Source organism: Sturnira hondurensis, unplaced genomic scaffold, assembly GCF_014824575.4.
Source record: "Sturnira hondurensis isolate 20B ecotype Veracruz unplaced genomic scaffold, ASM1482457v3 Scaffold0010428, whole genome shotgun sequence".
In the NCBI taxonomy this organism is placed as follows: domain Eukaryota; kingdom Metazoa; phylum Chordata; class Mammalia; order Chiroptera; family Phyllostomidae; genus Sturnira; species Sturnira hondurensis.
Window position 1 is genome coordinate 14,216,782 of NW_028083059.1, and position 72,089 is coordinate 14,288,870.

The 72,089-nt window shown below is 38.3% G+C and overlaps 1 protein-coding gene across 3 annotated transcripts; it reads left to right on the forward strand.

Annotated features, from left to right (window-relative positions):
• The first annotated feature begins 2,792 nt into the window (after positions 1–2,792).
• On the forward strand, positions 2,793–51,896 carry VGLL3 (vestigial like family member 3). Of its 3 annotated transcripts, none has more exons than XM_037059018.1 (4): positions 2,793–3,292; positions 15,938–16,217; positions 24,918–25,451; positions 45,895–51,896. In XM_037059018.1, the coding sequence occupies exons 1-4, from the start codon at positions 3,167–3,169 to the stop codon at positions 45,936–45,938; spliced, it is 984 nt and encodes a 327-aa protein (XP_036914913.1). In that variant the 5' UTR covers positions 2,793–3,166; the 3' UTR covers positions 45,939–51,896. The 3 variants fall into 3 exon arrangements, with proteins under 3 accessions (XP_036914913.1, XP_036914912.1, XP_036914915.1); XM_037059017.1 differs by having other exon boundaries at positions 2,797–3,292; positions 15,935–16,217; XM_037059020.1 differs by having other exon boundaries at positions 2,804–3,292; positions 16,100–16,217.
• Positions 51,897–72,089: the final 20,193 nt, after the last annotated feature.

Here is a 72,089-nt window from a genome sequence, read left to right on the forward strand (position 1 = left end):
TTTGAGGAAGTACTGTCTTGCAAACTAGCTTGGTGGCCTAATTCAATCACATTAAATTTAGGTCCTAATCTCTCTCATATCACAAGGTTCCTCTCATTCTAACATACAGTGCAAAGCCTGGAGGAGAGTTTGAAATCGTGTTCCAGGTTTTAACCTTCACTGGTTTCATGTATGTTTGGATCCTCCACAAGGTGGTAAGCTTCTCTAAGGGTTTTTTTTCTCTCCTCTTTATGTTTTATTCATTTAATGAATGTTTGCTAAGCCAGGTATTATACGACTGAGATTCAGAGATAAAAGTCACAGTTCCTGCCCGCAGGCAGTCACGGCCATGTTGAGGAAACAAGCAAAAAAGCAATTTCAAGTCTGATAGATGGTTGTTAGCACAGTGGGAGCAGTATTTGTGGAGTGCTGGAGTTTCCCGAAAGTTAGGGCATTGAAGCTGGTCTTCAGAGAATGTTTTGGAAGATAACTCCTTGAGAACAAGAAGATAGCAAGTGAAAATGGTAGGGTGCAGTGTATTGGTGCAGATGTTCTGGGCCTGCGTATAGAAACATGGTAGTAGCAGAGGCCAAGCTTCTGCCTAGGAAGGGAGGTCTCAGTTCAGGTGGTGGAATGGGCAACTGTGGGAGATGGTGACATAATCAACGACAGAATCTGAAGGCTGGGACTGCAGAGAGTGAGGAGCTACTGAGAAAAAATTTTAAAACAGTGATGAAACATGATTACTTTGTTGCATTTGCAGCTCCTAGGACAGAAGAAAGTGGGGAGATGAGCTGTGAAGAATGGATCAGAGGAGGGTTTACAGCAGGGCCTGGAAATTGGGGAGAAGTCTCTTGCAGGGTTCTGGTGAGAAGTGCTGAGTCAACTAAGGATTATGGCTGCAGAGATAAAGAAATGTGGGGAGAGAATCAGCCGAAATGGAAAAAATGGAATCAAATGGACTGTAAAGTTTCATGTGGGGAATGTGAGAAGGAAAGAGTGTTGGATAATTTCCAGGATTCTAGGTCAGCAACTGGTGAGTGAGAGATTTAGTACCTGAGATGCAGATTAGAAGGGGATCAGTTTGGAGATATGGGGGAACTATTAGTGCTGTTACCACGGAGGTTCCTATGGACTCTCTCTGTGGAGCCACGCGGACAGAAGCTGAACAGACGAACCTGGAACACAGGTGTAATCAGGTGTAATCAGGGAATGTCAATTTGGGAAACGTAAGTAATAAACGTTTTAAATAAATTCTTGCATATCTTATTGGTGGAATACTGCTCTGCTACGAAGTACACAATTAAAGTCTAAATGTTTAATCCCTCAGTAAATATATTTTAATATTCAATGGGTGAAAGAATGGGTGAGTGAATAAGAGCTGTTATGAGTAGCAAAGAGTTTCTATACAATTATCAAATTGTGCGTTTAAGTATGAGTTTGTATATATGTAAGTGTATATGTATTTATGCATGTGTGTGTCTGTGATGTTATATATACACATTTATATAAAAATTAATGCTATCTCTTGGTTCTGTATATGAACATTGATCTGACAGGAGTGTCATAACAAATACCAAGACAGAGTAGCTTAAACAACAGAAATTTATATTCCCACAGTTTTGGAGACTAAAAGTCTAAGATCAAGATGCTCTCAGGATTAATTTCTGGAAACTTCCATTCCTAGTGAGCAATCCTGCCTTCTCACTGGGTCCTCACAAGACCCTTCCTCTGTGCCAGCACTGAGAGAGGCCACTGGTGTCTCTTTGTTACAAGGACACCAGTCCCATAAGAGGACCCAACCCTTTGATCTCATTTAACCTTAACTTTCTCCCTACAGTCTTGTTTCTAAATAGTCACATGGGCGCTTAGGGCTTCAGCATGCTGATGACCTGGGGTTGGGATGGGGGAAACACAATTCAGTCCACAACCACGTCAATTCGTTTGGTGTCCAGATTGAGTTTTCCTCTGACAAAAGATAGGCTCTGAAAATGAAAGAGCCTGTCTCAACAGAATACACTTATATAAAAGGGGGGAAATATATTGGTTAAAGGTCAGAGCTAGAGTTTACTTATAAAATAAGCATGGTACTTTACTGCTTTACCTGGTGGTATAGCAATTCCTGCAACAGATTTTCTTTTTCCTTTTGGAGGCTATAAACCACTGCAAATAGATAAACCTGTAAATAGTAGTTGGATGGATTTCATGACTTATTAGTGTATATTGCTGTATGGAAACCAGGCTGGAAAAGCCAGACAAGGTTGACGTCCCACTAGAATGTCATACCACGAAGGTGTCGACTTCAAGCAGAGATCACTTGTTGAAAACTGCTGCATTCCTGGCGTGCACGCACTTGTAATAAAGTTAACTTTCGCTTGCGGTTATAGTTAGAGTAGAGGATATCCCAGTCTATTTTGAGCCCGCTCTGTTTCACCCGGTTGGCCTCTGAGTGTCGTTCCTGGTGAAAGAAATCTCCTTGGGGTTGCGAAGCCGTCGCCCGGCGGGCAGGTGACAGGACTGAGTGGAAACCCGCGGAGCTCTGAGGGCGCGGAGCCTCTCGCATACCATTCCCCTCCCACCAGCGTCCCACGGCCGGGAGGCGGAGAGGGCTTCAAACTTCGCTCCAATCCGCAGCCGGCCCGGGCCGAGGTCCCCCTGCCGGGTGACCCGCCCGCCTCGGACTGAGTTGGAGGAACTCCGCGGCTCTCCGCGTCAGAGCCTGGGGAGGCCAAGCGCTCCCCGCCTCCCCCGCGGACCCCTCCCTCTGCCCCTGCGTCCCGGTCCTCGCCCAGCCGGGAGCGCTGGTGATAGGACGGGCCCCGGGCGTGCATTGTGTGGATGCAAAGCAGAGCCGCCCGAGCGGGGCCAGGGCTGCCTCTGCGGCTGCCCTCGCGGGACCGGGCACTGTCATGCCCCCGCCGCGCGGCGGGCCGATGCGTTCCCACGCCGCTCGATGAGCGCGGACCAGGGGGCCTCCGGAGGGGCTGAAGATGAAGGTGCCCGCGCATGGGCTCCCGCTGATTGCCAACCCCTCCCAAGCCCGCGCCCCGCGCGGAGCCCGCGGCCTCCGAGGACCCGCCTTCGCCGCAGTAGCAGCTGGAGCAGCGACAGAGGCGGCGGCGGCGCGGGGCGCGCGAGCGCGTAGACCGGCGGCGGCAGCTCGGGGGCCGCCGCTGCCCCGGCTGCCATGAGTTGTGCGGAGGTGATGTATCACCCCCAGCCGTATGGAGCGCCCCAGTATCTGCCCAACCCTGTGGCAGCTGCAACCTGCCCCACAGCCTACTATCACCCGGCGCCCCAACCTGGCCAGCAGGTGAGTCACCGACCGGGCAGTTTGCCGGGGGCGGGGGCGGGGGCCAGGGGCGCCGCGAGTATCGCTCTGGGGCTCGGGCGACTTGGGGCCGGGACCTGGGCGCGGAGGATGCTCTGGGAGCTGCGGAAGCGCCCGGGAGCAGAGAGCCTTCCGAAGAGAGGAGGAGAGGCTTCGGGAAGGGACGAGCCCCTGGGGGGACGGGTGGGGACTCGAAGTGAGGCATCGCCGGCTGGGGGCTTCTTTCAGTGCTGTCACCGGAGCCCAGAGGCTGCTCTGAGCAGCCACCCTAGCTCTTAGGGCTCAGTTCTCTGGAGCTCACCAAGGGCATCTATCTGTCTTAGGAGTATGTGAGTAAACTTCCCTTAAACCAAATGTTTCGTTTTCTTTGGAAAGGTAGAGTGTGTCAGGGTTTTTTTTTTCTTGATTCGAGGCATGAAAATGTGACACTGTCGAGGCTACCTAAATAAGGAAGTCAGGAAATGGCCCTTTGGGGATTTTTATGGTGAAGCATAGGTTTAGTGTAACGTCTCGCGAACGGTACTAGAACTTCTTGAGTGGGTCTGAGTGGGTCTTCTTATGACTGTGACTTAGGGGACAGGGATTGATCCCCAAGTTCCTCAGTCACTTTTCAAAATTAAATTTGAGGGCGGGTAATATTGGTTATTAACATTAAATGTTTCAGGTGTACAATTCTGTAACACATCATCTGTGGATTGCACGATGTGTTCGTTCACCCAAAGCCTAGCCTCCTTCTGTCGCTATATATTTGACCCCCTTTACCCTCTTCACCCTCTCCCCAGCCTCATTCACCTTTAATTCCACCAAAGCAGAAAGGTATTATAGTTCAGTTTGTTGGAAGTGTGTTGTGTGTCCCCTTCTAGCCAAGAGGCAACCTTGGATCACTGGTTCTCCACCATGTCAAGAGTGACTGGGAATGCTGTTGATAAAAGAGGTTTGGGAACCGGGGAGATGATATACTATAGTTCCTTCAGAAGAGAGAGTAAGGGTCTGGGGAATCTGTCACTAGGTACCCTTGGGCATTCTTCTCTGGACACCAACAGGATGTGTATCGAGGCTTAGACGGCACTGCATAAAACACGTGTGAGTGTGTGGCACTAGGTTATACCAAAATAGGGTCTTCAGGCCCCGAGAATTAGACTGGGTTGGCTCTGTGAGGAAAAACATAAGTTATGAAGACACTTATCAGGGAACTAGATATGGTTAGAAAACTACAATCCATTGAACTTGTGGAATTTTTAAAAGTTTCTTAAGAACTATGTGTTTTGTGTTGATCGTAAGGGCGTGGCTCTTTAATTAATCTGGCCTTTTAATTTCTCTATTTTCTTTTCTTCTGTCTCTTTGCTAGATTTGTAGTGCTATTCTTTGGAAGGAAATCATAACTTCTGTTTAGAATTTAGGGACTGTGAAGGTTATCTGATTCAAAAAGGGTACATGTCACAGATTTATCTGCCACGCAGTGTGAAGTTGACAAGGACCAACTAGGACAAATGAGGAAGGAACCCCACTTTCTTGCTGTCATTATTATTTAATTCTTAGCAGGTTCAGCCTTTCAGAGACTATTTTTGGGGAGGAGAATGGGAAGACATTTTGTAATTTGTGGTCAGGGGTGACAGATTCAAACATTTTGGTTATACTGTTTATTTTTCATTGGCTTTAGTTATACACAATATAAATAATGGAGAAAATCACTTAGTGCAATTTAGGCAAGTGAGGCAAACAGGTGATGGGAATCAGTTTACGTGTTTTGTAAACACACTGTCCCGATGAACCACCCTTTCCTCCTTCCTTCCATCTCAGAGACTGTAAAGGCCTTCAATTATCAGCTGGAATGTGGACCTGCAACAGACTCAAACTTTACCAAACACTCAGGAAGGTATTTTTTCCCCATAAAAATAACTTGAACTAGTAGGCATGGTGGATAAAGCTTTCTCTTGTAGAGTTGTAAAAAAAATCTATTTAAAATATGAACCTGTGATGAGGTTAGTTTTGTAATAATTTGTTGAGGTAGAAAATAAAAGTCAATATCAGAAAAATTATAAATTACAAGTCATAACATTTAGTTTTTGGTAAAAAACAACTCCAGTCCTCTATTTAGCCTTTGTGATAGCCCTGAGACTCAGTCGCCAAATTTCCTTCTTTTGCTGAGCCCACCAACAAATTGAAGAAGGAACTGCCTTTGTTACCTGATTTAGCAGCACTGACCAATTCATAAATGGCAATCAGCTTCCACTGTTCTTTCAAATTCTGGAGACCTCATGTGAATAGATGTGAGGCTGGGTTGACCTAAGTAACTTAGTTGAGAGATATGCTTGGAAATTTTCATGTGGGTTTTATCAAAATGGCTTATTTGAGATTAATTTTTTAATCAGTTAAAGAAACTATTTGCCTATAACTGGCTAACAGATTGAAAAGAGGCTTGGTATTATAACTACTGTTCTTTTACTGTCAGGAGTTTATTTTGATGACCTATATTTTCTGTTGGAAAAAAATGAATCAGGAAATTCTTATCAGGCTGACAGCATTTTTAGACTGTGCGGTGCGTGGGTGAAGTGGGACTAATATTGACTTGGCCCTAAAGTAGTCATCTGAGAATACATATTTTGGTTGTTTTTGCATTCCATAAGGTTTTATCATTATTATCCATGAAGATTATTTTCTCCGTACATGGGAAGTGACCTCTAATAGCATCTTGCCTAGGAGACAAAAATAAGAGCTACAGCTTCTACTGAATTTGCAAATTAATTTGTTGAGGAGCCAGAAAGAAAAGAAGCAGGGAAAAAAATGATAGTTATAAAGAAAGTTTAATGGTCATTTATAAAATGTTAGGAAATAGCGCATTCAAGTTTTATGTTATTTCTGTATTCAATTGTAGTAGTGTATCTTTGAACTGATTTTTTCTTCAAATCTGTATTGCTTTGAAGTCTTTGTAAATTGGTATATATTTTTAAGTGTTTCATTATAATGGATTTTAAACATAGCTATATGTTTCCTCTTGGTGCATGATCGTATAGCTGAAAATTCTTTCTGAAACAATCAAACTTCATACTCTAGGCATGTGTCCTTTCCACTTTTTCCTAACAGCACAAACATAAGCTCCTTTTTAAATTGAACTTATACATTGTAGGTGGGTAATAGGTTGGTATCTTCAAGCCATGGCTAATTGCATAGAAATCAGGCTACACTGCAATGTGTTAGGCAGAGGGTAGGTGAAATGAATCAAAGTACTATGTAAGCATGTCCAAAAAGTACATTTTTAGGACCTGATGTTAATTGCTAGAAATTGCATGGATGTGCATAAATCTTACATCGTGCTCTACAAAGTCAGGATTTGTGGAGGGATGCTAAAGACCCTGGTCCCTGTACCTACTACCATCCTTTTATAGCCATGATACATCCCTGGCATCTCAAGAGAACTCTTGACTCAGTCTCTCAGCATATGCTCCAAAGGAATGATGACACTGCAGAATGTGTGTAGAGAGAAGTACACTTGTGTTCTAACAGTGACAGTAGAAACCAAGAAGACAACTTCAAAATATATGTCAGGAAAAATTGAGGGAGATGATATGAAATCATAGATTTTCTTCATACCCAGTGGATCTCTCATCTTAAATGTAGACAGCCTGTCCTCTAACCCTGCCCTGCTCCCTATATTTATAGTGTTAACATCAGAAATATGCTTAAAGCTTGTATGGTTTATAGATGGGGTAGTGAAAGTAGAGAACAATTGCTAGTTTTCTAATTGGGCATAGAGATGCCGAACAACCATACTTTGGGCTTCATATAAGTTAGAACACATTGACTCTCTTGTCTTCAAGAGTGACGGTTGCTGCACCCACACTTTCGCTTGAAAGGATTAAGCACCCTTGGGAGGCAAACTCCCAGTTACACATTTGTAAGGAGTTTTTTTCAAACTCTTTCTCTGCACTTTGCCACCTTGGTTTGGTCATAAAATCTCTCTGGGATTCCATTTGTCAGGGGAAAAAAGACTGTAAAAACATGCTTCAAGTCCTCCTTTTATAAAAGGGAATATGGATATTCATAGGACTGAGATGCCTGACTAAATTTCTCATAGCTAATTGGTGACAAAATTAGAATCGTCAAATTCACTGTTCTGCAACGTAGCATCCTTCCGCCATACCATGCAGTCTCTCAAAATTTTTATTTTTTTCCTCTTGCACAATAAGCTTATTCTTGTCTTTTGTGCTCCAAATCAACTCTCTGATAAAGAAGATTAATATGCAGTAGATTTTTTTGGCCTTGGAGCTTGAAATTCTTTCCAAGTCCTTGGTAGTGTACTTTTTTAGTGTAGGCATTCCAAAGTCCTTTTGCAAGCATTTGTATTATGCTAATGACTTTTGCTATCCATGTTGCTATCCATTTATTTATTTAAAATAGCATGCAGGAAGTGGTATTAACAGTCAGCTGGAAGTGCCTCATATGTCATTGCTATTCCAACATAAGTTTAGATTCATTAGGAGGAAGGAATACAATTATATCTTAGGTAGCTTCAAGGCACAGTCAACTTATTTAAGGTGGAGTATCTAAGTTTCTTGCAAGCGTAAACAAGGACTTAAGTGGGTTTATAAGAATTCATACATGCCTTCTTTGAGAAAGACCAGCCCCTATAATTCCACACTACACAAATTAACTTAACTGCAGAGACTTAGGAGCTTCAAGCGCCCCGCAATTTTATACTCCCAATAACTTTCCAACCAGAAAATTCAAAGCTAGGGAAGAAATTTGACTTTAAACAACTAAACTGAGCTGTTGTGTCTGGCAGTCAGCTAAAGTGGAGATTACAATAATGACAGTAAAGACAGGCTTAAGATCTATAAAATCATGGGTAGTGAGGATATGTTCACCAGGAAACCAAATGCCAGCACAAGGTAACACTATTTGGAAATTTAGGTGAAAGGTATTTTGGAGAAACTCAAGGAACGCCTACTTCACCTAGCACTTATTAAGTCTCACATATAAAGTTGGGGGTGGCAGGGACATGTCCCATACCAAAGGAAATGAGAGTGTTCAGAAGGTAGAACCATACCATGCACTGACTCTTGGGTCTGTTATAGAACATATATTGAGCTGACTTTGTTAGGCAGTGTGTGTGTGTGTATGTGTGTGTGTGTGTGTCTGTCTGTCTGTCTGTCTGTCTTACATCTTTCTCTGCAAAGAGAATTTTCATTGAGACTGAAAATATTAAGTTCAGAATGCTCAGGGAAGATCCTAAAGCAAATTTGTGAGTTAGATAAATGTTGTTCTAAAATTTTGATGCTTAACCTGGATCCCATTATGCCCATAAGTCCTGTTTCCACTTAGCTTTGAAAAAATTCCAGAGCAGTACATCTAGTAATAGGTAACAACTTAAGGTATTATTTCCAGAAAAACATTGTCTTATGACTCAGTGATTCCATTTCTGGGAATATATCTGGAGAAATGCAAAACACTAATTTGAAAGAGTATAAGCACCCCTATGTTTATTGCAGAGTTATTTACAATAGCCAAGGTTGGGAAACACCCAAGTGGCCATCAGGAGATGAGTTGGTAAAAAAGCTGTGGTACATTTACATAATGGAATAATACTCAACTGTAAAAAGTAAGGGAATCTTATTTTTTGCAACAGCATGGATGGACCTAGAGAATATCATGCTAAGTGAAAGCCGGTCAGAGAAAAACAAATACTATGTGATTTCACTTATATGTATCTGATGAACTAAAGAAGCAAAATAGAAACAGACTCAAAGATACAGAGAATTATGGGAGGAGAAGAGGAGCTGGGGGCTGAATGAAAGAGGGAAGGGATTTGGCAGTACAAATTAGTAGGTGCAGAACAGCCACAGAGATGTGGAAAATACAGTCAGTACTGTTGGGATAACTGGCTTTGGGGCCGGGTGGGTGCTTGGAGCAGCGGGGGTACCACTCAGTAGAGTGCACAGTCTTCTGGACACTTTGCTGTACATCTGAAATTGGTGCAGAGTGATATATATATATAAGTTATGGCTGAAAATTAATAGTAAAAATTACCTTAAAAAGACAGAAACAAAAGCTCTCTAATATTTGAATATTAGTCTCTGGCAGAGATAAGTGAGGGAAATAATTTGGGGCAAAACTGTGCCCTGAATCTTTCAAAAAGCATATCATTAAGCAGCTGGTTTTCTGTTTTAACTATTCATTTAGGAAGACCCTAAGAAGGCCTTGAACCATTAGACCCAAACATCTGCTGTTACAAACAAGTCATAAATGCCATATTTATAGATATTTATAGATATTTCTGTGGATACCAGATTTATGCCAGCAATTTACACGTGTGGTCTGAGCTGGGGTAACTGAACTATTTTTCACTTATCTGGTACTTTAGTATACAAAAAAAGAGAATGACTTAAAGTCATTAAGTAAACAGGTGTCTTTTGCTCTTAAGTGTATTATTTTCATATGCCAAAACATTTGTCCATGTGGGATTTAGTGGGGGGACTCAAAGGATGCATTCTTTCTTGTTACTGTGAAGGCAGATAAAAGAAGTACCGAGACTAATTCATAGGAATTGGGCTAGATGACCGTGTCTGAAAATGAATTAGTCTTCAATGGTCTGTAGGATTTTTTTGGCTAGTACCCAGCAAAATCAGATGAGGCAGCCAATGGAAGAAACAAAATTAAGTGTGAATTTTTCTAGAGCTCCAGCATGCTGCTTATTAGGATATAGAATTGGACCAGGCCTCTGATATAATTAAGTCAAAATTTCTCATTTTCAGAAGAGGAAGCCGGGGGCCAGAAGGTTACTCAGATTCATGGACTAGTTTGGGTTAAATCCTTTCTCTCATTCCAGTCCTTCCTATTGTGGTCCCTTCCCATATATGTTTCCTTTGAAACAAAGAAAGAGTAACTTACCTAATGTTACCTTCTTACTTTTGTTATTTTTAAATTTTTGAATATTAGCTACTTGGAGAAATAACACGATTACTATATGGATAAACCACAAAACGTCCTTCATTTTTCTATCGCCCTTATAATGTGTTCCCAACTACAACTTTAGAAACAGGCTGTGACTTCCTTCTTTGTGTCTCCAAGTCCATGTACAATTACTGACACAAAATAGGAATTAGTTGATGATTCAATGAATAACAGATACATTTTTTAAAAAATGCAATCATGCCCTAAGTCTTGTAATAGGCTTATATAAGCACACAAGAAATATATACATTGGAACTATTGTTTCATTCCCTAGTTGCTGGTTTGAGAGAGAGCACTTATCCTTATTTTATGATCATTGTTTAAAACATTGTGGGAATGAAAATTTTGAAATTCTAAGTATCTGGCATAATTTTCTTGAACATCCTCAAAACTGGAAAATTTTCATTCTTGGAGGAGATGGGTTTGATTTTTGATAATGACCAGGATCATTGAGAGGCAAGTGTGGGAAAAAGTAGACGATCGTGTTAATATTATTTTTTGTTTGACCCTGCCAATGTTAAGAACAAAACAAATGAAAAAAAAAGCAAACAAACAGTATCTCAAGGTATGACTGTGCCTCACAAACTGGCTCTGCTCACTCTCCCAAAGTAAGATTTCCAGAAAAATGGTCAGCAGTTCCCCTATGTACCTGACTGACTTGTCAGGGGGACAATACATTTTTAGCTACAGGAGTTCAGTTTCATTGAGATATACAGGTACTTTGCCTTTCTTAATAGTCATACTTCTGATATATGTTTACTAATTTTTTAATGCTATTGATAACTTTAGGCTTTCCTTAGTGAGCTTGCAATGCCATGCCGACTCTGGGTGTCTGTTTATCTCTTCAGTTAGAATAAATATCATATAGAGACTCATTTCTTTCAGTCTGTTTTCTTGGTACATGCTTTGTAGTCACACAAAATAGGTTCTAATTCCATATCTGCCACTTACTAGTTAGATGAACCTAGCAAATTAAGTCAGTTTTTGCATATGTAAGATGGGAATAATTATTCGGACAAAATGCATATGAGAAAGAATTAATCAAAAATATATTAAAAATTTGTGGCATATTCTCCTTCTCTTGACCCACCCTCCCATAACCTGATTCCTTCTCTTCCAAATGGTTAAAGATGAAAATTTCAAGTCTCTCTGAGACGTATTTAAAAATCTATTATTCAAATAAATTCAGAAAAATATGATCAAAGAGCAATGTGCTGCTTTTGTGGACTTTACAGTTTTGGAACTGTTACTCCTGGCTAGAATTATAGGCGACTCTTATAGACTTCAAGCATGTTTTGAAAATTAAAAAAAAATATTGCACTTAGAGAAGACAGCCAGTAAAGAGAGAGAGAGAAAAAAACGCAAAGAACTGTTTTCAAATATCCAATGATTCATTAAAATACTTTTGTTTCCTTAGGAAAAAAGTTTCCACATATGCACAGTAATCATTTGGCATTTTGTAGGCTTAAGCCTTGGGGAGTTAGTGGTATTTGGCTCCTGACATGGAAGTCTTTCTCTTGTCAGACAAACCCTTTCCCCTGCACATTCCTGTGCGAGTTTGTTTCTGTTGCTCCTGACGGCAGGCTACGAGGTGGTGGGTACAGTTTGCGCTGTCTAGGCCGCCTCCTTCACACTGCTCCTTTAACCTCTTCCTGAGTTGGTTTTAACTTAGTGGCTATTAACTCATTCATTCTTTCTCTTAACTGGAGTGTCCTTTTACCTGGATAATAATCATTATTACTCTGACATAGGGATGAGCCAGTTAATGTGCATTAAGTAAACCAACTTGTAGTTTTTGAAGCCTCTTTGAATGGCTTCTTTATTTTTGTTAACAGGTCTTTAGGGTCTCATAAGAAAAGTATGCACATTTCTGAGACATTTAGTTTTTTTAGAAAGTGACCGTATGTTTTGAGAAAATATGAACTAGACTGCCTGTCAGTGCTGATTTGGGGTATCTAGGCTTTAATGATCTGAGATTTATTCTCGGCATTTGAAATTTTCTATATTTTTCTGAAGAAAGTGAGTAACACTAGGGATGTTTTATTCCAGAGAGCAAACACCAAAGAAATACAGAAAAGCACAGATGAGTAACATAGTTTTAAAAAGGCAAAGAATTGATTTACAGTCATCAAACCACAGGTCACAGAAAGTAGCTGAGGCTTGAGTCTGCGGAGAAGAATATTAGGATGTTTTCAATGTCAGCATATGAATTAATGGCTGTTTAAATCCTGTGTTTTGTTTTTTTCATGCTCACATTTGATTTTTGAAAAATGTGCAGATTACATTTTACTTAGCTCTCAAGCCATTTGGATACTTTAGAATTCTCTCTTTAAACACTGATATTAATGGTGAGGCTATAAATTTGTGTGTATGGTGTGCGTATGTGTTGTAAATGTAAATATTTAAATTGGTCCACTGTAATTTGTGAAAATTGACTCAATTTTATCTAAAAAAATTACAAGAAGGAATGAATGATAGACATGCCTTTTTTCCTGCCTATTGGTAAATATATCACAGGCTCCCTATTCATTTTATTTGTTTGATAGTCTCTAAGAAAATTTACTTAATTAGTAGACCTGCCTTAAGAGTTGCAAGAGAAAGTATATGTTTTAATATTTCCAAAAATTTTTACTTAAAGGAGTCAATACAGATATTTTTGGATATGCAAACAAGTGTTTGCATATAAAAATAATATTAGTATGTATTTACATAAGTGCATATGTGCATATACAGGCATAAAACATACACATAAAATATAAAGAGTATGGGGAATCAATACATCCATTAAAAAAGAATAATTTTTAAAAAGTAAAGAGGGTATTATGATACAATAAATATTTTGCTCAACTTTCCCCCATTTTATATTGAAAAGTATGTCATTTTTAGATTAATTTGTTTGTACTCAGCCATTCAACAATTGTTTAAAAAGAATAACAAAAATTATGTCACATCTAGAAAATTTTGTAATCTTAAATAGATAGAAAATCTGTAGATTAAATGCAACCACCATTAATTAAAAATTAAAATACTTTATTATTGGTATAGGTCATAATATTATGCTACCTCTATACCAGGATTTGCAGTGTACACATTTTCCATATATAAAACTTTAATTAATTTTATTTAATCTAAAAATTGATTGCCAATTGTGATAAAATAGAATGTTGTCTTTCTTTGGACAATTAACACAGCAAGGACTTACTCTAAAGAATAAATGTTAATATGAAACAAATGAAACAATAGCTGCAATACATGATTCTCGCAAACTGATGTTTGGCTGGACATTAACAGAAAAAATTAAGTCAATTTCATAGGCAAAAATGAACTCTTGTGGACAGTGAATCTACTCTGTAGATTGCTTTTAATTTCTTTCCCAGATGAAAGCAGTGTGTCTTTCTAATACGCCAGAGTGTTTGGTGGAGAGTGTGAATGTAAGCTACATACTGTATGACTTCAAGTGAATATGCATGTGCCTAGAGAAACAGTATTGTGATTTAACTAATAAATCATAACATTCATTTAATTTTATAAGGGAATTTACTAGGAGTAACTTTAGAGGTCATTTAGATCAATCCCCTAATTTTGTACATAACATAGGTTACTGTGGTGTTTTGACTATTGAAGTTTAATATGAACATGTTCAAATCTGTGCAAAAAAGATTGTAAGAAATATAACTACTCAGCATTACAATCACCTATTCATCAACAGGACATGTACACTTACAAGGAATGGATTAAATATTTATCAACAAGTGATAATTATATTGACACATACTTCAAATAAAAAAGTCAACGCACATGTTTATAACTAGCAGCCCCTAAATAATAACCACAGCTCACAATATACCTGAACATTTCAGGACTTATCTCACCCAAGAAGAACATACTCATTGCTAGGAGAAAGGGTTTAGCTTATTGAATGATACTTTCAAAATTTCTGGCTATAGATTTCCTACCTCGTAATTACCTAGAAACAGAAGAGTCTGGATTGTGTTTCGATAGCATTTTGATAGCAAAATTATGTACTTACTGTGTATTCTAGAATGATTTTTTCAACTCACATTCACTTTCCAGTGTGCATTTTTTTCTGAAATTAAAAATATGACATGACAAAGGATCAGCATTACAGACAATAGAAAGCTCATTTTGTCATTAGGATGATGAATTTTATAATCTTTAGCATTACCTTTTTACATCTATTTCCCATTGAAATTGTTGACAATAAAAGTGATATCTATTAAATTAAAAATGTTTGGAAATACTGAAAAAGGAAAATAAAAATATAGCAACTAAAAACTTACCAGGCAGAGAAACAATATAAAATGTAACATTTTGGCAATTTTTATTCCCGCAGTAGAGACCCACCTCTGCTCCCCTCCATCACATACATGCACACACATGGGCACACCTGCATATTTTTATTACACATTCTGGCTGCACCACTTACATGCTCTGTGAGCTTTGACACATCATTCCACTTTTCCGTGCCTTAGTGTCTTCAATTAGAATGTGGATAGTAACAATAACCATGTTCTATCATAGAATTGTAAGCGCTAAGTTGGTAATTAGTAAATATAAAGTTTTATAAGCACTGGCATAATATATGAACTATTATTATCACTATAACAATATGTATGTTTTAAAATATTTTAAAATCATCAGACTTTCTCATTTTAATTGAAAGCCACACCAGCCATTGCTAGAATCTTGTACTATTTTCTTTAAGCTACAACAATACCTTTTTTCTCTTCTGTGATAATGGTGGTATGTGAAACATCTGAAAAATATGTTCCATGCAAAATGAATCTTCACACAGACTTATTTTGTCGCTATTGTTTGATTTTTGAGAAATGAGTTGGGCACATCTGCCAGATCCTTTTAGAAGATGTTACATTTTTTGTTTTTATTTTATTTTATTTATGAAAAGCTCTCTTCTTCTTCACCCCACCCCGAGACAATTAGGCCTCCTATCCCCCATTTCTCTCTGTTCCATACTATAATGTTGTTGTGCATTAAATATTTGAAATAAATAAATGGGAGATGGAAAATAGAAAGAAATCTGTCACATTTTCATTAAAGTTATCCTTGTTTTGGTATACCTAGAGTAACAAAAAACTTTCATACTCTGAAAATATACACTCTGATAAAGGAGTATATTTTTTTTCCTAAATTTGAGATAGATCTTTTTCTAAGGGTGGGAATGAGAAAACTGATTNTTATTTTATTTATGAAAAGCTCTCTTCTTCTCCACCCCACCCCGAGACAATTAGGCCTCCTATCCCCCATTTCTCTCTGTTCCATACTATAATGTTGTTGTGCATTAAATATTTGAAATAAATAAATGGGAGATGGAAAATAGAAAGAAATCTGTCACATTTTCATTAAAGTTATCCTTGTTTTGGTATACTTAGAGTAACAAAAAACTTTCATACTCTGAAAATATACACTCTGATAAAGGAGTTTATTTTTTTTCCTAAATTTGAGATAGATCTTTTTCTAAGGGTGGGAAAGAGAAAACTGATTTGGGGAGGGGAAAGATGGAGTAAAACAGATGAAGAAGAATCAATTTGAGAACATATGTTAATATTTAGATTTTTTAAAATTGAAATGTTAACTAGTTCATGCTTTTTTACAAACTGTCTGTGATACTGTGTTTTGTTTATTCCATCCCAGAAGAAGTTAGCGGTATACAGCAAGATGCAGGACTCTCTGGAAGTCACCCTTCCCAGCAAACAAGAGGAGGAGGAGGAGGAGGATGAGGAGGAGGAGGAGGAGAAAGACCAGCCTGCCGAGATGGAGTACCTTAACTCTCGCTGTGTCCTTTTCACTTATTTCCAGGGAGACATTGGGTCAGTAGTGGATGAACACTTCTCAAGAGCTTTGGGCCAAGCCAGCACCCTCCATCCAGAATCTGCCATTTCAAAAAGCAAGATGGGGCTAACCCCCCTATGGAGAGGTAAGAATTTAGAAGCAGATGCTCTCCAGGGCCCTGTCTCTGTTTTGCAACCGCCTGTACCAGGTTCCAGCTGGAGACTTGCCCCTGAAGACGGATATCCACTTGCTTTTTAATTTTTAAGGACAGCAAGGAATTTCTTTCAGACAAACAGCTGGATCAGTTTTGTCACATGTGGAATGCAGGGTTGGAAAAGATGCAGTCACACCCCTTAAATTCCTCATGGAAAGTAGTGATGCAACCGGCCGGGGTTTATAGTGGCAGGATCTAGCTGCGAGGCACCATTCCTTAAGCCCCGATGGCCCAATTTGGATGTCTAAATAAGAGGCGTGTCTGGATCGGCTTTTAAAAATTAGCTCTTGCTCATTCCACTAGGTGCTACGTGGTGACATAGCAGAGATCTGAGCCTGACCCACGAATACAAACTGTGAAAGCGTTCTGTGTTCTCTTAATAACTTTCTCTGTCCTGCTTTGTTGTGGTATTAACTCTTTGTTGTATACAGTCCAGATATTACTGAGTCTATCTACATGGTTTAGACTATTCTTTTTAGTTTACTCGGTGAAGTAAAACAGCAGGTGGGGCACCCTCTTCTTTATTTCCCTTTAGGTAGAGGTCACAGAGATGTATTTGTATCTGATTACTACTTCACTGCAGATTGTTGGTTGACATCTTCAATGGGGTGTTTGCCAGGTTGGAGAAAAATATAATATATCATTCCAATGACAGTTTTAAAGAAATGTGTTATGGGCTTCCCCTGCCCCTGAATTTACGAGGTTATTCAAAGCATGTAGTAAAGTGGATCTTGAAGTGTGGTTTGCAGGAGTAGGAGCATTGGCATCACACAGGTGCTTATTAGAAATGCAGATTCTTGGGTCGCACCTTAGGCCTACTGAACCAGAAACTCAGGGGTAGAGTCATCTGTGTTCTAACCAGCCCTCCCAGTGATTCAGATAAGGGCTCAACTTTGATAATTATTTATTTTGTGCTGTTAACAACACAGATTGCAGGCCACCTAACTCAGACCTACTGAATCAGAGTCTCTAAGGAAGGTTCTGGGAATTACACTTTCACAAGTGCTCCAGGTGATCTTGTGATGAGGAAAGGCTGGTCACCTGTGGTAGACTACGCAATAGGGGGCGGGTGAGAGGTGATGGGTGGTCAGTCGCCTTTCAGCATCAGAGGAATGGTTCTGCTCCATTATGGGAGAGGTCCTGGCCATGTGGAATTTCTGGGCCTGTTCTGTAGATATGATGCTTTTCCTCCCCCCCCTCCCTCCCTCCCTCCCTCCCTTCCTTCTTTCCATCTTCTTAGTAAATATGAAGAACACCAAGATAAGCAATGACTGAAAAGGGAAGGTGGAATACAAACTCAGGTCACTGAAACCTTGACAGGTGAACTGGGAATCATGGCTGCTTATTTGATTAGTACATATTACAGACTTCCCACAGCACTGAGAATTTAATCCTTGGAAACCTAAGATATTATGTAATCAACCAATATCCTATTTGATAGCACCCGTTGAATACATTTAATAACTTGTAGAGGGTAAAAAAAGAAAATTTCAGTGAGTTACTTGACTCTAATATTTTGGGATATCAATAATAAATCCTACCAGGATAATTCATGCCAGGAAGGTAATAAATACAGTACCTGCTTCTTTTAGAATGCTGGCCTAGGGAACACTAGGAATCATTTAGCCTGGAACATAGGAACAAGAGCCCGGAATTACAGTGAAATGTGAGAGTGATTTGTCTGTAGCATCATAACCAGAAAAGTTTTAAGTGAGGTGTTGTATATATGCAAAAACTTTACAGTTCACTCTTTTCCCTACAATATGGGTGACTGAATAGAGAAGACCTTTGGACAGATACCAAATTTTGGTATAGAGAGGGTAGATAATGGTAATGTTTTAGTGACTATTATTACATTTTTTTGGCATTATCCTAAATTTGGCCTTCAAATCTATCTCCGCTCTTACTCTTTGACTTGCACAGCACATAGTAAGGTCTTACTATGTTCTAGGTAGTGGGAACGCAACAGTGGACAAGAGAGTCAAAGGCTCTACACTCATGAGCCTTTTTAGTGGAAGAGACAGGTAATAGATAGGTCATGAAATGCAAGATACCACTTTTTTAGGGTAATGATAAGCAGTCTCTCTGGGACTATTACATTTGAACATAGACCTGAAGGAAAAAGTACTCCTCTGTGAGTATCTAGGGGAAGATTATTTGAGGCAGAGGGAATAGCCAGTGCAAGACCCTGACTGGAGACTGAGTTTAGGATGTTTCATGCAAAGTAAAAATGCTGACATGTGTGGAATGACATGAAGAATGATAAGTAGGAACAAGAATTTTTAGAAATTTTCATGTCAGTTTAGTTTATTAGAGTAACCCAGGCAAACACAGTAAGCTCTTCTATTTCCATCCTCTATCTCCCATTAATTACATTTCCTAATACTTGGGATAATGCATTTCTATATGGAAAATCTGGAATAAGTATGAATTGAATGATTAAATGACTGACTTAGATAAACCAAGTTCATTCTATGTACCCCAGGTTAGAAAACAAAAAAGTCTTCGTTGGAAAACTTATTAGCAATAAGTTGTATGAACTCATTGAGTACAGCTTTTTTTATTTGTAAAAAAAGTAAAGTTCTGTGATTTCAAATGTATTATATACTTTCCATTTATGAATAGAACTTTGCTATAGTTGTTTTTAGTTGTGAATCAGTCAGTTTTAGATAAATATACATAAGTTGGATATGACTGAGATTCCCATGTCTAGCAAAGAGAATTTTTAGGAGTTTTATATAAATGGCCAAAGCAATGCAGGTTTGGAGAATGCAGTCTTTGGATTGTTTTGGGTTCATGCTTGGGCTTTATTACTGTCTGATTGCAACGTGATTTGGGATTAATTACTTAAAAATCTCTCTGGGCATAACTTCAGGTATATAATATGTGTTTATTGAGCCCTGGCTGGTCTAGCTCAGTGGATTGAGTGCGGGCCTGCGAACCAGATGATCGCCGTTTGATTCCCAGTCAGGGCACATGCCTGGGTTGCAGGCCAGTTCCCAGCAGGGGACCCACGAGAGGCATACATTGATACTTCTCTCCTTCCCTTCCCCTCTAAAAGATAAATAAATTTAAAAAATGTGGTCATGAATGACTTTTAAAAAAATAATATGTGTTTATTGAGACCCCCTTCTTAGGGATATAATAAAGATTTTTTAACAATGTATATGAAGAATTTGGTATAGGGATTGATGCAAGGTGCTAAATGACGGTCAGATGCCTTTTGTTTCTTTCTTAAGTAAGTCTCTACTCATTTTGCACACAGAGCACCAACCTGGGGTCTTTGTATAGAAACATTGCTTTTTGGAAGTTTGGATTTCTGGCAAAAACACAGTGTCTTGGACCTAGTAGGTACTTCAGGCTATTGACAGTGTTGATGGCCATGGTGGTAAGACTTTATGCAGGAGCTGCTGACCAGCTGTATTAAATTAAAAGCTCTAATTTATGGCATGAAATTTTTACAGTGCTACACAAGTGCTACAGTGCTACAGAGGAATTTAAAACTGAGTTATGGTTGAGTGCAGAATATATTTACACAGTAAATCTTTAGACAAGAATAGAGTGTCAGCTAATAATGGAATAATGGTCATACTTGGAGTGTGTGTCTTGACGGTGTGAGTAAAGTCCTCTTTAGGCGTTTTGCAGCTGTTAGACAAACAATTGACAAGAAATATTTGTACTTTGGCACAGTATCAACGTCAATTCCCTCTTATTCCACTGTACATTTTAGCAGGGATTAAATAGGGCTTCTCAGTTAAGAGAACTTAATGAATCTGATTGTTCCCTTATCCCCATCCAAATAGAAACACGAGCTCCAAATATGTCTACATATTGATCTCAGTGCCCAGAACCTAATGAATCTGGATGTCCTCTTATCCCCATCCAAACAGAAACATCAGCTCCAAATATGTCCAGGCATTAACCTCAGTGTCCCAGTACTATACAGAAAGTGGTATGTGTGTATATATCACTGACTTAAAAAACATGTGGAATAGTAAACTTACTATTTCTTTTCTTATTGTAGTGGCAAAGTTATTGTTGCTTATTGACCTAGTAATGTGTGCTTGGAAAAACTAGTTCTGGTAGGAAAGACCTCTCGAAATGAGTACTAACCTAAAACAGCAGAAGGTAAAAGGGAAGGAGGTCTACCTTTTAGAGCTGGTAGAGACTGGCAATGAGATAGCTGACCTACTGCTCCAGGGGGCAGTGCTGAGACCATAACTGCTGGGAAGCTTAGAACAGGCACGCAGAAGAGTGAGGTCTGAATGACCATATCAAGGAGTGTGCCTGGAGTCTCTCATTTTTGAGTCACGAGGCTCAGTTGAAAGACTCTAGAACAAAATTACTAGAGGGCAATCTTTGGACATGATGGTAGTGCTGAATTCCTAAGTGACAGAACATATTGGAACATATATCCTTTCAGCTTTGACCCAATAATTTATTTTCTTGGGAACCAAACAAGAAAGTGGGAATTAAATTACAGTGTGGATCCTTTAGGTTATAAATGCAATAGCAAACTTTTCCACTGCAATTAATATAAAGGTAAATATTATCTTTTAACATTGATGTTTTGAATCAATACCTATTCAAAGACTGTTTTCTACATATTTTAAAAATAGAGTGGTTCTATATTATTTTATTACCCCATTTTCCTATTTAATGTAGTTTCTCAAAATTAATTAATATATAATTTAAAAAAATAAACATTGAATTTTCTCTTGCTTATATTATTTGCCCTTTTCAGACACATTTAGAGTTCACATAAAAAGTATCCCAACTACTATGAATTGAAAGATCCACTCTCCTATATCTCTAAGGTATTTCTGGTATAATCACAGTGAAATTACTGGATATGCTTTGGGTGGGTTGTATTGGACATGTATCGATTTTGACATTTTGTTGTTGTTTAGGAATAGTTGTGTGTGTACAACATTTTTAGTCCTAAATGCAAAGTAGGTCAAAGTAGGGATTTTTTGTACATGTCAGACTGTCAGTGTTCACATTCCCCAACCATCCGGCAACACTGACCCCTCAGTCACCACAGGGTGTTAATGCTGTCCATTTCTGAAGTGCCCCCACTAACCTGAAAAGTAATATTGCATGGAAATAGTTTGTGCACAGTTCCTCATGTGCTTTTTCTTCCAACAAATGTGGCTGTGATTAAGTTCTCTTAAGCAAAGAGTCATGTAATGAAAAAAATTTACATACATATGAAATAAGTACACTGATTCCCAGTGTACTTATCATATCATCTGTTTCTTTGTATCAGTATATTTTCTTAATAATCAAGTTACCAAATAGTGGTTTTGAAGTTTAGACTTTTCCATAAGTATATTGTCTATTCTATACCATTTCATTTACTTGTAAAATGCAACGTGGTTTTTTAAAGGGCTGTATAGATCTCTGCACAATCTACATTGACCTCAGGAGACAAACCAACAGGGAAAATGCTACGTTGCTTGTAATTTTACTTTTCCCTGGGACATTTTAAAGCTTTGTTCAGACTTTATGAAGTGCATATTTAAGCAGAGTGCCACTTTCAACGATAATGTGTTCACTAATCACAATACAATACTTCATAATTAGGACATAATTTTAGTAAGGAATTTGTACATTATTCACATTTGTACACGCATATCCAAAATGCTTAAGCATCTATAAAATAAAATTGGCCCAAGTACATTTAAATGAAAAGAAGTAACAGGAAAGCATCCAAAAAATGGCATACACTCTCTGTACTTTTGATATTTTAATGGTAGATTTCAGTGAGGGGAGCTCAGTATTTCTGGCACACACCTGTGGGTAGGGTTCAACAGTTTTGATGATGGGATTCTGGTCCCACCAGGAAATGAAAGTTAGGAGCAGAGTGAAGTATTTGGTACCAAAGACTGGATCTGTGAGAGCAAAGTCACAGGTTGGTGGTGGCCATGCTGTGCCACATCATGCAAGGAGCCTCTGTAAACTCCATGTATGGGCCTTGACATACATGGAGTTTGTATGTCGAAAGTTTGTATGACTTCGCACTTTGACAGCTTCTACGGTGGGTGTGACGGAAGTATTCTGTAATAGCCATCATTTAAGGCAAATTGAATTTTCTTCTCACAGCTCACATAATTTTCTTCCTTGCCATTAGCAGCCCTTTTTCATATGTCACAGAAAGACTTTTCCTAAATAAAACACATTTGCTCCAGTGCCAGCAAGTCTGATTTGAAGCACTATTTTCTGATGGATTGATATTGTAACAAAACAAATCCATTCAATGAAAAGTTTTCCAGGACTGTTTGAAGACTTGAATAACAATTTCCACTTCCATCCTTTGCCATTTGAAGATAATCATTTCTTAGATTTTTCCAAGGTTTTGAGATCCACGGAGGTTCTGTGGGGGAGGGATTTGAATGTGAGACACGAAGAGCTGTCTGTCCATAGTAGGAGTGACAGCTCTGGGTTTTCCGGGAGAGAACGGGAAAACTGGCAGTGCTAGGCGCTGCAGCCCCTGGGGAAGCTAGAGAAGGGAAAGTTTGAACCCCACAGCAGTATCCTCATTATGTTAGTCAAGTTACATATGTGATGGTTGATTCACATTATACAAGCTTTCCCTGAAGATAAAACAAATAAACAAATAAACAAATAAACTCTCCTGGAAATTTATGAAAAGAGAATATGATCTGTCAAACTTCTGAATACTTTTATTTCAGAGTACTTCTTAGAATCTCCTTTGTTCAATTGAAAGGTCTAGCGAGATTGTGTGTATGTGTGTGTAAGCCAGTATAAAAATATCATCTTACTATACAAGTGTGACTAATGTCCTAAAGCAATCTTATCTTTATCTATAGATAGAATAATTTATAGGCCACTCTACTGGGTGGTAGAAGTATGGAGATAGAAGGTTTTTGGAATTTTCATTTAAGTGGCTCATATTTTAGTGGAAGAAACTGAGCCACGGAGAAGTCAACAGATCCATTTAGGGCCATAAAATGATACAGGGCAGGGGTTGGGCACCAGCTCCTCTCTGCTCACTCAGTGCTCGCTGAATCGCTCAGTCACACCACACCACAGCCGCAGGCTGTTGCTGGCAGGATCGATCTTCCTGAACGGATCTGACTCATCAGTCTCTAGATTACAACCTTTCAAGGCTCACTGAGAGCTTCTCAGGACAGCACTCATATTCAGAACCCTATTGGCAAGGCCATAGCCACCTGTGTCCTTCTAGGACCCTATTCTGAATTTTTCCCACCTTTTGCCAACAGAACTCTTTTTTATTCCTTCAAATGCTACTTTGTGTGTAAGTGTATGTGTGTGTGATTTTTGGCCTTTTTATCACATAATTTTTCATTTGCCGAGAACACTCTTCACTACTTCTAAACAAGGCTAACCTTACTCTCCCTTTCAATTTAGCTATAACTTTCTTAGTCTGCTTGTGAACCTTCTCTACGCCCATCCCCTCAGGAGAGCACCTACCACGTCACATTGCACATGTCGAGTTACGTATCTGTCCCCCATCAGATTGTGATGAAAAGTGACATCCATCTGATCATCTGTGCCCTCCCTATGTTTGGTACTGAGTAGGTCAACTATAAATATAAGGATTGAGTGGAGAAATTGAATTTAAACAGAGATGAGGAGGGTTATTCCTCTTTCTAATTTATCTCCAAGTGCTATTCTTTGATATAATTTCCTCTTTCCAAACACCTTCTCAAACCCTTTACTACTATTTGAATCTGTTGATTTCCACAGAACTTTAACCAAACAAAGTCCAAGGTCGAGGTTAGAGTACAACTGTGCCCTCTTGTGGCACAGCTGTGGAGAATGCTGGCCCTCAAGGTGGCAGACTACCTGTCTTTGAATCTCTCCTCCTTACCAGCTGTGAAGTCTTGTGCTGCTTCCCTGCCTAGATTTCCACATGGCTAAAATGGGAATAACAATAGCAATAAAAAAAAAAGCAACAACTACTTCACAGAGTTAGGTAGTCACTTAATGGAAGTGAGGATCCATTAGATCATCCATGAAAAGCCCCTGGCCTACTGTTGGGCATTTGGTCACTATAATTAAATATTAACTATTATTATTCTCAGTCCAGAGACTCCCAGACCTCTAAAGAAATAATCAGCTTAGAATACTGATTTGAGCCCATCCTAATTTTCTGATAGAAAATTAGTGTTGGTGAGCATAATTAAATGCAACCTTACTTCCATTTGTTCTTTTCAGCATTAAAATGTTTAGTCTGACAATTTTTGTGTCTAAAAGAAGTTAGTAAACACCATCATTTTGAACCTACCTGGACCACAGTCTATGGCATAAGCTTTCTTTACCTGCAAGGTAGGGACCTGTTACCTTTGCTCGGACTTGATGACGGCAGGACACTCAGGAGGAAATGGAGCTCTTCATTTCACAACTCAGTGTGGACTGTAACTGCATAAGGCAAACAAACTCGGGTTGGGCGGGGGGACTCAGTCAGCGCCTTGAACCCTGCGTGTTGACTTGGCATGAGCGCGCGGAGGCTTCACTAGTCTTGGCTCCCCTCTGTGTGTGAAGTGCATTCTGATTAGCGTGATGTAAAATATTGAACGTGTAGCGGCAAGTCTGTCCCAGAACTGAATCTTACGTAAATAATTTATTTTTCTGTCTTCTCAGACAGCACAGCTCTCTCAAGTCAGAGGAATAGTTTCCCGACTTCCTTTTGGACCAGCTCTTACCAGCCCCCACCTGCACCCTGTTTGGGGGGAGTTCATCCCGACTTTCAGGTCACTGCACCCCCTGGCACCTTTACAGCAGCCGACCCTAGTCCCTGGCCAGGACACGGCCTGCACCAGACTGGCCCAGCCCCTCCCCCTCCCGTGTCTGAGTCCTGGCACTACCCTTTGGCATCTCAGGTGAGCCCGTCCTACAGCCACATGCATGATGTGTACCTGCGACACCACCACCCCCACGCTCACATGCACCACCGACACCACCACCACCACCACCACCCTCACCCTTCTGCTGCATCTGCCCTGGATTCCTCCTACGGGCCCCTGCTGATGCCTTCAGTGCGTGCAGCCAGGATTCCTGCTCCTCAGTGTGACATCACAAAGACAGACCCGACGACAGTCACCACTGCTACCTCAGCGTGGGCCGGAGCCTTCCACGGAACTGTGGACATAGTGCCAAGTGTGGGATTTGATACAGGTGAGCTGGGGGGATTCCTCCTTTCTGGTAAGAGAAGAAAAAGTGAAGAAATAAATATTTTAAAATGGGGGATTTTCTAAGTACCTTGAAACACTTTTTCTTTTATATGTAAAGTTAAGCTTTGCCCATGTGTTTATAGAGCCGAACCATTTTGCAATAACTCCTGCATTCCTGCAGAAACTGGTATGACTAGTTCATGGAGTGCAGCCCGAGAAAGGTCTCGGAACTTGTCTCCCACTTCTTAATCTAGTAATCTGTTCCTTTGGGCTGGAATCTCTGGCAATTTGTATTTATAAAATATTGAACTTGTTCTTTAAATCTCCCCTGTCTGTGTGCTCTATGCTGTATGTAATGCCTAATAGCAATCATAGATAGTGTGTTTCAGTAATTTTCCCCTCTCTTCTTTCTTGTTAGGTCTTACTTGTTATTTCTATAACAAACTGCTTTCTGGATTGTAGTTCATGGTCTACTGTTTGAAAAAGATTAGAGAATGTATTTTTTAAAAAATGGAATTTCCCTATCCTTTCCTTCCTCTGCCTTCTCTTTTTTCTCTCCCTCTCTTCTCCTCCATCCCTTTTCCTCCTCTTTTCTCTGCTCCCTCTCCCTCTCTCTGACTTTATAAAACTACTATAAAGTTTATATTCAACAGATTTATAAAAAAATGATAAGGGAAATATTTATTCACAGAGCATTTAGCTCCTCTCTGGAATTCACTAGTTTTGAACGTCATGGTGTTAAACGTTTGTACTTGGTTTTTGGAGCAGACTAGTCATATTGATAGTATTAATAGTTTTGCCTAACAAGACCATTCTGGGCAATGGTTACATCCTCAGAGTCTACGTTCCAAAGTCACCCACCATCACCTCCAGGTTCTTCTCCTTGGAAAACTTTGTGACATATTAGAACTTTCTCTCCAGAAGCTTAAAGAAACTCGTCCTTTTTTGTTTTTACTGTAGTGTGCAGGATCTTTAAAGTGAGTGCTGGTTCACAGCAGAGAATGCCTTGGAGTAATAAATGCCCAGCATCGAGTGGCATTCATTCTGACATGAGTGGAACAGCCTTACTCTGGTTACTGAGTGTGCACTGAGCTTTCCAACTGTGGTCATTGCCTGGCCTCACCCATTTCAGCTTCTTCTTGGGTCTCTGGGTTCAAACTTCTTTTCTAAACAAACTATCGGGGGACTTGGTTCTCTCTCTAGGAGAAGAGCATGTAATGGGGAAAACCACCACAGGCTTCCATTCTTTCTTAGCCATATACTAGCAGAAGGATGGCAACTCTTGAGTTGTTGGATACCTGGGGCCAGATCTCACTAGAGACCGAATTTGGTAGCTGCCATCATGGGTAGCCAATTTCTGGAGGCTCTTTCCTATCTCCCTCCCATGGTACCTATGTGGCCAGAGGTAACAATGTCCTTATTAGCAAAGGGGATGTTCTCTCCTTTCTTAGGCACATTGGGCTGCTATAACAGAATACTGTACACTGGGTGGCTTAAACCACATTTAATTTTCACAGGTATGGAAGGTGGTAAGTCCAAGATCAAGGTTCTGGCACTCTCAGTGTCTGGTGAGGATGTATTTTCTGGTTCCTAGACACTGTCTTCTCAGTGCTTCCCTACATGGCATAAGGGACAAGGAAGCTCTCTGGCATCTCTTATAAAGGCATTAATTCCATTCATGAGGGTTCTACCCTCAGGACCTAATTACCTACCAAAGGCTCCACCTCCTAATAGTATCACATTGGGCATTAGGATTTAACCTATAAATTTTAAGAGGACAAAAACATTAAATCCAAAATATTCCCTATGTGCATAACATAAAGATGGAAAATGGATGCGATTGCTTGTTGCTCTCTGTTTCTAATTCTCTGTTCATTTGTAGTTGTCAACTTTGGTGTAAGCCTGATTCACTAACTCATTGTTCAGAATTTTAACTTTAAATAATTTGGGGGGGAATGAAAGTCATCCTCCTACCTTTTGAAAGTAGAGAAGAGAGTAGTTTTGTTCTCCTTGAGTTATGAATTAACATTGTTGAGTACCCACTATATAAGATATTGTCAGAGGTACTTTATACATATTACCGCTCCTAATTCTTAAACTAATTCTGAATTAGGTCTTCTTTGATTCATTTACAAATAGGAAAACATTAGTTTTTCAGTTTGAAAATTTCCTAAATTGTGAATATCCAATTCCTCTCCAAGGAGTTCCCATGGCAGCATCTCCTCATATATGTATGCATACTAGACTACTATTTGTTTAGACCGTTAGACTATTAATGGTTAATAATGACAAATGAAGATTTCCCTGTTGGACATATACAATACTACTCTTCGTTAGTGTGGCTTCAGGAGAATGTTCATAATTCATCCTTGTCCCATAGTTTTGACCCAAATAAGATAACAAAGGCAAGGGGATCCATGAAATAAAGATCAAATTGCCAGTATAATCATTGATCAGTTTAAATTGGAGATCCTAGATTAGGCTTCCTGTTACAACTCAACTTTGTAGTATCTTGCGCTAAATTTAGATACTGGGAGATCCATGTCTAGGGAAAATTTTAGAGTTCAGAGAATATTCCTATAGACATCTTCTTGGTCATACAATCTGGAGCACCATTACTGTGAAAAGAAATCTGAGAAGCATAATCTGAAGTATGACCCTGGGGTGCTTACCATGCAGTCGGCAGTAGCAGGTAGAGTGTGCACTCCTCTGTATGGGGCTGGCCTAGAAAGAGAGAGGAAGGGGCTGAGCCGTGGGAGCTCATTTTCCTACTCAGGCATCATATCAAATACCACATCTCTCTTCTTGGAGAAGAGTTAGAGAGGAGGGTTTTAGGTCAGTTTGCTGAAGAAATAGACTCTAAGATGCAGATCTGATTAAATACAATTCACAGGGTGATGTTCTCGGGATAACAACTTTGGGATGTGAGAAGAACTGGGTAGGAGATGTTTCACTGTGATTAAGTTTAGCCAAGCCTTAGTTGATTCTACGGGGTGTTCTGGAACTCAGATGGCTCTTTATAATTATCCTGCCTTAAGTCAAGATGGATTCCTGGATTGACTGGTTACTGGATAGATTAGCCTATGAAAAGTGTTCACTACAATAAGCAGGGTGGCTTTACACAGATGAGGGCAATTCCCGAAGAGAGAAATGACTGAAAGTCATGAGCTGCCAACAGGAGGGAAATGAGTGTGTCAACACAGTAGAGAGGGAACAGTGGCCCATCGCAATATCCACTATAGTGGGACAAAAAAGAGTAGCAACTTCTCTTCCACTTATCTACTTATTAAATGACGGGAGTTTTTGTGTAACAGGCAAGAGCTAGGTAGGTAGGATAGTTGAGATGAATGAGAAATGGGTTCCTCTACTCAATCTGTGCAACCTTGACCTGACCATGCAGCCCAAATCAGCAGCTCAGCTCAGGGCTCAGCATCAATAACGAGTGGCTACTGAGCAGCAGAAAGAAGAGTCTGCATTCAGGTGAGACAGGCATAAAACGTTCTAAAATTCAGGTACATTCCATTAGGAGATAATCTGATGCAACCATTTTAAGAGCAATTGGATAAAGGATATGCCATTTTCATCAGTTGGGGAAAGGTTTAATAATTTTAGGTGCATTTTTATTTTGCAGCCATCTGTAGGAAATCTGACCAAAGAAAATTTTAGAGTATCATGTGTGATAAAAATTTTGACAATTTTTTTGTCAAAAAATTTTCTGTAAAGGCCCTGATAGAGATGTTTAATACTTTGCAGGGTCCTACTTTCTGTCATCACGACCCAGCTTTGCTTTTGTAGTGTAGAAGAAGCAGCCACAGTGCAAACTTAAATAAATGAGGATGGCTGTGTCTCAATAAAATTTTATTGATGGACACTGAAATTTGGATTCTGCATACTTTTCATGTGTCATGGAATGCTACTTTTTTATTCAATTTCTCCATCATTTAAAAATATAATTATAATTTATAAATATAATTATAAATATAATAAATATAATTATTACAGCTCATGGGCTGTATCTATAAGCAGACAAGGGGCCCGGTGTGGCCTATGGCCTGCAGTTTTCTGACCCCTATCTAGTCCCATGTATGTAATTTTTTTATCTACCTGTACGAGCACACACACATGTGCACCTGAACTTCCTCCATGAAAATTATCTAGAAGTACGTACCCCCAGTTTCCATTATTACCATCATTAGTAATTAGTGGGCATCAAGCTGTAAAGAAAGACTGATTTTAGAAGCTCACCTCTGTCACTGACTAGCTACAGGATTTGGGCAAAGTACATAACCTCCTGGATGCCTCAACTTACCTTTAAAAGATGCCTCAGGGTTGTTTTGAGGATTAAATGAGTTTAAAAAGTGAAACAATTAGAAATGTACCCTGCTCTTAATAGACATTCTATAAATGCAATCTACAAATGCTAGCTACAAAAACGAACGGTGGACAGACCCTTATCCCTTTTAGCTTTTAAATTATTGTTATTGAGATATATATCTTATGTCATAATCTACATCATTTTAAAATGTACAATCCAGTGTATTTTAGTATGTTCACAATGTTGTATAAATATCCACACACTCCCATCCCAGAACATATCTGTCACCTCAACAACAGATGCTGTATCTCTCAGGAGTCACTCCCAGTTTCCCTCCCTCCACCCCATATGCCCTGGCAACCATTTATCTGCTTTCTCTCTGTATGCATTTTCTTTCTTTGGACAGTTCATGTAAATAGTTGTACAATATGTAGTCTTTTGCATCTTCCTTCTTTCACTTAGCCTATGCTTTTAAGATTCATCCATGTAGTATGTGTCAGAACTTTACTTCTTTTAGAGTGGATACTATGCCATTGTATGAATGTACATGCCACATTTTGTTTAATAATTAATTGGTTTGTTTCTGGTTTTGGGTAATAATAATAGTACTACAATGAACCCTCATGTACAAGTTTCATTTTCAATTCTCTTAAGTACATACCTAATGGTAGAATTGTGGGTTTGAGAGAACGTCACTTTTATTTTATATATTTCCATATTTCTTGATATTTTTAAAGGACACTTATTATATCTGTCATTAATTTAAAAATATTGCACAATATGTAGCAATAGAGTTCTGAGGTTCTGCAGGTAAAATTATTCCATGACAATTAAGTGAAATGGGCTATCTTTTCCGAAGGTCCCAAGCTGGGGAAAGAAGTGTGGTGGTTCAGGCATAAAATCTGAAGAAATACTCATTTCCAGAGTCCTGCCTCTTCATGCCTCCTTAAACTTGGCACCCAGGGTGCCTCACTTGCCTCACCCATGTCCTGGCTCTGTTTTGGGTCCGGCCTGATTTGCTTTCATGTATTCCTCCCTTTTTTGAATGGATATTACATTTCTGTTGATTGGATTGCAGGGCATCTGCATCTGCCCTCGTCATGAAAATCTCCATCTTTACCAAAACGCTGCTATCCCAAATCCCACAATAGGCTTTTCCCATTCCTTTCAAAAATCTTAAAGCTGGGTTTCCTGAGAACAGTAGGTTCAGCATGTGAAAATTAGAGCTTAATTAAAAAGAAAAAAAAAACGGTCCATGCTGAAATTAACTAGTTAACCTTGCCTACTACATACCTCTCTTTGAGGTCACAGTTCACTTTAGTATGGAAAAGGTTATTATCCACTCTTTACTAAAGAAATATATTAAATTTTAATAGGAGATATTTTTACCATGATGTGTTCATGTGCACATTTTGTTTTTAACATACTTACTGATTTCGCATGGAATGGTCTTTGGGAAATGCTATTTAGCTTGTTTTTTCCCCATAACAAAAGCCAGAGTTTTCAACTTTTATCAGGGACTTTCACCTTAAATTAAGCTACTGTAGGAAGGTAGGTTAAAAAGGGTAGGTAGGGCCAAATACCTAGAAGGGTGTGATGAAGAAAGAGGGGGTCCAGGATATGGAGTGCTAACTTCAGTCGGCTCAGAGTGTTGTACCAGGGCCCTCTGTGTGTCAGGGAGACCCTTGCACAAGAGACCTAAAGGTGGACAGACTCATGATTGGAATACACAAGTATAGTGTCTAACATGTATATTAGATATGTGTGTGTGAACGCGAGAATATGTCTCTTCCTATCATGCTCAGATTTTTTTTGTGATGACGTTAAGTGCATTCTGACCTACTATTCATCTTTCATTGGCCATAATTATTTTACTGACATGCTGACATTCTTATTCCCTGTTCTTGCCAATAATTTACCTAAAATAAGACTTGAAATATTCCATCTCCCAGTCAGTTTGAATTAATTTTTTCAAGTAAAGATTTGTTAATGAAGGTTTTTTTTTACTGAAATAAAAAGTTGCTTTGTTGATAACTTCGACTTCATCCTTAAGGCAGGATAATTTCAATTTAGCAAAAGGAAAAGCAGTCATGCTTTGTGGTACGACGACTTCTTTGTAAACACAAGCTGCTCATGGCTTGAGATTGTTTTCATCTCTGGGTCCACAGATTTATTTTTCTTAGGATCCCTCATGTTATTTTAGCTACAATTTTGTTATAATTTTTTTTTATTTTGAGGAATGTCACAATTCTTCAATATAAAACGCACATAAACAGGAGTTGAGATACACATATTCTTTTTGTGAACATACATTTAAGTAGGCTAAAATTAGCCCCGCCCCCCCAAATAACATTCTGTATAATGACCCAGGTTCAGGAAATATGGAGGTAAAGGGGAATTAACATGATGATGATGTACCTCCGACTTTTCAAAATATTTATCATGTAAACGTTGGCTATACATTCACAGAAATAGTAGATTTGGTGACTGAATGATTCTGCCCCACGAAGTTATTAGAGCCAGATGTCTGGTTCATTTCTCACTAACAACCATAATTTCAGCTATGGAGTAAAATCAAGATTATGTATCAAAGAATGGGACATTTATTCTTTCTAGACAGAGAAAAACAAACCTACAATAGCTACTGGATCTACAAATTACTAAATGCAGGCCATGAAAATTTCAGTAAGTACAGGAAGCTATGTTTCTAGTATTCTCTCAGGTGTTGAGCCATAAATTGAATTATTTCTGAAGAAGCTTTCATATCAATGTGCTTGATAAACCTGTGAATAGACTTTTTCTGATAAGAAACTGGAAAAGTTTTTGAGGACTGAAGTTTGACAATAGCCAGGAAGCACTAGACAGCAGCGGACAGGTTTGGAGCACACGTGGCCTTCTTATCGGTGCCTTTCGTTAGACACTGGGTGTCTGCTAACAGCATAAAGGCCTAGTTGCCTTGCATGGTTTTCTGAATTCTTTGTGATATAAGGCCGGTAAAATACATTTAAAAATTGTGGCTTATTCTGAATCCTTTAATCTAAATGTTTTGTTAAAAGGCCATCACTTACAAATCATAAAATTATATTTGAATGAACCTTAAGTCATAATTATTATTTCCCTAAATTGTTATATAGTGTTCACTTTAAAACAGATGAATTAAACTATCTCAATATTTAAGATATTGTGATCAATTTTGCTCAGTACTATACAGATGCTTTACATTGCTCTTTGTACATAGAAACATATATCACTTTGTTTTATCAAATATGAGAAATAAAAAAGCAGGGAGAAATTAGCTATGCACTAGAGCAGCAAATGCAGAGAAAGTTTCCTTCCAGGAAGGCGGGTTGGACATCAAGTTACAACTTGCTTTTCCATCCAGCCGCTAAGTTCACCATCTCACTAGATCACAGCTCAAGACCCATACCTTCTGGTAGGGGATCTGATGCTGACAAGCCTGGGCAAAAAATATTGTGATTGTTTTTAAGTTCTCAGAATAACCATGCCGAACTAGTTTAACACCCCCTTTTGAAATGTCACTAGTTTTGAATGTCGTGGAGGGTAGTAAGGGAATTAAAATCCTGGAGCTTTAGATCTAATAACCTCTTGGAAGCTATTTCCCTCTCTGATCATATACATTGGCAAAAAAAAAAAAAAGAAAGAGAGAGAGAGAGAGACTAAGGGAAACCAAGGGTTACCAACCTAATGTATTTGAATATTTACTTCATATCATAACACTCCCATTCCAGACTTTAAGATGAGAGAGAGAGGAAGAGAGAGTTGTGGTAAATTTGGAGAGAAATCATTGGAGAGTCACGGTAATGATTAACAGGATAATACAGTTTATATAGAATATAAAGTACTAAAGTATTTTTCACCCTGGAGAAGAGAAGACATCAAAGTGGCGTGTTGAAGGTGGCCAAGTACAAAGTTTCCCTCCCTTCCACACCACCTCACCATTGAGCATATGTATTTGTTGCCGCAATTCTGAAGGTTCTGGGGTTCATTGAACGTAATCTTGACATTAGTAGTGATATTTATAAATGAAGAAGTGAGGACATTTTCTGTAGTGGTGCTGTAAGATAGATGAGCTTAGTTCTAATCATCTGATTTCAGCAGGGAGATGCATTAAACGCCATTGGATAGAAGCCAGCCCTGGGACACCGTCCTCCATGGCAGTTTTATTGTTCAGTAAAGGTTTATGGATTTCTGGATACTTACCTGGAGGGCATTATCTGAATTTTGATAGTTAAAATGTCACGAGGCAGTAGTTGCTGATTAAAAAATACTAGGCAGAAGGTTTATGAACTAATACTTTCTCTGGACTTTTAAAAAGCTTATGATTCAGTAGCAGTAAAGACTCTAGTAATTAACAAGCAATATTTTCACACTTTCTGCAAAACTTTTTCATTGCCTTAATGTCATAAATCTGTTTTTTACTGAGAGAAAATAATCACCAAAGATGTGTTAAAATATTTATGCACTCTTGAATGGCATTTGCTGTACAGGGCACATGTTCAGAATGACAATTTCGTGATCAGAAGGGTAATGGGAACCATCTTTGAGATGCATGTGAAAGGCCAGGAGATCCCAGCCAGAGTGAGATCTGCATGAAAAGGACCTGGATGGTGAATCAGAGAGAGAGATGCATTCCAGAGCACTGCTGTCAGTGTTGAGTATCCGTGGCTGGATTCTGCAGGACCTTAATGAAATTCCACGGCTGTCCCGGAGCCCTGCGGATCTTATCCAGGCTCTCTTTTGGGCCTTCGTCCACAGAGTGGTGCCATATGTCACAATGCCCAAAGCATGGGATTTTCTCTCACAGATCTTCTTCCTACCTAACAGGACAACTGCAGAAGCTTTCAGAGAGGAGTTCTCATGTTTTAGGATGTCTTTGTTTAATAACATAAATAGTTACATGCGTACGTACGTGTATCAGTTTGAGTCCCTGTAAAATGCATCTTCCTTTAGGGAAAATGCTATTTCTCATACACTGCTGATAGAAAAAAATAAATGATAAGGTTTTTAAGTAAGCAAACCAGGAATGCACTGCAATTTAAAATACTCATAAACGTTGGCCCTGAGAGTTTGTGCCACATAAATATGCGCAGCTGCATATGAAGATGTGTGCACAACATTGTTTATTGTGACAATGTCCACAGTAGCAAGAGGCTGGAATCAAGCGACTGCCATGAAGAAGGAGATCTATTAGCGAATTATGTTCTTTGTGGGATTGCTAACTAAAAAATAAAACATGCAGAAGCACACGCAGGCACGTCTTGTCCAAAATGGATGACAAGGTATTCTTTATGTCTGTGTGTCTGTGTGGTGTGTGTACACGGACCTACAATTTAATAAAAGCAAAGAAAACTAGTTTGTCAACATGTGTTTCCCTTTAGGACTATAGACATTGGGGTTACTGATGTGAGTTTAAAGAGGAGAGAAGGATTTAGAACAAAAAGTCATGTACAAGGTCTGTCCGGAAAGTATCCAACCATGCAATATGAAACATAGAGACAGTTCCTGAAGAAGATACAAGATACAAGAAACACTGTGCATAGGACAACGATGCCTCAGTCCCCTTCAAAGGAGGCACTTTGGGACCTTACACCGTTCTCCCAGTCACCGTCAGCTGCCCTGTTGTATTTTCCTGAATCTTATCTATGGCCTGAGATCTCTTCCCTTTCAAAGGTAATTTTAGTTTTGGGAACAGTCAGAATTAACAGGGCCCCAAATGTAGGCTATAGGGGGGCTGAGGCACCTGAGCGATTTCATGTTTCACCAATAAACTGCACAAGATGTGATGCATGAGTGGGTTGTTATGATGAAGCTGCTAATCACCAGCTGTCCATAGCTATGGCTTTCTGAATCATCCAAAAAGTTTCTGTGGAGGAATGTTCAAGCTTTACACAAAATCTGATGCAGATTATTTGCTGTACTAATTCAGTCATTCTGAATGTGATGGCTACACAGTGCACATGCTCAGTCAGTGTCATCTGCTGCCCCCACTGACTAGTAGTATGAAGTCATCACTCTTCATGCGTGCACATTCCAGTCCACTCTCCTTGGCTGCCAGGCTAAATGGATGTCCAAACCCTTCTCATTGTAGAAACAATGGTTGGACATTTCCCGAACAGACCTCATATATGTATGTTTTTATGTGTGTTTATATGTATGTATGTATATGCATGTGTATGTGTGTGAAACAGAAATAAGTGGGGGAAAGGGAGGGAAGAGAGTTAATTTTGTTAATAATTTAGTCTCACCCTCAAACCACTTAGGGACTCATGGCAATAATAGCCAACATAGAGAACTTTACCGAGGTGCAGAAATGTATGTCCAGAGATGTGAATGGGCCAAGCAGAGGGACAAAAAAGTAGATGTGGGACCCATACTGCCACTTGGCTGTATGATGTTGAATAAGTCTCACAACCTCTTCCTTAGAGGCAGAATGAGAATGATATGCCCAACTTCGACACAGCTGGGAGATTCCATGAACTTGTGTTTTCTAGATGGTGACACATGATGCAGGACTAAAGCTCTCGTTATTCTTGATAAATACGGTGCATTTCACACAGAAAAGGAAACTCACACTGTAGGTCATGGTGGCATCATTTGGAGATGCTTGCTTTAAATGCCTCTGCTACTTCCTGATTGTGTGTAACTTAGTTTGTATCTGTCCTTGAAGAATAGCTGTGATGTTTGTTGGAGTTGAATTTCCTAGTAGTGGTGTTTGCTGGTATTGGCCATACATTGACAACCGGGTGCTTTTTCTTGGTTGGGCAGAGGTGGGATAAAGCATAATATAAGGATTTGAGGAGTTGTCAGGATGTACAGCTTCAAGACATTTTAAACATGATTTTCTCTATCTAGAGCAAACACTGCCCGGCGTGGAATGAGAGGGTCCTAAAACCTCTCCCTTGAGCTTATGCCTTGCCAAGATGTTTGTTCTTGTTACTAGTGAAGGTCCAACTGAAATGTTATGTGCATACCAAGGAAGTTAGACTAAGTACATAAATATTCACCCAAACTCTATTAATACTTGCTAATTTTTTAAACTGTGAACTAAAAATGGACTCATTCTCTATTTGAGTATTAATTTTGTAAACAAGTTTTTATAAATAGCTCTCTGACTTTTTTTTTAATTGCAAGGAAATTAGGCAATGCCTTGATTGCTTCTTAAAGGAGTTGTTATCTGTTAGCTGTGTTTGAGACTGGGACTTTTTCAAACTGTCACGTCTTCCCAAGAGGAACTTATTATGCTCACCTGAGAGAGCAGTTATAAAGGTTAAAAATCAAACAAACAAAGAAAAACTCCTGGTTAATTCTAGCATGACTCCAAATGGGAAATCATTCAAAGCATTAAAAGGCCTGTTTTAGGGGTCAGTGACTTTTGTATCACTAAATTATTTTTTCAGGAATGCTTTTACTATTTCTTGTATTACATATAAGGGTACATCTGAAAGAAACAGAAGAATTTCTTCTTCTCAAAAGAAGAAATCTGTTTTAGACCTTGTCCCTAGACAATTTTACATTAGCTTTCAACAGGCTGCAAAGATTAGATACAAAAATTCTATATGCCCTGTGGAATTTATAGTCTCTTTATTCTCTTTCAGGCTGCCTAACTCTTCTCTTATTGTTCTATTTATCGATAATATAAGATTTCACAAACAGTTGTCTGTGGTCAACATGTTCTGAATTCCTTGGCAAAAAGATAACCAGAAAAAGTCTTACAGGAGATCATTGGGAGGCAAAATACCCTGCCTTTCATTTGCATACAGCCCTGATATACTGGAGATTCAACTTCGTAATTTGTGTCAACCACAAGCATGTGTTATAATACTTATTTTTATGGCTGCTTTGTTTGAACAGTATCAGATGATGCTTAGTATCCTCACAATCACTGACATTCTATTGATGTTTTCTTGGATTGGGCAGACTTTTCTGGACAAGGTCAGAGAGCAAGCTCATGAAAAATTACTGATGTCAATGTAGAATTGATGTATATGCAACATATCTCATTCTTACTGAATATTTTACAATATGCTTTGATTTAATGGAGAGCTTGATTACTGAAACCAAGCAGGCATAAAATAGATTTGCATTTCTGTAGTTCTAAAGTAATTTTTAAATTTTTCATGTCTTTAAACCACTCGTACTCCCAGGTGAAGTGATTCCTGTGCTGGTATTGCGTCCCTAATTATGTTTGTGTGCATAGCAGTGGATCCAGATTAGCTCTTCCTCTGGTTGGATTATCTGTTTTCTGGATCATAAAGCTGTCACTGCATAACCTAGAAACCTCTTTAAAGATGCATGTTTGGCTGCATTTGTTTTCCAACAGATGTCTGGATAGTTAGAATCTCTTGAGAGTACTATAACTTGTGGTTTCAGTTACAATAAGTGATCCAAGCATTTTTTGGATTTTCTCCTTTCCAGTTCTGGGAGAAAATCTGTAGAAGAAATTACAGAGGGTTTTCCATTTCACTCTTCCGCACTCCCCTTTTTTCTTTATTCTTTGTCTCTCTCTTCAAAGTTTCTTTGTATCTGCTTTTTGAGATTGAGGTCAGTGAGTTGGTGAGCAGTGTCTACACTCCGCATGGCACCTCCTGATCCCAGGCTGCTTTTACCCAAGAGGCAATCACACTGACATTCAAATTTTGAGCATGGCAAATTGCCACCATGATCAAAAAACAACCTAACTCTGCGATTTGCATTTTATATAGTCTAGAAAGTCAATCTTAAAATGACATTCAGATTTGTAACTCCATATCCTGATTCTTGAAGTACCTGCCAATTTCCCCTCCAGCAGGGCATTTTAGCATGCACAAGTCTGAGGAAATGGATGTTGGTAAAGGCACAGGCTGCAGATTACGTGCACGAGAGTGTTGTGGTTGTGGAGGGAGTAAAGTTCTGTAGGACAGACAGACTACAGGTGGCTTGCTGTCTAGTCTGGAAAAACAGCAGCAGCGGGAAACACCTGGGCACTGCCCTGCTTGTCCCCTGTGCTGTTCGCCTCAGGTATGCAGGTGCTGTGCTTCTTACAATAACTTAGTAATTTATGGTCTACTAGTAACATCAGGTTTGGTGGGTTTTATGGTTCTACTCCTCTTTTGAATGTGAATTTAAAGATACTTTGACAAGTTCAGACAGTTTTCACCTCATTGTTTCTGACAGTACGACTACATGAAGAGTTTAAGTCCATCTAAATGTGCCTGGAGGAAACATCTTCATACGCAGAGAAATCTCCCTTTGCTAATAAATTATTAGACTGTCAGAGTTAGGAGCTTTTATTATTGTTTTAGTGTGTAAGCGTTGTAACGGTAAGAGAGTAGCTGTAATTCAAGTGTCATAATAAATTTAATCTTTTTTCTGTTCAAGAATACATCTTATTTGGAACGACTTTAAAAAAACATTTTTGTTCACCATTTAAATATTAAGTATGGAGGTACTAAGTACTCATCAAACTGGAACAAAGTATTTGTAATATACAAAAAAGTTAATATATCTAATATACAAAAACACTTAGAAATCAAGGAGGAAATTAATTCCTTGGAAGTTATAGAAAATTGGCCAAAGATAAAATAGAAAGAAGTGCCATAATCACATAATGTTCAGCTTCAGTAATGCTGGAAGGAACACAAATTGAAACAATTAGGCACCTTTATTCTGTAATAATAATAAATAATAAAGAAATTGTGATTATTGTTACAGACTTCCTGAAACATCTAGGATCCACAATGAAATATGCATATATATATATATATGCTTGTGTTCACCAAGCATATTTTCATGGATTTATCTTGTCTACTACAGTATTCACGCAAGTAACATATGCACACATTTGTACATGTATGTGTATTCAAATGATGTAGATGTGTAGGGAATTACGTAACTTACGGTATGGGGTGCGATGGATATTGTGCAGCCCTTCCAAAGGGTTTATCTACATAATCCTGGTAGGGAATGGGTTTCCAAGATAATATGCTGGTGAAGCAAGCATGCCGTACGCACAGTATACATAGTAGTGCGAGTGTGTGTGCACATCCAAAAAGTACTGAGCAAGTTGTTTGATGACAGAATGTTGTGTAGAACTTTTACTTTCTAAGTATTCCATAACTTGATTTTTAAACAAGAAATTTATGAAATTTTGAAGTGATTTTTAAAAAGATGTTTTCAAAAAGACTAAAGGGGGTCTCCATGGTGATTAAACATGATCTATCTTGATATGCATTTGAAATGAACTCATAGCTCTTCAAGTGGGTTGCTCTTACTCTTATTCTTCCCTCTATGTTAGTGGTAAAGTGCTACCCCCACCTAGATCTTATTTAGAAATTCTTAACTAGCCTTTAAATCGATTGTCCCAGGGCTCAGACAAACAAACCCAGTTGTCGGATCATTACCAGTGATAATTTTATAAAGTAAGAGAAGATGATGTGACTGTCTCTAGCATCACTTCATTTGTGATCATTTCTCGTGTCAGAGTTAGAGGTCGAGTTATTGGTGAGGGTCAGATACTTTGATATAACATCCAATACAATGTTGTATACATTTATATTTATAATGAATATGACATGTCTTTACTAAAGCAGAAATGAAGCAGGGATTCATTTTTTTAAATGTAGGAATAATCTGCCAGCTCATTATCTAGTAAACACAATGATACAAAGGGGTTTCTAGAGTCTTATTAATTATGAAATTAAAAGCTATATTTGTCTAAGTACTTTCTTTACTTTCAGATTATAAAATAGTCTACCCACAGTTTCTAGTTTTATGTTTCTATTTTTCTTCTTTTTATATCAACAGCATGTTCTTCAGTGTATGTTTACCACATTACCTTTTTTATCGCCAGCAATAAAATTAATTGGAAACACATTCAACTTACTTAAGAGCGGTAGTCAAGGGTGTTGTGGAGTGATTATGCTTTCTTAGAAGTTGGACGTGATTTTCTAGTGGACGTGACTGACAGTTGAACAATCTCTAAAACTCAGAGGTGCCAGAGTGTAGCGTTTTCAGCAACTCAGTCAATTTTTACTCAACAGCAGAAAACCTACCCTCATCAACCTGGAGTATTCTTACCTTAACCCAGCAATGTCTTTATTGAGTTTAGCTTAAAACAATTTACCATTCCGTGATAAAACTTCTCAGAATCTTCCCTTTCTTTCTCCCTGGGAATTGTCTTTCTACTCCAAGAGTTTGTCACATAACAAAAGTTGTCAAATAAGAGGCTGCTGTGTGATTTCTGGCCTTGTCATTTCAATACTATTCTGGCCTTTGTTTCCGAGCATATTCCCTCCTGTTTCTCTGCCTCTCTGTGTATTCTCTGTACCATGTTCCCCCTATTTAACCTGAGTTCAGCTTCTTAGTGTTTGGGATCCTCCAAGATACCCAGACCATTTTTTCTTCTCTGGGATATCCACATCATAGCTATGGAACATACTAACAAGTTCACCAGAACTGTTTCCAAGTTAATGTTTATACCCTTCTCAGAGATCCTCTGGAAAAATCTAGGATCCTTGCAAGGAGGGGGGATTCTCCAGGCTTTTCATGCTTGATACCCTGTTGCTTTTCATGCCAGATTCACACACCTGTTGTTCTCTCTCCTTCCTATTCCTAGAGTCATTTGCAAAAGTTGAATCTGTGAGGCTGTTGCCACCCCAAAATCTCAGGGAGAATATGAGGAAAAGGGTTGCAGTGCTTTGTTAAACAGGCAGATTCTTCAAATTTTAAAGGGAGATCATATTATAATCTTCCTTGACCAATATTTCTCTTCTACTTCTAATTACCCTTAATTTCTTTTTCATGTTCTTACTTCCTTTGCACTCTTTCTGGGTCTAGATTTTTTTGTTTTGGTCAGATGGTAGTGGTGACGGAAATGAAGTGAGGAACTGGGTCTGGGCTGACATTTCCTTGTAGGTTTTTCTCCTAACCCAGTGCCAGACTCTCGACCTGCTGGCTTCCAGCAGTGTGATGTCTTTGTTTTCAGGTCCATTTCTCACAACCGCCTCACAGGCCCCATGGCCAGCTCACGTCTTCAGTGTTCACACGGGGGAAGTTTTTTCGGAGGATGAATATAAAAAAAACATTTTAGTTAATATGACGTACTCTGTTGCACGATCAAAGTACGTAGTCTCCATCTGAAGTATAACAAACTACTGTGTGAACATTTACTAAGTCTTAGGACAATCTTTGCAGATATATAGTTTAAAAAATCACCAAGACAGCCATTTTGTTAATCCTGATATCAGTTCTGTTAAATAAGAAGTGTTTCAAAACAGTGCAAAAGGATTATAAAAATGCATTAACATTTCCTTGAATTGATTTTATGAAAGAATTTTGACTTGGGGAGTTAGGGAAGAATAGGCTAGTGCCGCAGCCCACAGCCTGTATAGTTCAGATAGAGGGCGCCACGTATGTCAAAATCAAGACTGTGGGCTCTGACATCAGATCACTTCAATTTCAATGCTAGTTCTATTGCCTGATAGTTGTATAATTTTTCACAATTTTTATTCACAGTTTCAATTTTTCACCTGTAAAATGGATACAGTGAGTGTCATTAAATGATATACTTTACATAAATCACTTAGCACAGTGCCTGGCATGTTCAGCCTAAAGGAAATGTTCATTAATATAATTTTTATGATGTTTATTTTCCTTTCTACTGACAGTCTCATTGACTGAATGATAAAGCCAATCTGGGTTACAAATATTAAGAAGATACATCTGAGTGATTTCAGATAGCCAGTAGGGAGATTTCAGAATATGTTATGAACTTATTTTATATAGGTTTAAGTTAGGGAAGTGAGAAAGCAAAAAAGCCTGAATAGAAAGAAAATCATAGCAGTGGATTTTTGTTCTGGTAAGAAAATCTAGGGAAATCCTAAGTATATGTAGATCACATAAGGATCATGGGTTAATGATATATGCAGGCCACATAAAATTTATGGGTTAATGATTTCTGCTCTATTTAACTCTTACTGGAAACACTAAATATACTGCTCTAGCTTTTTAATATCCTGATCTACCCTCATCCACTGACAAAAGAATTATAGCCCTGCTTCTATGTTGCAGCTTAGTACTACTAGGGTTTGTTGCTTTTGGTTCATTTTCCCGTGCTTTACTTATGCCTATTTTGAAATTTGTTGGGAACTGCTCTGCCTGGTTTCAGGAGTTGTAACTGCCGCCCCCCCCCCACCCCCCGCCCCACCATGGCTAAGGCTGAGTGAGTGACCTCCAGAATGCCAGCCACTAAGGAGGCAAAGTTTGTCCCCTGCCCCCAGTGCTTGGTCGGTTAGTCTACGAGGAGTCGCTTCCTGCCTCTAATCCACTTAAGCCTAAAAACCTGTGATGGGGAAGGTGGTGCAGCCCTTTGCCAGCTAGAGCGGGATCCCTGTGATCAGGCTTAAGAAAGAATATGTAAAATCCTGTGATAATTGCTTTGTTTAGAATGCTCTCATTTAAATGATAAAGGTCCAAGCAAGAAGTTAGTTCCTCAAGGTTTTATGGCTCTTTAGCTATCTGACCCTGACTGAGAATAAGCCCTCATCATTCTTTGAATGCTATCTATTGTTTGATGCTTACCTGTATTCTGTGCAAACGAACCCAATAAAAGCCATTAAGGAAGGGGTTCTTGGTCCTTCCCCTTTAAGGGGTCAGCCACCTTTCCTCCCCAAGCAGATCATGTCTTGGTAGTTTCACTTTCATCCATGGTGGAGGAGGGGACTTTGCTGGCAAAGTTGCCCCCACAGAAATTTACAGGTATGAATACCCAGTAATTAAGTAAAGGTTTTATTAATGTGTCTTCACCAGGAAAGAGCTAAAACACAAGACCACATTAGATAATTAAGGCATTTCAGTTCATAGATTAATTGAACTGATTTTTTAAGGTAATAGAAAGACTAGAAAACAACAACAAAAAATGAAGTTATAATGAGAAAATGCCTTATGTTATTCTGGTTGGAAAACCTAGGACTATGTTAAATAATTCAATTCTTGTCCACAGAAAAAGGCTAACATGATTTTGAGAGTTGCATGTCTTTGCAAAGGAAACTAGGGATTGCCTTTATTTAAGGGGTGGGGGGAAGACACTGAAACCACTTGGTGATTCCAACACTATTCATGACTTGCAGTGATGACATTCTATAGATTGATGGAGTCTTCCAGTGTGGAAATACTGAGTCATACAGAAGATGAGACATTTTAATAATGAAAAAAATATTTATGCAGTCAGCAGATTGTCAGTTAAGGTGGTTTAGATTATAAGTCACCCAACAGAGACTATGATAGGTTGTAAATTATTCTAACCACTCAATCATTTGAAAATGCGTAAAGCAAGTTTAGAGAGAATTAGTATACCCCAAATACTTTCATTTCTTCTTTCTTCTGCTCTTTCTCCACTTTCTCCTTATCCTCATCTTTTGAAATGGGGGCAGGAGAGAAGCTAAATCTGTATCTAAACGTGATACTAGTACACATGAGAAAAAATTAAGATGGGACTAGTCTTTCTTCGGAAATGTTGCTTTTTCCTAATATACAAGAGCTACAGAAGGAAGACAGTGATGTGGCTCTGTGAGTTGCCTCTTTGTCTCCTATTTGTGTTCTCTCCCTTTGTGGATTCTGTTTTGTAGATTGTCTTAATGTCTCCCATCAATGACTAACTAATCATATCTGTTTTGTAATAATATCCATTGTTTTATAAAATTCTTTGACAAGTTGAGGAGACAGGAAATTAAGTCACTGCAGCTGTTTTAGTAACAATTGCCATTGAAAACCGTACTGGCTCATTTGACAGTTCTATTTATGACATCCAGCCTAGATTTCAACAGTTTTAGATCAAGGATCAAGAAGACAGACTGTGATCCTAGCATCCACACAACAGCAATCAGGCAGCATTTCGATCACTTATTTAATAGCCTAACCTTCATGTTTTGGTGCTTGGTTTGAAACAAATTAAGAGCACCTTGATTGGTGTGGCTCAGTGACTTGGGCATCTTCCTGCAAAGGGAAAAGTCACCAGTTTGATTCCTAGTCAGGGTTGGGTTGCAGGCCAGTCCCCGGTTGGGGGTGTGGGAGAGGCAACCGACAGAAGTTTCTTTCCCTCTCTCTCACCATCTCTCTAAAAATAAATAAATAAAATCTCTACAAAAATAAACAAATTAAGAGCAACCATTATTCTGAGTCTTTACTCTTTCAAACAATTATGCCCCAGGACAAAAATAAAGGAAAATGAAGAAAGTGACCTTCAAGGGCGTGTAAACTGAAGGACCTATGCAAATTGCTCATATTAGAAATGAATCAGTTCACTTCTGAGGACCCAGTCAGAGTCACATTTTCTCTTTGATTCCTTGTGCCAAACAAAGGTTCGAGCCAAAATTCGATAAACTTCTTCATAATTAATTTAGCTATGAGTTGGAATTCATACTTGTTCATATATTTTCCTTTTGTCACTATTATTTCAAATTTACCTGTAAATTATATTTTCTTGTTATGAAGTTTGGATTTTTGTAAGCCATCTTAAATAATTTCTAGGGGAAGATGTGATAAAAGTATTAAATCTATAACTAGAATGTGGGTTTGTGCTATTAGCTGCAAACCAACTATATCTATTTTGCTGACAATACTAGATTCAGTTTTTAACCATATCTAATTGTTCATCACAATTTATAACACTCCCATAATGGACTACATTTCAAAATAACATAAGAATTTTTTCACTACTTTAGACCAAAAGGTATAATTTTTGTTCTGCAATGTATTAACTGAAGTGTTGCCTAAATTCTCCAAAGATTGGTTACACCATTTTCTTCAATATCAGCTCCTTTTGAGATTATAAATAAAATGCTTTATTTTATTTTATTTTTATTCACTAATATTCCAATGAAGTAAAAACCACAGTAAAGAATTTGTAGTGTACAAATAGCACTGCTCCAGTCTAGGATTTTGTCACCTGTTGGTTGACATTTTGAGAATTTTGAGCCCAAGTACAGAATTTCTTTGGAAATCAGGTATTCCCTAGGTCATACCTCACAGTTGCCTAGATTTCCTTTTTGGTTTCTGTACACAATGCATTGTAGATTCTGTCGTTTCTGAGTGTTATATATATTAATGCTTTTGTTTTCCATGTCACTTTTTTTAGGTCTACAGCACCAAGACAAGAGCAAGGAATCACCATGGTACTGAAACACACAGTTTTAGTTAAGTCAGATTGGAGCCCACTGGGAAAATATGCTGCCAGGATTTTCCCTTCCTCAGTGGGACACAATGGACATGGAAGGAGAAGAGGAAGTGTCAGCCAGCTGACTTTGGTTTAGAGCCTTTTCTAGAGAAAGCAAAGTGGGTCCTGGACATTGAAGAAAAGCATTTTTGTTTTTGTTTTTCCCCTCATCTGAGCCTTTGCCAACTGAGCAACTCTCTCACTTTCTCTCTCTCTCTTTTTGTTTTGCTTTTATCAATACATGGTTTAATTTTTGTTTCATTTTGATTTTTTGAACCAACCACCTTGTCAGGAAAACATGAACCACACATGAAGATGCTCATTCTTTCAGGAATACAATTTTATAGCTCTACGTGCATCTATTTTTGTAGAAATACAGAAAGTTTGATTTAGCATTGATGGGCTATTTTTGAGGGATGTATTTTTTTTTTTAGTATTGTATCAATTGTTAAGTTCTGTTTAAAGAACTTGCTCTCAGAGAAGCACTGGCAAAAATGTGTAAAATCCTTGTCTTTAAGATGTCTGTGATATGCTCTGTGCTTTCTAGGTTACCTCAAGTGTTTAATAGTTTATCCCTTTTAACAAAAGTAGTACCATAGCCAAACCAATATAGTATTGTATTACATTAAATCTCAGTGAAGATTTAACTCCTTACTAGCTTACTTAGCTTTGAATTATCTGTATAGTTTGAAAAGGAACTTTTTAAATGACCACACTGAAGAAAATTATTTCTTTACAGTTTTTTGATTTCTCCCAAAGAGTACTTGTAGGTTGATTTTAAATGTTTTGCATAAACTTGCAATCAGAGAAAGAGTTTGCATAGAGTATATACTTCTCTTTCTAGTCCATTTGAGTCTGATAAATGGAACCAGGCTTTCTACCCAACTATTGGAAAAAATGCATTTAACCTTTGAGTGCCAGTGACTTATTTTTCTTGTTCCTAATTATTAATTCCTGGCAATTTTTAAGGTCATATTTTAAGTAGTTTTTTTTCTGGAGATAGTTTGAAGGGATAATATTTAGGAAGGTACTAGCACATTACAAAGCCTTTAATTCCTTGACTATTTCTGATAATGTTGCCTATATTATGAATTGAAAAGTAACGTAATTGAGTATGTAATATTTTAAACATAAGTTTTTGCAAGGTTTTTTTTTTTGTTTAAATCTGATTTTAGATTATTTCTTTACAACAAAATAATTTAGGCCAAAATGAAATTTGGATTTATACACAATTACTGAAATTAGATTAGTAAATTGACAATTTGCCTTTTGAAATTTATTATTGAAAACCCCAGATTCAAGTTGATATGCCCTCAGAATCTAAATAAAGTGAAGCTGGAGTTGTCATTAAGACTCTACCAGGAGAAGATTATGAAAGTAGCAGTTAATATTTTAAGGATGTTTAATGCAAAGTCTATTATTTTTTCATCTCTTTTCAAAGATGGGTCGTATTAAAAAGTTAACATTTTAAAGATCTTTTTTGGTTTAAAAAAAGTTTTCAAATTTCCCCCATCCCTGTCCTTACCCATATGAAATGCAATGTTTAGTGAAATACCACTTTTCATCTTAAATGTGTGTATCATGTGTGTGAACATTTTAGATATAAGAACAACATAACCCTACTTAACTAGACAGAGTTCCCTCAGATAATTTTTGAAGATTTCTCAGATAATTTTTGAAGATTTCTTTTGGCAGTATTTTATGTACTGGTTTTCTTTCCTAGTGCAGCTCATGAGTTATAAATTTATACAAGGCCTTCTTGTATTCTTATCACTCCGTACATTGTGTCTTCTTCATCGGACTCTCCTTAGCACGCTGCACATTTTTTCCCAATGTGAAGTCCACGTTTAAGGTATCTTCCACTCCTTAATGACATGAACGTAGCTTTTTAGAGCCTGGCTTGGTTAAATAATCTATGTTTTGATTTAAAATTTGACATATTGCAGTTGTTTGTGATTTGCCTAAGTCAGTGGAGCATAGAGTTGAGTAAATCTGTAAAATTGGTTGATCTTGTGTCCTCCTGAGTTTTCAGAGACAAGTATTTGGTAGTTCCCATGGGTTAACTCAACAGGGATTATTTATTTTTCTCTTCTTCCCTTGGAACTTATTAGCTTTCTGTGCAGTTTCTCTGAGAACAGTGTTGTATTCTCACTCATTTGGATAATTCAATTGGATTTTCCCCAATTAAAGAAGAAAAGTATGAACTCTCTGCTCTTTTCCTTATTCTCCATTGAACTGAATGGAAGGAGAGAGAGCATACAATGAGATAGCCTCATCCTGAATTGAGACTAGGTTTTTTGTTACTCCTGGCAACCATAGAATAAAATATTCCTTGGCTCTGAGGCCCAAGAAAAGCTGGAGACCTAAATTCTGCTGTACACAGGAAAGATTTGTAAGCACACACCTAGGTGGTGTTGGCATAGCAAGGATTAGATCCTTGCATATTTGAGGTATGGGCCGAGTGTAAGTAAAAAGAATGAGTGCTTGTCTATAATTGTCTGGCATCCCCTTGATATGATTGTATTACTGTTACCATGTGAAGGTGTGCAAGATGATGAGTTGTAATTTAGCATGATATGCTGAATTTATTTTAGGTTTAAAATGCTTTCATGCTCTGGGTCTTGTTTCCTCACATCAGAATGATGCTGTTGAACTTGAGTTTTCCAAACTGCTTTATTGAGGGCTACCACTTTTTCCTACAATTTTCTATGGAACCACTCTTACTTTGACAATTTAATAAATTATTCAAGCTTTCTAAAGACCTCTGAGCTAGACCCTAGAAAATTATCTGATTTATTTGACGTCTAATCTATGCTTTGACCTAAACTATCACGAGTTAAAGAACAGCATAATAGTGGCAAGTTCAATCCTAAAGGGTATTGGTCCCTCACTGTTTATTTGAAAAGGTTTCTAAACTTTTTAAAAGTCAATGTTCCTTCTTAAGAAGGTTAGCCCCCCACTCTTAACTTCCTGCTCTGTTTTTTCTTCTTATTCCTATTAAAATTATTTACAATATTATTTTAAGCAAAAATGTCCAGGATTGCTTTGAATTTTGCAGTGAGAACTAGTGGAAGACAAGTAATTGAGGAATTATTTTTTTAACTTTATAAGAAACTTAAAAAAAGACAAATTCTAGACACTGACATAAAACATGCCATTGAGGAGCTCATTATTCCTGATGCAAGTAGCATTTGCCCATTCTTAATCTAAGACCAGTAGAACATATGACAGACTCTGTCTGACTTTAACATTTACTACTTGGTTTATGTTGTATTTGTAATTTAAAGGAGCAATCAGAAACTAGTATTTCATGAAACTGCATTCTATTTCTTACTGAGTGTCCCTTCGTTAGGTAATATTTGCTGAATGGAGTCAATGGGGCAGTGGCATTAAGTGGTGGAAAAGGAAAGTATTTATGTTAGAGATCTGACATGGCGATGAATAGACAAGTAGAATGAATTAATGGAAAAGAACATTTGGTTGAACGTTAGGTCATTCTCTGAATTTTGGCTTAGCCACGATTTGATAGGTGTGATGTGGGGTTTCATTTATTTATCTCATGAATAAAGTGGGATAGTAATACTGGCAGGCTGCGAAGGCTGGAAATTATATGTATATATATAATCAGGCATCCACTCATAGTAGATGTTCAATAAGTGACAGCTACCACAAATGTCTGTCAGTTGAGTAAATAGATCCTAAATCTGAGCTCACCAATGTCCCCTCTCTTTACTTTCCATACCCATTTCTGCAGAAGTAGAACTATGATTATGCTTTTCTGTAACAAATTAATGCAAGATAATTTTTACCTTCTGCTAGGTGTTGAAGATAAAATGTAAATGTCTTAATTATCTCTAATATTTGAGCATGCCATTTATGAAGGTAAATAAGTGTTAAGTGGTACGGAGGTTCAACTCTGAGTTTTTTTACATATTTTAAAATTTTATTTATCTAGGACCCTATGAATTGTTTTCTCCAAAATCAGGGCAACAGGTTCAACAAATCACCAAAGTTTATATTTTTCAGTTATATTTTGGGCTTCTTAGCACCTGGAATAAAAACACCTTTTTTGAAGCTATTCAGTTTTTTTTTCTACTTGCCTTGGAGGAAAAAATTGCAAAATATGGTGGAAAAAAACTGTCCACATGTAAAGGAGGAAAAAAAAGCAGAACCATTTACGTTCTCAGTCAGCAGATTTACTTTGCTTGAGAAAAAGAAACAACTTTAACAACTTTATTGGAAGCAGATGTTGACACTGTGTCAGTTATTGAAGATGGAAAGTGTTCAGTTGAACCATTGCGGTTGCAAAGGGGGATTGATGGCAGTTAGAACTCCTGTGATTGATCACCTTCACAACCGGCGGGAGGGCAGAAAGCAGGAACTGTCTGAGACCAAGGCTGCGATCGGCCTGCCAGTTTTAATATGCAGGACCCTATGGGTGCAGTTTTGTTTTAGTCTTTCATCCAGAATAAAAGGCACATCTTTTAGAAAATGTAAGGCTTTTGAGAGAACTGTTAAAATTTATTTCCTAAAATCATGGCCCAAGAGTCCTTTCACTCTAGTGTTAAAATGTTAAAACTATTTCTAAAGCTATTTTAGAAAAATTAGGTTAAAGTTTTAGTTCAGCGATGTATGTTGAGGATGCTGAGTACATACGTTTCACGGAAGTGGATGACTGGAGATTGGGGTATGGATGGAGCCTACAAGAAAACCTCAGTCTCGATAGCTTCGAAATGTTCATTACCTTAGTGACTTGGTCATGGATATTGGTCACTGAACAAACTTTGTAGGTTTTTTCCCTTTTGTGCTTTCTGGGACTATTACCCTATATACTTTTCCAAAGTATAGAGATAGTCATTATTATGAAAATATCTTAACTTTTAAAATTTGTATTGTCCATTGTCTGTTTTTCTTTAGTGAAAAATATTTTTATAGCTTTAAATAATTGATCAAACTAGTTCTCTTGAATTTGCAAATGAATTTAATCCAATAAATTTATCTGAACCCTTTTAAAATTCCAAGGAGGAGTAAGTGTAACTTGTCAATTCCATCATATAAATAAACAATGACTCTCTAGAAAAAGTCAGGTCACCATCAATTAGCTTCCTTTTGAACAGTTTTTGGACTACTAAATTTTGACCTAAGAATAATTTTTTTAGTATACAAGATTCTTTAATTAGCTTTCTTGGTATATGCATAAGATGTGAACCTTTTAAATGATACCCCTTTATACTAATTAGGTGTACATATTTTCTTATGTTGTGGCTAGCACAAAAATTAATAATGATTAACGTGATTTAATTTCTTAGGATATTTACAATTTTGGATATTGTATCTGATTTAAAAATGTTATTCCATGCATTTTTCTGGATATACAATATAGGGAAGGGTTTTCATGTGAATTCTTTGTATAATTATAAACTGCATATATTGAAAGGAAAACACAGATTCAATTTGTTTTCATCATTTAAATCTAAGATAATATGCTTTTATAAAAAAATTATGTAGTATGGTAACCTTATATTTGTCACTTGATTAAGCGAACTGAAAGGTAATGGTAGAAATATCTTACAACCTTGAAATACAGTGAAATTACAGATTTGTTAGAATTATGAGCAATTTTATGCTAACTTAATTTTACATTTCCAGAAAGAAAAATCAACTAATCTTAGCCATGTTGTCATTCTTGATTTACAAAAGAATATGAAATTCATAAAACTCTTGGCTTTAAAACTACTTATAAAATCATATTTTGTTTTTCTGTTTTTCTTGGTTTTGGGGAAAGAGACATGTTTGTATTTCTGTTCACTCTTCAAATGCAGGTGTTGTGACTGTGGGTTGATGATATAAGATAATGGAGGACTTTGTAATAAAAACAGATGTCATCTTCAATTTGTCCAATAAATAATTTAATGTGAACTTAATGTTTATATTTAATATAGCACTGGTTTGAATGCATTTCTTGACGGTAACGAAAGACTGCTGTTTTCTTTTTATTTAATTAAGCGACTTATAAATGTCTTTGGAAATTAAAACATCATACTTTTTAATGACATTAAGTTAATTTCTAGAGGAATGTGCAAAGGAATTCCATTTCAAGGAATGTACAAAAGAAGGACCCCAGAAAAACCAGAACTATCTTCGGGAAGGCAGGCCCCTTGTAGCACAAGCCACCCCGCTGGGTGAGTGTTCCAGGAACCCGTCCGTATCAGTGTACCTGCTGGCATTATTGAGAGAAGTGTGTTGGCTTCAACGAATTTCTTTTGAAGACTCTTATCACATTTGACCATTTCATGATGGGTGATTTATGAGTCACCTGCCCACATCATGCTAAGTGTTCAGCAGTTTTTGACCAAAAACAACATGACCCCCATGCACCACTCTCCCTATCCACTTGATCTCATCCAGAGTGACTTTTTTTGTTTGTTTCTCGGGATGAAAAAAGTCCTCCAAGGAAAAAGTTTTGCCCCTATGGAAGAGGTGAAACCAAAAAACAGTGGAAGTACTAAAAGACATCAAAATTGACAAATTCAAAAACTGTTTTGAGTAGTGGAAAAAACATCTAGATAGCTGTATCACATCAGATTGAGAGTACTTGAAGGTGACTGAAGTTTAAACATGTCAGAATGAATGCACAATGTTTTATAAATACTGGTTATGTTGGGTCCCCCAGTATACGTTACAGTGAGGGACGGGTATAAAACAAGTATTAGTAGAAGAACAAGTGAGATGGGCTGTATTACATAATAGCAGGAAGCTTATGAATCCTTAAAAACAGTGTTTCTAAAGTTACCAATTGACTCTTTGGGAAGTGTGTGTGTATGTGTGTGTGTACATAGTTTTTACATTTATTGATACAGAATTTGCTATAAATAGTATGGAAAAAGAAAGGAAACTTTCCTGACAATTCATTGACAATTGAAGAAACATACCTTCCAACAAAGTCCAAGACCTTATATTTTTAAAGGCAGCCAGAGGTTCCTGACATGGGTCTTCTATTTTCTTACTAAATGAGTCTTTAATGTGAAAGCAAAAAGACTGAAAATCAGTATTTAAGTCAGCAGACCCTCCAGCATTACAGATGAAATAATTTGGCACTGGCTTTCGAACAGTCTGCCATATATTTAGACTAGACTAGTGTTACAAGTTTTCCATGGATGCTATCAAAATTAGCACAACTTCAATGGCTTAAAACAATATAAATTTGTTATATTGTGGCTCTGTAGGTCAGACATTTATTTGGCCCCGGTCTCAGTGGGTTAAAATCAAAGTGTCAGCTGCCCTCCTTCTGTTTACTCCAAGGGAAAAATCTGTTTCCTTGCTCTTTTCAGGACCTAGAATCCCTGGCTAATGCCCACCTTCCTCCGCCTGCAAAACTGGCAACTCCGGTCAAGTTCTTCTCATAAGGCTTCATTCTGACCCTCTTTTGCTTCCCTCTACATGTTTAAGGCCTTTTGTGATTATATTGGTTTTACCTGGATAATCCAGGATAATCTCCCAATCTCAAAGTCCTTAATTTAATTGCACCTGCAAAGTCTCTAAATGTTAGGCAACATATTCACAGGTTCTGGGGATTGAGATCTGAACATTTGGGGGGACCCATTCTACATTCAATCATTTTTTACCAGCCTTATAATCTGGATGAATTTACACCGAAAGTAGCAGGATGTGTTCTATGTTTGCAATGGTCATTTGTGTAAGATTCATATTCACTTAAATAACTGCATATGAAGGAAAGTCCTGTTGCTCTACTAAACATTTCATGTGATTGTTACAGTGCCTTGGGATCCAAAGGGTTATGTGGTATTTATTTCAGACAGGCGCTCAGGGGGGTGGAGAGCGGGACATCTGGTGCAGATTCTTCCTAGCTGAAGTGTGTTTTCTTTGGGGACAATCACTACCATTTAATTGTTTTGCTTCCTTTTTTGGGAACATATGCCCATGCTGTGATGTTCTAAGTCTCCAAGCATCTCATTTGACTTGCTTATACACATTTGACTAAATGTCTATGTATATGACCACATTGACGTGGTAAAGCTTTTACATTTCTGTCTAGATTGAATCATTGCATCTGCTATCAGTTAAGCAGTGGAAAAACTGTTATGGAAAGCAAACATGTTTTGATACATTTGATGGGTACAGTAGGTACCTCTACTCTAAAATGCAGTTGATCGATAAATGAGCTAGACGGTCTCTTAAAAACAACACTAAAGCGCAACTGTTTTACTTTCCATACCAAGTTTGGCTGTGGCTGAATGAAGAACACCGGCATTGATCTTTGTTTTGCACTTGTGCAAGAGACTATTTGCAGGGAGCCAAATATAGCAACAGAGGATTTAATATCCTGCCAAAAAATACAAAATCTGTTCCCCTTTAAGCACGATACTCTATCCTTTTCTTGTGGATCTTGCTAAAATAAAAATATAGCTTTAAGCAGCCCCATTCCTCCTGCTGGAAGTTTCCTAATCTTTTACAAATGGGCTATGTATGGTTTTGTGGTGTTTAATGTTTCCAAAAGAAAATGGCTATATGAGAAATGTATCCAGTGCTATGATTTTTCTTACCAAAAAAGTAAAAAACAAACAAACAAATCAAAGATAAGAGTCAACAGCAATGCTTCGATGGTGTCAGGACTAACCAACGATCACTGGGTGATTATCTGTCTTTCATTTTGTATTGAGCCAAAAATAATAACGAAAAAAATCGGCTCCTACAACCAGTACCTTCTCTGCCTTAAAAGACATTTGTTTTGCTCTGAATGTTGTCTGATGGGTTGATGAACAAATCCAGATTTCTCTAAAATCTGGATAATAACTGATTCTTCTGGTCCACCCACAATAAATGTACACAATTTTAAAGCAGTTTTGCACACATCACCAAGAAAATAAGCTTTCCACTGTAACAGCTTTACCAGACATCTCTGTGTGGGATTTTAAAACAAACACAAGGCTATTTGGAAATACTTGGTGTATGTAAATATGCAAAATATGTTGAACAGTGCTAACAGCTGGAGGGTGTACTCTCTCATCCTTGAGCAGAATATTTTGGTGACAGTGCTGGCTATTTTTTCCATCTTTGCTTGTCCTCCACGCCCTTGTCTCCACCCACTCTCCCATCCACAATATCCTTCAAAAGTACATACTTCACACCCTTCCCCCAGCTTACATGCTGCCTCCAAGAGGATCATTTTAGTAGATTCCCACTGGAAAAGGTGGGCGGTGCCTTGCAGGAATGTTGGAGTTACGGGATGTTGTAAGAGCTGAGCTTCGGGGGACTTGCTTGCACTTGCTCTGACAAGAGCTGAGCTTCGGGGGACTTGCTTGCACTTGCTCTGACGGGCAAAGCCCGCACATGGCCAGGCTCTCTGTAGCCCAGATTCCGCGGAGGCTTGTTATTTCAAGGAAGCAAAAAGTCTAGCTGAGTGGCCCTCTGCCACAATGAACCCAAAGATCATGCCGTAATCATTTTGAGTGTGTGTTATCAGGTTCTGTAACATCAAGATGCTCATCCATTTATGAAAATAAGCATATGCCTTTCTGCTTGGAGCCAAAAAGGAGGAGAAGACCCAAGAGGAAAATAAATCTCTTCTTTCAGGATGTTGACAGGTTTGTAGAGGAGAAGGTAGCAAATGTGAAGTGAGAAACGCTGGTCCCCTGGACCAGTTCCTCTCGTAACCTGTTGATATCATTCAGGCCCATATTTCCCCGTTTCCATATCTGTCAAGAAAAGATCAAATAAAATAATAAATTCAAACTGTTCTGAGAAAACTAAAAGTACTACATAGATACAAAGAAATAGGAGTTGGCATTTATTCAAAGTCTCCTATGTACCATGAACATTAAAGGAACTTAAAGAACTATTACAAATAGCAATATATAGATAGCATTATTTGGGAGCTGTTAGCAACATAAAAATAAAAAGATCTGAGTTTCAGTGATGCTTCTTAAAAGCTGTACAACTTCAGACAAGTTCCTTAGTCTCTTAGTATCTCAGTGGGTTCACCTATGAAGTGAAGATATTAAAAGCAATTATTTCCACATAGTTGTTATGAGAACTAAAATATATAAAACATTTACCACTAAGTGAATACTGTCATTTTTTATTAATCTTTTTTTAGTAATTTAGAGAAATGGGGAGATCATCAGTTAAACACTTGCCCACGGGCATTAGTCTACAAGTCACAGAGTGAGGATTCACACTGATTTAAACAAACAAACAAAAAGAATCTTAGAACACCATTCTACCCCCACGGCATTCTTGCTCCTGTCCATCTGACTGTATTTTCTGTGAACATATTTTCATACTCTTAGCCACCCGGAATAAAAGAGGCCGTCGGGGAAACTGACAATGGCCAGAAAGGGGGGGGTACTTTAGAAGAGTGAGCAGGAGTAGTGTGCCAGACAGAGCTATGGCAGATTTGAAATCGCAGACGTTCTTTGCAACTTGTGGATACAAAATCAAGTCATTCAACATATTCTTCTGGTTAGAAGGATCACGGTTATTTTTCTACTACAGTCAACTTCAAATCTCATTAAAATAATGAATCATGGTTTGGGAGAATTATAACTTTTTTGTTTTGACATCTTATTTTTTTAATCTAAAAATGTCAACTCCCTAATGTTTTTTTTTTAATATTTTATTTATTTATCTTTAGAGGGGAAGGGAAGGTGAGAGGAAGGAAACATAAATGTATGGTTGCTTCTGGTGCATCCCCTGCAGGGAACTGACCCCTGCCGGAAACTGGCCTGCAACCCAAGCATGTGCCCTGACTGGGAATCGAACCGCTATTGTCTGGTTCGCAGGCCCGCGCTCAATCCACTGAGCTACACCAGCCAGGGCTAACTCCCTAATGTTTTTAAGTGGTGAGTTCTTGTTTTGTCTGCTAAGAAACATCAAAATTACATTTTAATTCTGATATATTTTTGTAATCAAAGTAATGTTTGTAATGTATCCTTACTTCACACACCTTGAGTGTGAGTTGAGGCAGGACCGAGGGCGATAGAATGAATCGTTTAAAAGCGTACAATATCTTACACAGCTTCTCTGTTGGAGAGCTAAGATGGTGTAAGAGGATTTGCTTTTAGTCTTTGTACCCCCTACTTGTCAGCTGTTTAATGTGGATAAAATTACTGTTCCCTATTGGTAAAAATACGTGGTAATACCTATATTAGAGTATAGACATGTGGATCAGATGATATTATGTGCAAAAGTCTATTAAATGCGGGCCTTCCTAGGAAGTTCGGGATTTTATGTATCGATTACCAATGGTCCCAGTTTATTAGACACCCGGGAAAAGAAATTTTCAAAAATTACTTCAATGAATCTTCAGCACCGCTTTCCAAAGTGAGCTTTCTTTTTTTTTCCACTAACACTTTAGTTTGAAATCACCGATTATATTATATTGATCAACATTTTGAAAAACAAAGAATGAGGTTCTTTTTGCTTGTTTGTTTGTTATTCTCTTCAACTTTTTTACCTAGCCCCCTCCCCGACCTCCTTCCCCTCTGACAGCTATTAAGTCTGTTCTCTATTTCTGTGAGTCTGTTCTCTATAAGTCTGTGAGTCTATTTCTCTCTTGTTTGTTTAGTTTGTTCATTAGATTCCACATATAAGTGAATCTTGTGCCCAGATCAGAATCAGGAATAAATACTCAGTCTGTGTAACTTTAAAGCTCTTGTTTTCTTCTATTGTGCCAAGTTGCATCTCAATTTACTAAGCAATTCATATTGAGTACCAACTGTTTGCTCACATTCCCATACAAAATGTAAGCAAGTGAGAGTATGAAGACACTACTCTGGGTGATTGGATACCTGGCTTCTAAACTTCTTATATCACAAATGAGCTGTACCTCTGAACTAAATTACTGGTCAGCTAATTTTATGACTGAGATATCATGATGAGTCATTGAAAAATTCAGTCAAATTTATGCATCAGAAATCAGATTATAATAAATTTGTGGAAGAGAGAAACCCCATTATCTTCTCCCCTCAAATTTCATGAAAACAGAGCAGGGAAAATCTCCTTTCTTCTGGGACCCCAGAACTTAATGTGTGTTTTTATAAAGTCTATTTTGTCCTCCATTTAGTCTCCCCAAAGGGCCAATTGTATATGTTAACAGTACTAATATAAGTAAAATAAAGTAGTGATTTCGATCCCTAGAGGCTGTGGTCTTCAAGTCTCATGGATGTTAAAACCTGTCCCTTGACAGTTGACAGTGGTTATAGTGCCCGTGCTGACTAATTGAAATGAGCCAAACTCTCTCCCTATTAGGCAGTGGGCGTTCATAAAAAACAAGCCTTAGAAATGCCAGCTTTTTCATAGGAACCTTCTTAGGTGCAACCACTGCTCCTTGCTCTGCTGTATGTTTGAGCCTGTGGGGCTTCTGAACTTGTCTTTTTTCTGGACCCATGAAGGTCCATTTAAACTTGTCAACAGAGTTCAAGTTCTCTCATGTTGATCTTTTTATTGCACTTTCTAGAAGAGGTGTTTTTGTTCTGTTTTGTATTTTGTTGGTTTTTTTGTCTGTTTTGACTTCTTAGTTGCTCATAATAGGTCTTTTCTGTCCCAGTCCTGCTGAGTTCAGTTTCCCAGAATGAACCAGGATCAGGCTGTCCTGAAGCCTGAAAGGATTAACTTTGGGAAGTTAGTCACCCAAGGAATGAATAGGATTTATTTGGGCCTAAAACTTACAAAAGTTTGGGGGAAGGGAGCTTTTAAGAAAAAAAGAATACAAAAATAAATCTTCAATTATGTATGACACCATATCTTTATTTAGAATGAGAAATCAGAACTAACAATTTGGAAAAGCTGGTGGAAACTATAAACACAAAATTCAAAAAGTCATGTTAATCTGTATTGACTATGTGCCTAAGACATACGCATAACATACTACTCTTTCAACAGCTAGCTTTTATACAAATATTAAATATGTTTCTTTTTCACGATCCTCTTATATGTGGTGGTAGACCACTCATAAGACTTCTCCAGAGAGTAAAATGTTCTCAGCCCCTTTTGAATCAGTGCAGTGAAGGGTTGAAATATTATTAGATGCTAGTCATGCACTAGGACGTGATTATTTAATTACACCTGGAAGTCTTTGAGAATGTTATAAGTCAAACATCAAACTAGATGTATCTACCAACTCAGCTTCCCTTAGCTTGATCCCCACCACTGCACAAGGGGCAAGCGTGATGGAGTGGGCATCTGAGTGAAATAGAGAATGTTCTTGCATAGTTAGAGTTAAAATAGGTTATTTTTGAAAAATCTGCCGGAACAAATAATTGCTAGAATTCATCTGAAGGCTTTGATAGGGGCTTGTGCAAATAAGGGGCCCGGAAGCTTTAGTCTTCTTAGCTCAGCGCAGGTCTGCCTATGTGCATGCCACATAAACATGTCCCCCATGGAAGGCCTGCCTGCCATTGGTGTGCAGCATTTGTTTTATTCTCACCAGAAGACGTGCTCATTGATTTTAGAGCAAGGGGAAGGGAGGGAGGGGGAGAGGGAGAGAAACGTCAGTGTGAGGGAGAAATGCCAATTGGTTGCCTCTCATGCACCCTCTGTGAACCAAACTTGCAACCAAGGCATGTGCCCTGACCGGGAATCTAACCCACAACCTTTCAGTTTACAGGATGATGCTCTACCCAACTGAGTCACACTAGCCAGGACTGGACTTGCATTTTTGGTTTTCCGGTTCCTATCTGTTGCAGTCCATAAAACTACAAATTAAAAGATAATAAGAGAGTTGCACACTGAATAGCTAAGATTAAAAAAGTGTTCAGGTGGAGAGAGGGAGGCAGAAGGGAAACCGGAAAAAAGTGGGAAGAAATTCTTTATCGACAAACAAGGAGAACCCAGTTTGTAAAATGACTTTGAACAGAAGAATTTGTCTGCAAATAACCTGAAGTCAAAAACAGTGAAAAATGCTACAAAGCCAAGAAACAAGGCAGTCATCTCTTTTAAGAATAAAAAAGACTATATGATGTTTGCAACTGTTTATGACCGTGTGCCAGACTATATATATCACATGAATGAAGTTTTACTTATAACTGAAGTATTTCTGAAAGAATGCTTTTGTGGATTACCTGAAAAAAAAATGGATTCCTGTCCTAGTCTGTCATTAACAACCTATGTGCTTCTGGAAAAAAATTACTAAATTTCTTTGGTGTGTTTTCTCATCTATAAACTTGGGAAAATAGAACTAGACAACCCCCCAAGGCTTCTTCTAGTTTTATTTATTTTTTAACTGTTCATTAACTATTTTACTTACTTTTTAATATTTTATTGATTATGCTATTAGAATTGTCCTGATTTTCCCTCTTGGGCCTACTCCATGCAGCACCCTCCTACTCCCTCAGGCAACGCCCACACCATTGTTCATGTTCATGGGTCATGCATATAAGTTCTTTGGCTATTCCATTTCCTATACTGTACTTTACATCCCCATGGCTATTCTGTAACTATCTATTCATACTTCTCAATCACCTCAACTCTTCACTCATTCCTCCACACTCCCTCTCATCTGGTAACCATCAGAACATCCTTTGTATCCATGATTTTGTCTCTGTTCTTCTTGTTTTCTTAGTTGGTTTTTTTTAGATTCAATTCTTGATAGATTTACATTCTCCTATTTTATTGTTCACAGTTTTGATCTTCATTTTTTAAGATACATTTTATTGATTGTGTCATTACAGTTGTCCCATCCCTCCCTTCATTCCCCTCCATCCTGCACACTCCCTCCCACCCACTTTCCCTTCCTTTAGTTCATGTCCATGTGTCATATGTTCTTTAGCTACTACATTTCCCACACTACTCTTGCCTTCCCCCTATTTTCTCGCCACCATCTATGCTACTTATTCTCTGTACCTTCCCCCCCCTTCTTCTCTCATTCCCCTGTTGCTAACCTTCCTTGTGATTTCCAATTCTGTGGCTCTGCTCCTGTTCTAGCTCTGTGCTTAGTTTGCTTTTGTTTTAGGTGTGGTTGTTAATAACTGTGAGTTTGCTGTCTATTCACTGTTCATATTGTTTATCTTCTTTTTTTTAGATAAGTCCCTTTGACATTTCATATAGTAGGGGCTTGGTTATGATGAACTCCTTTAAGTTGACCTTATCTGAGAAGCATTTTATCTGCCCTTTCATTCTAAATGAAAGCTTTGCTGGATAGAGCAATCTTGGGTGTAGCTCCTTGCCTTTCATGACTTGGAATACTTCTTTCCAGCCCCTTCTTGCCTATAAGGTCTCTTTTGAGAAATCAGCTGACAGTCTGATGAGAACTCCTTTGTAAGTTACTGTTCCGTTATCTATTGCTGCTTCTAGAATTCTCTCCTTCATTTTCATCTCGGGTAATGTAATTATGACGTGCCTTAGTGTGTTCCTCTTTGGGTCCACCTTCTTTGGGACTGTTTGAGCTTCCTGAACTTCCTGGAAGTCTACTATCTCTGCCACATTGGTGAAGTTCTCCTTTATTATTTGTTCAAATAAGTTTTCCACTTGTTGCTCTTCCTCTTCCTCTCCTAATTTGGTACCCCAATAATTTGGGTGTTGGAACGTTTAAAGAGGTCCTGAAGGTTCCTAAGTTTCTCCTCATTTTTTTGAATTCTTGTTTCTTCATTCTGTTCTGGTTGGTTGTTTGGTTCTTCCTTCTGGTCCACTCCATTGATTTGATTCCCAGTTTCCTTTCCATCACTATTGGTTCCCTGTGCATTTTCCTTCATTTCACTTAGTCTAGCCTTCATTTTTTCATCTAATTTGCAACCAAAATCAACCAGTTCTGTGACCATCCTGGTCACCAGTGTTTTAAACTGTGTATCTGGTAGGTTGGCCATCTCTTGGTCACTTAAAAGTATTGGCTCTGGGGCTTTTATTTGTTCTTCTGATTGATCCATTTTTGGTCAGGTTGCACCAGTTATGTATGAGGGGTGGAGCCTTAGGTGTTCACCAGGGCAGGGCAACCCACTTTGCTGGTTGTGATGCTGTATGTGGGGGCGAATTGCGCTTGTTCCACACTCTGTCAGATTTTGGTCCCCTCTGCTGCTTCCCACAAGCAAATTGGGCCTTTATGGTGCTGGTTCCCTGGTGGGTGGGCTTGTGTACGTTCTAGGACCTCGTGTGTCTCTCTAACAAATTCTCCCGTGAGGTTGGGAGTCTCTTCTGGCACCTCAACCCCCGCAAGTTTTTTCAATCAGTGCTTTTAGGCTTTATTTCCCAGCACTGGGGCCCTGGGTTGTGCAGTTTGTCTCACTGCCCATTTTTTGCCTGGTTTGTCTGCGCACCAGTGTGTGTCCACAGTCAGCCAACCTCCTTGTGCTCCTTACTGGGTTTGCTGATGTCCTCCCCATGCCCAGGTGGCCAACCACCACCTTTTTCTGCTGGGATCCCTCTCTGCTGGCCACCAACTCTGCCCCTCTTAAGGGTCTGGATGAATGGTTCGTTGTTGTCGGACTTCGGTACAGTTCAATTTTCTGTCTGTTTTGGTTGTACTTTTGTTTCTAAATCTTTGTTGTCCTTAAATTTGGTTATTAAGGACACTGTCCTTAAATAAACACTGTACTTAAAGGAGGTACAGTGTTTCCACCTGTGCCCCTATCTTGGCCAGAAGTTCTCCTTTTTCTTAAGTAAGTCCCTTTAACCTTCATATCATAATGGTTTGGCAATGATGAGTTCCTTTAGTTTTATTCTTGCCTGGGAAGCTCTTTATGTACTCTTCGATTCTAAGTGATAGCTTTGCTGCAGAGAAAGGGTAGAGAAATCTTGGATGTAGGTCCTCTGCTTTTCATGATTGAATATTTCTTCCCAATACCTTCTAGCCTGCAAAGTTTCTTTTGAGAAATCAGCTGACAGTCTTATGGGACCTCCCCCATACATAACTAACTGCTTTTCTCTTGCTGCTTTTAATATTCTCTCTTTATTTTTAACCTTTGCCATTTTAATTATGGTATGTCTTGGAGTGGGCCTCTTTGCATACATCTTATCTGGAACTCTCTGTACTTCCTAGACTTGCATGTTTATTTCCTTCAGCAAATTAGGGAAGTTTTCTTTCATTATCTTTTCAAATAGATTTCCAATTTCTTGTTCTTTCTCTTCTCCTTCTGGCACCCCTATTATGTGAATGTTAGATCTCTTGAAGCTGTCCCAGAGGATGCTTATGCCATCCTCATTTTTTTTATTCTTTTTTCTTCTTGTTTTGACTGGTTGTTTTTGCCTTCCTTCTGTTCTATATGATTAATTTGATTCTCAGCTTTATACACTCTGCTATTGTTTCCCTATAAATTGTTCGTTATTTCAATTAGTATATCTTTTATTTCTGACTGGATATATTTGTGCTGTTGAAGTCATACCTAAGTTTCTTGAGCATCTTTATAACCAGTGTTTTGAACTCTTGTCTAATAGATTGCTTATCTCCATTTTGTTTAGTTCTTTTTCTGAAGTTTTGATCTGTTCTTTCATTTGGGCCATGTCTCTTTGTCTCCTTATTTTGGCAGCCTCCCTGTGTTTGTTTCTATATACTAGGTAGAACTTCTATGACTCCCTGTCTTGCTAGTGTGGCCTAATATTATAGAAGTCCTGTAGGGTACAGTGGCACAGATAGCCTCCCCTATCACCCAAACTGGGTACTTGAGGTATACTCTTTGTGTGGGCTGAATACACTCTCTTCTTGTAGTTGAGCTTTGGTTGCTGTTGGCAGATCAGTGGGAGAGATTTACCCAGGCCAATCAGCTGTAAGAACTGGCTGTGACCACTGACCACCAACTCCTGCCCTCCATGGAAGATTAGCTGTGCAGGGGCAGGGTGGTGGTGCTCCAATGTGGTCTGTAGCTAGCTGTCCACTGGGTGCGCTGGAGGTAGAATTTTCTGGGTGGTGCAGGCCAAGGTCAGGCCCCAGCTGTGTTTTATCTAGGGCCACCCTGCCTGAGCTATAAAGTAATCTGAGATGGCTGCTACTTATGCTTGGAGATTCCAAGGTAAGCCAAGCTGTGAATCTAGGCTGGCTACTGTTAGTGCTGAGCCTGGGGCTCACTGAGGCCAGCTGTTGCTTCTTTACGAGATTTTGGAAGTTGTGAAGCATGAGCCAAGACCCAACATTTGTATGGACAAGCATCTTAGGTGGGCCCATAAATTGGGTGGGGTGGAGTCTCTCCAACGTTAACACTGAAGCAAACAGTGTTAACCAAGTTGATGGAGTCTCAGATGTAGCACCAGCCTGCCAGCGTTTTGGGGGGAACTTTCAAAAAGAGACAGTGGCCTCTGCTCACCTTGATGCCAGACACTTCAGTTTCTCCTTGCATATCACTGGTGCCTTTCAGGCTGCTACCTTGCTGCTGAAGCTCAGAGGGAGTGAGTCTGAGTAGGTGAGTCCATGTGTGGGTCTTTAAGAGGAACTGTTTAGGGCTCCAGAGGTTTCTTCCACTGTCTCAATCCCTGCTGGGTTTTTCAAACAGAACTTGTGGCAACTTATCTTCCTGGCACTGGAATCCTATTCTGGGGGGACCTGGTACAGGGCTCGGACTCCTCACTTACAAGATATTCCTCCCAAATTTTTATCCACCAAACATGGGTGAGGTATCAGCCCATTCTGTATCTGCAGCCCTCCTACCAGTCTGGATGGATGTGGTTTCTCTAATTCCATAGTTGTCAGATTTCCACTCAACTTGATTTCTGACCATTTTGAGTGATGGTGGTTCTATATTTTAGTTTTAATTTTGATGTGGTTGTGTGAAGAGGTGAGCTATGTCTGCTTATGCTGCCATCTTGACCGGAATTATTCTTATAGTTTTAAATATTTTGTGATTCTACATATATTCTCTTTAAATATCATACTGTAACTTTTAGACATCAAAATTAGTATTTTCTTGGAGTTAAAACGTTTTGGAGTGACTAACAGAATTGGTAAGGGTTATTTGATAACTTCTAATGTCAATAGAAGTCCTAACTATAAAAATTTGGTAATGTAATCTGCAGAGTGGAACAAAAAAAATTCCAAAGAATCTCTTTGCAACAAATGCCATGGCATTTATGTAATCTGAAGGGGAAAAAAAGAGTCACACAATTCCCTCAGGAATTTGAATCCCTGGAATTGTATTTTTAACACAGTTTATCCCTCAAGGAGCCAATATTCAAACCTGTATATAATTTAGCCTTTTTGCTCATCCCATGTTTTCCATGTGCTGGTTTGAATTACTCACTGGTAGAAAATAGAAATGTAGGAAAAAAACACAGCATTCCTATTACTAATTATGTCCAACACTGTAGACAAAGTAACAGACATGTATCATTAAAGACATAACAGCCTTGGCCCCTACTCACTTTACTGTAAATGGTTTTAAAATCAAAATCCTTGTGATTTGTCTAATTAAAATATTTTACTTATTTTCAGAGAAAGTGGAAGAGAGGGAGACTGAGGAGGAGAGAAACATCAATGTGTGGTTGGCTCTTGCACACCCCCAACTGGGGACCTGGCCTGCAACCCAGGCATATTCCCTGATTGGGAATTGAACCAGTGACCCTTTGGTTCACAGGCCAGCACCCAGTCCGCTGAGTTACCCCAGCCAGGGCTATCTTTTTTAACTTTAACAATCCATGTTGGCTTCTATGGCTTCTACTGGAAAACTGAATACATTTTAACATCAGTGAACAGTTGTTGATACTTAATTTCTATATGGCTAAATTTCATGTAATTACCTATAGTCCTTCACATTTTCATTGGGAATAACAATTTATCATGATAATCTGAGACTATTTGCCACCTATTCAAGACGCCATCTCACGTGATGAATAAAACAAGTTAAATAGAGTCCCCATGCTCTGAAAGCATTTTCAACCTCTTTGGCCTGGCAGTATCATATGTGTGGATTTCTGTCATGTTGTGTTCTGTCAAAAGTTTTGCCAAATTAATCTGATTTCCTTCATTTCTCATAAAGCATTATATGTTTTACCTCAATTTCTTCCCCCTAGTAAATGTCCTAATGTGTTCTTTGTCAGTTTTCACCCTCCTAATAGCTTTATTATAGGTTGATTGCCACGTGGAGGCTAATACCCTTCTCACTGGCCAGTGGAAGTTGCTTAATGAAGCTAGAGAAGTCTACCCCAAGGTGGAGGGAGGAATAGCTTCTTCCCCTGAGTAAACTTACGTGTACTGAAAAGGCTAACCACATTTGTTTCTTCACAACTCTGGGGACTGTTGGCTATCAGGTCTCTTCCTGCACCTTCCATTGTTAAAGTCTTTGTCATAGGAAGATTGGCCCCTGCCACTGACAGCAGATTGGTGTGTAAGACCAGGAGGTAGGAAAAAACCAAGATATTTCTCTTACTCCCAATTTGGGCAACATTTCTGGTAGTAGCAATGACCACAGCCCTTCTGTGGCCTCAGCTCCTGCCACACTCCCAGTTTCTTCCAGGTACTCTTAGCCTCTGGTCCACTTAATATAGCTCCTTACTTTTGCTTCTATGAATGGAAGTGACTCCCCAATGTTGCTAATTTCAGGTTTGTTTCACCATCTCCTTGGCTCTTCTACCACCGTGTAACCAATTTCTGTTGCAGAACTTGCCATTATAGGTATTCAGAGTGGTTTCCATTTACCTGGTTGGAATGTGGCACATATGGTTTTTTGCCTATAAGGAAACAAATCCTCAAGAATGGATTGTGGCATAGAGTTCCTCACATGTTAGAGCTTGAGTATCGGAATGACCCCCTTGCAGGCAAAAAGGAGAATTTTAGTAATCTGTGGTATGCAGTAGCATCACAGCCGCCTGAAGTATCAGGGCTCTAAGAAACTTGGTAATCTGCTAAACTTGGACACTATGGACAATGGTTACAAGTATTGCAAAAGCTAGGAAGTATTTGAGATAGCACTGAAGGGTTCACCAAAAACAAAACAAAATGAAACACACAAACACACAAAAAACACTCAACTCAAAGTTTTGAATTCTTAGCTCAAAGTACAGGTAGATAAAAAGAAAACTTCAGGAAACCTTTAAATGAAAAAAATTCATTATAGAGAGAGTTGATATAGTTGAAAATCCAGACTAAAATCTTATGGTACAATTTGGAGAATTACGAAGCAGATTGGTCAGAAAACTTTGCCAGGTTTCTTAGTGAAGAAGGGATGGTCCCTTAGACATGAACAGAAACATTTGGGTGTTCTCTGATTATGCTGGAAAACCTGGATCCCCATAATTAAATAAATCCCATAACAGAATCCCAAAATTTATTTGCCAGCTAAAACACCTCCCTTCCTCTTTCTGAGAAAACTGGTCTTCTTTCATGATCTACCCATTTCACACCTCATTGCCTCTAAACACAAAACTAGTGTCAGATTCCACTAAGTCCCAGGTAAGAATCACTAGTTATTTTGGGAGAAGAGAGCCTACACATTACATAGGCTGCAAGACCTTGCTTATCTTTATCACTCGGAACTTGAGAAGCATATACATGTTAGACTAAAAAATTTGGTTGTATGTATGCTGGATACAGGGTTTAGTGGACTAAACCCTGTATCCAGCATACAGGGTTTAGTCCACTAAAGCATATCCAGCATACAGCATCGATCAGCTAGAAATGGCTCTAACAGTTTGCTTGGTTGACTGACTGCAGCATGGATTCTACAAAGGTCCATGTTTAATGAGGTCAAGATGCCAGAACTTTCCTGTAATTGTTTAGAGGAAGGAATCTACAGACTTACTAATTTGGTAATGTTAGACTAAAATTGTTATGTGCAACTTGTTTTCCCTTCCAATGACAATGTTGCTTGAAAGTCACAGAAAAGTCTCCCATCCCTGGGGCCTTGAGAAATGCGTCATGAGGGCAACAACAGAATGCTTGAAAACTTGGTGTTGGCTGTGATCACAGAATGGGGATGATGGTGTGAGCTGCCACCCCTGACATAGTATATGTGATTGTAATGGAAACATGTGGGATTCCAGAGAGGCAGAGGCCAGATGTCAGCATTTAACCGTCAGCAGTAAGGAGGCTCATTTACCATAACTGGCTGTAAGGATGCACTGCCATTCAGAGTGTTTTAGCCTCTACGGCTCTGGGGCATGGCTAATGGATTATAGGGTCCTAGGAACAAAATAAACATTCATAAAATATTATTTTCCCAGTTTCTGATTATATAGTTGGGGTAAGAAATTGACAGAATCCCTGCATTGGGTATTATGATTAAAAAGGCCCTGTGTTAGCTCTTGGTAAGTAGTAAACCAAAAGCAAAACCTCAACTCTGGAGGAACTGTATGCTACTATTGCAGCTTACCTGAAAAGGTTTAAGGATGGGAATAGTAATTCCACATTTAACTCACCTGTGGAAATCAAGAAGGCTCTTAGAGAATGACTAAACCATTTTACATTTAATCAGGTAATGACTGCCATTGTAGCTGCTTTTCCATATGTATTATGAGTATAAGAAATCAAAACAGCCTTTGGAACTTAGCATGCAGTTAATGATCTGGCTGTCAAAGTGCTTTTTTTTTTACTTCATATAAATTTGAGAGGATAAAAAACAAAACAGCTCATTTCCACTTGTCAGGGACATTAGTATATTGTATGCATATTGTACAAATTATGAACACTGCTATATTTTAGGGCTATTTCAGCTTTCCTGTTCTCTGTCATAATAGAGTCTCCAGAACTTTGATCAAGAGTTTCCTAAGAACATCCCCCTGGTCCATGACATTGATGCTGATTGAATCTTGTGAGGAGGGGGTAGCAGGAATGTCCTAAGTGCTTAGGAAGTTATTTGTGTGTAGGGAGGAGGAGATAAAACAAATAAAATTCCCAGCATCTGCCCTGTCAGTGAGATTTCTAAGGGTATGTTGGAATAGTCTAGTATGAAAGCTAAGTTGCTGCAAGTTGTCTCTCTGAAGGAGAAACAACTCTTGGGGAACAAAATTTATCTTTATAGAAACTGATACACATTTCACAAGTGGCTTTGCCTTACCTGTTCACCTTGTTTCTTTCTCTAGCATCACCACCCTTGCAATGATAGTGTGCCTTACTCATCATTAGGGTATTCCACATGTCATTCCTTCTAGCTGAAAAACTCATTTCACAGCCAGAGAAGAGGGCAATGAATCCACATCCACCAAATTTACTTAACCCATGCATAGCTGAGCTGGAGGAATGGTGGAATGAGTAAAAATTCAGTTTTGAGGCCACCTGGGGGAAGGCACTCTCCAAAGTTGGTTTTGCAGTTTACAAATTTTGCACAACTTGCTTTGAAACAGTGAGAGATGTATGGTGCTCTTTTCCCTCATCAGAATGCACTACTTCAGGAATGAAGTCAGGGAACTGGGAGTGAACCGTCTCATTATTGTATCTACAAACCCAATAAGGACAAGTCTAGATGGTCCTGGAGATTTATTTATTTCTATTTCCCTTTTGGTGTCTTAGCAGAGAGATGACTCAGTTGTACTAAGGTCTAATGGAGAGACAAAAAGTCCTTCAGTGTCTGCATTCCTGACGTGAAGACATTTCAAGGAAGTACAGACCTGGGTGACTGTTCCATGTATCCTCTGTAATGGTATCTGGGCCCAGAGACACCTTGATATGTTTCTAAATTTTTACTCAAAGTAGGTGTTTTCTATGCATTCTCAGGCTAAGTGATAAATCTTTAATGCAGTGTGGGCTTGGATTTATTCAGGGTCTTGGCATGCCCTCAGTTACCCTTCAGTTTGTTCAGTCCTGGCATGGCTGTTTTGGTGGAACAGTGGCCAGGGTGAATTCAGACCATCTCTAACCCGCCTACACTGTGGATATAATAATAACGAGAGTTCAGGAGACAGTGTGTGCTGTACTATTTCTCTATTGTGAGGTGTACACCAATAAATGCTACATGTGTATGTTTCTTTAACTGACCCTCTATATACCTCATAAGCATGTGTTGCTCATGGTGTGAGCTTGGGACTCACTTGCAACAAACAACCCACTTTCCAAGTTTTTGCTTTACCTTCCTGCAAATTTGATCATTGCTTTTTTTTCTTAGAGAGAGAGATTTTAGTTCCTAATGAAGAAATGGCTTAACTAGGGAATAAAATTATTTTATTAAATAAGGAGTAAGGTTTAATGCTTGTCTATTTTGAGCTCCTCCTGTCCCTGAATCACCAGGGTTGGAGGAAGATTACAAAATCAAGGGGAAATAGATTGCTAATAATTTGTGGCAAATAGAAGTATGTGTGGAATTTAAGGGATTCTTAGTGGGCACCTTATTACTTCCATATTTCATAGTAAAGATCAATAGAAACTAATATAAAACCTGTAAAGTCAAGGCCTTGGAATTTAGACTTTTCTGAAATGAAGGTTTGATCACCTAGTAGGTAATGAACCTGAATATCTGAGCTATATTCTGAGGGCAAGAGTAACATAGTTTATAAGGGATAATTAACGTAGCTCTTGAGTACCTAAGATATGGTATCATTAATGTGTATTATATGTTGAGTGTGTGGAGTTTCAGCTACTCCTGCTGTTTGCTTGACCTTGAGGTCACTTCTCAGAAGAGGAAAATAATTCAGACATGGGTTTATTTCACAGGGGCTCTATAATATCAGAAAGTATATCTAATTTTCTGTTGTAAGAGTCAGTGTGGTTTAATCAGTATAATCCCTGTTTTACTCTGTACTATGTAAGAGGCCTCAAGGTCTTAGTACTTTTATTAAGACCATCCTAAATGAATGACCCCTCATGGAAAGCATACTTCGGCTCCTCACTTTCTAAACAACAAATTAATCTTAATGTAGAAGTTTATTCTGACTCCATGTTATGATTTTGATTTAGCACACATAACTTCCCCAACACTAACTGAAGTTTTGTTTTGTCTTATTTTGTTCTGTTCTGTTACATTAGGATTTGTCCTCCTCATTTAGGCAAAACATCCATTCCTCTCTAGATAGTATTTCTGCATCAATACTTGTTTCATGGGCAGGACTGGAACATAAATGAAATCCTCATTTTATTTCTTCAAATAATTTCACATTTTAATGCAGCATCTATTTTGGATCAAGGATTACAAGATCATAGCTCTGCTCTTTAGTATATAAGTACCCAATTTAAAGTAGACTTTCTTATTATCTTATGTTTTACTGTTAGCTTTTTAAAGCAGAACATATACTTAATAAATTTTAAAAAATTTGTTTGCATTGAACACTATGCCTACATGATTTATTGGTGGTGCATGCTTAATACATTTCTCCCAGGCAATTCACGTTGGAGATTCTAAAGTTCTATGAAAATGTAAACTGTCATTTCTTCAGGCAGAATCTTTAAATTGTCATCCAAGTAATAGTAAGGGCACCTTACCTTTAAATATTCACATCTATTGCCTACCCAAATCATACTCTCTTTTGATTTTTGTCTTGAAATCTGACTTTTGCTTGTTTTTTCCTAATTTATAGGATGTAACTTAGAGTCATAGGTAATAAAATCTTTTTATAGGTATTAATTGAAAATAATTTTGACATTGCTTTGTCTCAAAGGATATTTTTTTTACATTTGTATTTGCTATTTAGTTTGGAAACTCCATTACATTTGTAGACATAGTTAAGAATGTATTGTATAAAACATTTCATGAAAGGAACAATTTCAGCATTTCAGCATTTAATTGAACATGTCTTGATTATAAATGTTGTTTTAGAGTCTCATTCCCAGGTTATTATTAATATAGGTAATTTTTCTTGAAAAAAACTGTCTGTGACCAGCTGAATTATTGTAAACCAAAGTTAATACATTATATTACATATGCTTTTTAAAATGTATCAAGAATGACTATTATTAAAACTATATGTCAGCATTATAATTTCTAGAAAATGTAAGAAATTAATATATTCTTTTTAAAATTTAATTATTTAATTATTTAAATTGTTGTTCAATTACAGTTGTCCCCATTTCCCCCTATTACTCTCCCCTGTCCCACCCACCTACACCTCCCTCATTCAATCCTCTTCTCTCCCTGTTTTTTTTTTTTGTGCATGGGTCCTTTATACATGTTCCTTGATCACTCTTCCCCTTGCCCCATCACTCTTCACTCTATGCCCCATTATCCCCTTCCCTTCTCTCCTCTGGTTACCATCAGTTTGTTCTTTATGTTCATGTCTCTGGTTATATTTTGCTCACTCATTTGTTTTGTTGGTTAGGT

Bases quoted from the DNA above. Each gene is read 5' to 3' on its own strand.
- VGLL3 (XM_037059017.1), top strand. From the start codon at position 3,167: ATGAGTTGTGCGGAGGTGATGTATCACCCCCAGCCGTATGGAGCGCCC. The intron at 16,218-24,917 runs GTAAGAATTTAG...CTGTCTTCTCAG, and splicing joins GCTAACCCCCCTATGGAGAG to ACAGCACAGCTCTCTCAAGT. The intron at 25,452-45,894 runs GTGAGCTGGGGG...CACTTTTTTTAG, and splicing joins AAGTGTGGGATTTGATACAG to GTCTACAGCACCAAGACAAG.